At 41.2% G+C, this 71,402-nt stretch overlaps 2 protein-coding genes across 4 annotated transcripts; one reads left to right on the plus strand and one right to left on the minus strand.

Moving 5' to 3' along the window:
• Positions 1-1,641: 1,641 nt before the first annotated feature.
• Positions 1,642-18,442, minus strand: GATM (glycine amidinotransferase). Its single transcript, XM_047738767.1, has 9 exons — positions 18,268-18,442; positions 16,565-16,783; positions 9,678-9,873; positions 8,602-8,792; positions 7,298-7,435; positions 6,959-7,123; positions 5,381-5,444; positions 4,762-4,878; positions 1,642-2,682 (listed from the first exon to the last, which is right to left on the minus strand). Exons 1-9 carry the CDS (start codon positions 18,334-18,336, stop codon positions 2,570-2,572), a joined length of 1,272 nt encoding a protein of 423 aa, XP_047594723.1. The 5' UTR covers positions 18,337-18,442; the 3' UTR covers positions 1,642-2,569.
• Positions 18,443-45,100: 26,658 nt separating this feature from the next.
• Positions 45,101-70,983, plus strand: SPATA5L1 (spermatogenesis associated 5 like 1). Of its 3 annotated transcripts, XM_047738220.1 has the most exons (8): positions 45,103-46,283; positions 47,984-48,169; positions 56,360-56,518; positions 59,549-59,758; positions 60,700-60,892; positions 65,870-66,000; positions 67,874-67,999; positions 70,667-70,983. In XM_047738220.1, exons 1-8 carry the CDS (start codon positions 45,189-45,191, stop codon positions 70,832-70,834), a joined length of 2,268 nt encoding a protein of 755 aa, XP_047594176.1. In that variant the 5' UTR covers positions 45,103-45,188; the 3' UTR covers positions 70,835-70,983. The 3 variants fall into 3 exon arrangements, 1 of the variants encoding a protein (XP_047594176.1); XR_007128806.1 differs by lacking the exon at positions 70,667-70,983 and having other exon boundaries at positions 45,101-46,283; positions 60,700-60,923; positions 67,874-67,900; XR_007128807.1 differs by lacking the exons at positions 60,700-60,892; positions 70,667-70,983 and having other exon boundaries at positions 45,101-46,283; positions 67,874-67,900.
• Positions 70,984-71,402: the final 419 nt, after the last annotated feature.

The following is a 71,402-nucleotide window of genomic DNA, read 5'->3' on the forward strand; positions in this document are numbered from 1 at the left end:
GGGATCGAGCCCCACGTCGGGCTTTCTGCTCAGCCGGGAGCCTGTTTCCTCCTCTCTCTCTCTCTGCCTGCCTCTCTGCCTACTTGTGATCTCTGTCTGTCAAATAAATAAATAATTTTTAAAAATAAATAAAATAAAATTACCTGGGAAAAGGCATTTGATTGAGGCTCTGAACACCAACAAGGCTTCTAAACTGCAGAAAGCTATAGCTAAAATTATTCCATTAGGACCATCTGATCCTAAAGACAAGATTAAATTATAAGTGTTCTGGGGCACCTGGGTGGCTCAGTGGGTTAAAGCCTCTGCCTTCCGCTCAGATCATTATCCCAGGGCTTTTGAACTAGAAAAGCACCAATTGCTATTCTCCAGTATACTCCTTCTAGAAAACAGCTATAGGCTTGTTACTGACTGTATATGAAACAGCTCTAAGAACTGAAGGATGTAAGATTATGCTAAGACCTGAAATACCCAGCATGTCATGGGTGATGTCAGAAAAGCTCTCCCAATGTGGAGGACAATGCCCATCCTAATTTGGAAATAGAGCAGAAAAGCTGAGGAAGTGGACACTGGACTGCCTTTACTTGCTCTGTGAAAAATGAAACAATAAGATCAGATAAGAGAACATAGTGAAGGTTTGGAATAGGCACTGGGGATAATGGAGGGAGGTATGTAGTAGAACTGCTGAGCAGGATTTAGACCTGGGAATATGTATATATACCCTAAGTATGCCCTAGTCCACATGACTCTCTCGACTTTTTTTTTTTTTAAAGATTTTATTTATTTATTTGTCAGAGAGAGGGAGAGAGAGCAAGCACAGGCAGACAGAATGGCAGGCAGAGGCAGAGGGAGAAGCAGGCTCCCTGATGAGCAAGGAGCCCGATGTGGGACTCGATCCCAGGACGCTGGGATCATGACCTGAGCCGAAGGCAGCTGCTTAACCAACTGAGCCACCCAGGCGTCCCTCGACTTCTTGAACAGGATTTGGCCCAGTGTAGAACTGTAGGTGTTCCTGTGGGGGCAGGGGGTTGGGTGAGAAAGGACACCAGAATACAATGGAGCTAAAGGTGTTGGCAGGGGCACAGGCATAGGGTAAACCTGTGGCTCATTTCAGAGCTCATCTTCCCCACCCTCTGACCCCCCACATTTCGCATGAGTCAAAACATTTAGCGTCTTGAGAACGGATACTCTCCTCTCTGGGGCCTAGGATTAGTCCCTTGTATTCAGAAAACATTTAGATATTTTTGAATGAATTAATTAATAAAATTTGGGGGCACCTGGGTGGCTCAGTCGATTAGGTGTCGGAGTCTTGGTTTCAGCTCAACTCATGATCTCAGGGTCATGGGATTGAGCCCTGAGTCAGGCTCTGTGCTCAGTGTGGTCTGCTTGAGGATTCTTGCTGTCCCTCTCCCTCTGACCCTCTCCCATGTGTGTGTGCGCACCCACTCTTTCTCTAAAATAAAATAAATCTTAAAAAAAAACTAATAAAATCTGACTCTGCTAAGCACTTGTGAATACACATATTAGGTTATTTACTAAGGATGAATGTATTACTTCAGAGCATTAAAATTTTGTCCCTAGAGCTACATTCTTATAATTTACCTATGCTTAAAATAATGGGGCTGATGCCAAACCCTAATGAAATCCATTCTTTAACATAAAAGTTTATTAGAATAAAAATACATGTACAATCCAACATTAAAATTATTTCACATTGCATATAGGTTTTACCTCCATTAGTTTTTTAATGCTTTTAAGGTCTGTGCTTGAAATAATTTGCATATCTGTAAACCAAGCTTAGATTATCAAAAATGCAATATATCCATTAGACACTAGAGATCAAAATTTAGGATCAGAACTGATAGTTAACTAACAACCTATTGCACTAAATATTTCTTTAAAATTTGGACAGAGAAGAAAGATTAAATCACTTGAAAATGAGGTAAGTTGTATTAAAAGGTTTTTAGTAGCAAGTAGCAATGTTGAAATAAGAATATTAAAAACATTCATGGAAAATTCACTTAATATGTTTGCATAGTCTAGGTTATTTTTTAAAGACAAAAAATTAAAAATTACCAAAATTCCTCATTAGAAAAAGAGACAATTACTTGGTTCTGCTTAAGATCTGTGTACATTTTAAGTTTTTCTCTCATTTAGAAAAAAGAAATGATACAAACATTCACAAGTCTTAGAAAAAAGGAAAAAAAATAATGAAAATTAGGACCAACATTTCAAGCTGCCTTTTGGAAAGAAAATTAAAAACAGAGGTAGATGGTTAAATATTAGTGGCCAAGTTACTCAAACAACTAATTTTTGTTGGTACACATTCACCAAATGTTTACACTTGAAGTCAAATAGTAAATGAATTTAGGAGGAGAAAGTAAGACCTAGCACAAGTTATTTCCTTACATCAAAGAAAAGTAATAAAAATAAACCAGGCTTAAGACCCCTGTTAAGGATACGATTGTTTAAAGCACTACAGTTCATGCACTTTTTCATGTGGGAGAATGAACCTTATCCCTAAGCTTCCTAGATATCTTGGAGGCCAAGCCACCAGCACCGTCAGGCCCGGTCAGTCGAAGTAGGACTGCAGGGTGCCTCGGCGCCGGACATCGCAGGTCCAGCAGTGGAAGCCTCCTCCCAGGGAATTGGCATTACGGATGCTAACTTTGATGGTACTGATACCTGCATCAAAAGAGAGACAGGTGGTCAGTTAGATGGACACCCAAGAAGATTCTCCTGTAGAAAGTAAGCCCAAAGATAGGTAGCAACCCCGTGTTTCTAATCCTCAAGTCTACCTGTACCCCAAACAGTCTTTCAACTGTTTTGTCACTAATTATATTTCATCTAAACTATTCCACTGCTAATATAAAGTCTTCACCAGACAGCAGACACGGTGAAGTCTATTTTGTTCTGCTGACAATTCACAAGTCAGTGGGTTGGATGAGTGGGACAGGATCAACTTCACCACCTTAAGAAAACAATGAAACCAGGGCGCCTGGGTGGTTCAGTGGGTTAAAGCCTCTGCCTTCGGCTCAGGTCATGGTTTCAGGGTCCCAGGGTCCTGGGATCAAGCCCCACATCGGGCTCTCTGCTCAGCAGGGAGCCTGCTTCCCTTCCTCTCTCTCTGCCTGCCTCTGCCTACTTGTGATCTCTGTCTGTCAAATAAATAAATAAAATCTTTAAAAAAAAAAAAAAAAAGGAGCGCCTGGGTGGCTCAGTGGGTTAAGCCGCTGCCTTCGGCTCAGGTCATGATCTCAGGGTCCTGGGATCGAGTCCCGCATCGGGCTCTCTGCTCAGCAGGGAGCCTGCTTCCCTTCCTCTCTCTCTGCCTGCCTCTCTGCCTCCTTGTGATCTCTGTCTGTCAAATAAATAAATAAAATCTTTAAAAAAAAAAAAAAAAAGGAGCGCCTGGGTGGCTCAGTGGGTTAAGCCGCTGCCTTCGGCTCAGGTCATGATCTCAGGGTCCTGGGATCGAGTCCCGCATCGGGCTCTCTGCTCAGCAGGGAGCCTGCTTCCCTTCCTCTCTCTCTGCCTGCCTCTCTGCCTCCTTGTGATCTCTGTCTGTCAAATAAATAAATAAAATCTTTAAAAAAAAAAAAAAAGAAAACAATGAAACCGAGCTTGTATTTTTAATATGCTGGGTTGGATGCTCATTCAGGTACCAAATCTATTCAGGCAAGTAGTTTAATCTGGCACCATTTGCACTGATGTGCTTGTGATGATGTGCATGGCCCAGTTAACCAACTGTATTTAGAAAGAAATCTATTGTGTTCAGCACAATGGGATTTTTTTTTTCATTTTTTTTGTGTGCAGTTAGCCAGCATATAGTACATCACAAGTTTTTGTTGTAGTGTTCAATGCAGCATAACAGTATTTTAAAAAGAAAATCTATCCTCTTCCCCAAAGAACACATTATTTTGAGGGGAAAGATAGCTCTAGAGTCACTAAAAGTTCCACTGGGGTAGTCAGGGAGGGAAGGCAGCAAGAGCCATCGGAAAAGACTTTCCCAAGAAAGTGAGACTGGGCAGGGCTTTGGGAAGTAAGAACAGAGTTTGCAAGGGGTAAGAAGTGGGCTTGGGATAAAGAGTGGACTTTTAAACACAAGTGTGTTTCCTGGTAGACAGATGTATCTCTCTTATTCAGATGGTCAGAGCTATTTTAATCCTGAATTGGAAAGGTTCCAGTTGTTGGATAAAGTTTGCTTTAACAAGTTCCTTGTGTGTAAATCATAAAATATGATGAATCATATATCTGGTTATTAATAATATTTAAAGTTGAGAAACAATAAAATCTTAATGGACAAAGAAACTGTTTCATGAAAATCAGGAAAAAAGTGGCATAGCAATAGAGATCAAATCATTAGCTTGGGCTCAATCTAAAATGGACAGGCCTGTCTTTTTCAACTGATAACACATTAAAGAGGGATGTGTCAAGGGGGAAAATCATTTCTTCTGGGTAATACACCTGAAATATAAGACATGAATCTTCATACATGGGCACCAAAAGGTTAGATAAGTCACAGAAGATTGATATACTTATTGCTAAGGGATGTTTGAGGAGCCTGGAATGCATCTCCAACCCTTTGGGATTGTGATTGTTAGAAATAAAAATATTGTCTATCTATGAAATAATAACGTGGTACCTCTAAAAGGAATAGCAATTGAATTACGTAAATCATACATCAGACCTAGCGGTAATTTCTTTAGTTATTCTGATTTAATACTTTCATGCATGACATCATGTCTCATTTATGGTACATACCCAGTTTTTCGAACATCTTTTGAATTGGAACTTCATTGGCATCCACCATGACACGCTTCTCGTCTAGCATTAAGACATTCATGGAAAGCCATTTGGATGACATCCAGAGTGGGTGATCTAAAAATGATAACAACTGTTAAATCATGTCCACTATCATCTTTGTTTAAAGCAAGGGTTCCAAAGTGAAGAATATTAAAGTGACACTTACATTCTTTCAGTAGTTCGCTTTCCCTATGGAATTTTATTTTAATCTTAAGACAATTTAATCGTAAGAAAATTTATCTATAAATGTTAGGATTCAATCTAGACTCAATCGATACCTATTACACATTTGGATTTCACCTTGTTTTCTTTAAAAACTCATTTCTTGCTTTGTGATGTTGCTTTATGCTGATTTTTCCCATCTTCTCACTTGCATTGTGTATGGAAGGAGAGATTACAAACATAAGTCCCAGTCTTTTCTTGTACCTATATAGGCCCAGGTGCAAGTTTACTCCTTCCTGGGGAAATATTTTCTTTATTAAAGTACTAAAATTTGGGCTGCTGTCTATAGATGAAAGCTTTTCAGTCACTGAAATACTCATTTTAGCCTAGGAGTAGTATGTAACAGTAAACATACCATCTGGGATGACTGGTATTGGAGGAGTAACTATGGTCCATCCTGCTTTCTTAAAAAGATCAATCTGCAAGACAGAAACAAACAAACAAACAAACAAACAACCCCAAGGAGGTTTAAATCTATATATGCTATTATTATCATTTGTAGTCTCTGATAGCTCTTATGATTAATAATTCTTTTATTAATAAAGATAATAATTTTATTAATAAAGATAATAATAAAGATAATAAAGATAATAATTCTTTTGAGACACTGAGTTCTCAGCTGCCAAAATAAAATTAAATTTCCAAACATTTGAAGTGATTTTTGTCTGAATCCTAATTAGAAATGTAAAATAAAATTACCATATTACCAGTTAAAGTTAAAAAAAAAGTAACAGAAATGTTAAAGCTTTTAAAAATATTCTCATGCTTTATTTAGGTTTCAGAGATCTTAAAACATGGAAGATACTTTCCTTGACAAATTCACATTAAAGAAAATGAAAATATTTCCTATCTATTTAGCTATAAGGAAACAAACATGTAATGACTGTGTTAAACCCATAGTCCATCCACTTCATAGTCCATCAGTTTGCATCTCTACCATAGCATAAAGACAGGTGTTAAGGATGTACTCCCAAAGAACCGTAAATGTCCTTACTGACCATTATAACCCAGCCATTCCTATGTTCACATACTCACTTAGTATATCAATAAATTATATTAAAGTGAAAATGGATAAGTAATCTTGGTCATTGGTTATAAATATATGGGATGGAAATAAACAGTGACATGGTAAAGTAGTCTTTTTTTTTAAGATTTTATTTATTTGACAGAGAGATCACAAGTAGGCAGAGAGGCAGGCAGAGAGAGAGGGGGAAGCAGGCTCCCTGCTGAGCAGAGAGCCCGATGCGGGGCTCTATCCCAGTACCCTGAGATCATGACCTGAGCCGAAGGCAGAGGCTTTAATCCACTGAGCCACCCAGGCGCCCCTAAAGTAGTCATTTTTAAGAGGTATATTGCAGCCTAACAAATAACACAGAATCACTCACCACCCAACTGGAAGTAGGAGGGAGGCAGCAGAGGCAGGAGGCTGCAGATGCTAGCAGACCAGCTGCTCTCAGAGACCAGTAGCTCTGCTCCTTCCTGTGGGTTGGGGCTGGGCAAAGGGGTACTGACCCACTGGAGAGGGAGGAAGACACCCACTACCCAGGGTCACTGTCCCGCCATGCAGGGATCATTCTGTTTGCAGTTCAGCTGCTGTGGGATCTTGGCTGCAAGCTGTGGGATAATACACTCTCTTCGATAAAAACACCAGAGACACACAAACTGGAGGATTTGCTTTAAGGCAAGCCTTAAGGAAAGTCAAAGTCTGATGACACTACACTAATTATCGTGGCTACAACATACATCTGGGAGATCTGGTCACCTTATAGTAAATCCACCACAAGCAATCCAATGTTTGATTCTCATAATGTTGAGCACTGCTGCATTTGTCATTTAGGACCATTAGGAACCATGGAAGTGCTTAAAATAAAAATGGTAATTACTTCAGTTGGTAGACTCTAATGCTTCTCCAGAGTCTTAAGGGCTCCCTTACCTGATCACACGGTCGGTCAGGGTTGGACAGCACAAGACCAGGTCCAATGATATTGAAGGTGGCATCAATATGCATTGGATTGGGGTCTTTAAAGGAGATGATATGCACTCTGTAGTCTGGAGCAAGATGCCTACGCATCCATTCAATGCCCAGATAGTTTGTAACCTGAAAATGAAAGGAGGACATAATTCTATAAAGATTTGGTTCTATGTTTAGATAACTAAAAATAGGATGAAAATATTTTCATCAAAAAATACAATAATGTATAAGTAAATAATACAATAATGAATTAAAAATGTAGTAATAAAGTGTGGAATTTAAGAGGCAGCTTTTATTGACCTGGCTTCTCTGTGCAAAAATATCTCGTCCAGCTCTAATGAAGTCAGCAGCATCAAAGCATGGCTCGAACTCAGTTGTCACAAATTTTCCCTGAGCAGCCAATTTGTGTCTGTCTTCTACTGAATGGATAGGGTAATTCTAATTGGAACGAGAATGAATACATACAAAAGAAATTATTCATGGGACATCCATTACTAAGAAAATTAATTCAACATCATCATTTCCCAAAATAGTACTACTAAATATATGGGATTTAAACTGTTTTAGACTAAAACATGCATGGGGAAGAGGTAGGCCCATGCTAACTAAATCAAAATAAACTGACAACAAAAACAAAAGCCCAAAACTAGGCATGACAGCAATTTCTTGATACTTACAAGAAAACAGTACCGCAATGGTAATGATTTTGAAAATATTCATGACTCATATTGATTTATGTAGCTATCTACAATAGTGACAGTCAACAGGATGAAGTCATTCTGTTATTTTAGAAAAGGAATTTGGTCCTGAGCCTAACTCATACCATCAAACAAGATGCCATGCATCCCCTGCCAAAATGGATTTGGTGTGGTGGAATGAATTCATTACTCATTTCTGTCTTTAAACACCTAGAAGTAATTTTGATCTTTTGATTCTTTCTATAAATGATCAAGTAATAAGTGACCTAACAAGGGATATATACTTCCTTTTACTGTGAATATGGCCTGTAGACCCTGAATGGAGTTCAGTTGAGTGACTTTTTTGTTTCTACCAATGAATAGCTATGTCCCTTTAGGCAAGTTTTCCTCCCCGTAAGGGAAGGATTGATGCTCCTCCCTCCAGAGGGTTTTGTGAAGAATAAACAGGACTGACAATGTATAAAAGCATTTAGTTCAAGACCTAGCACACAATACGCACCAGATAAGTGTTAGCTATTACTACTATTACTGTTATCACAATATTATTTACCTTATTTTTATCATAAAACAATTTTTTTAAATATTTTATTTATTTATTTGACACAGAGAGAGAGATCACAAGCAGGCAGAGCAGCAGGCAGAGAGAGAGGGGGAAGCAGGCTCCCTGCAGAACAGAGAGCCCGATGCAGGGCTCAATCCCAGGACACCGAGACCATGACCTGAGCCGAAGGCAGCGGCCCAACCCACTGAGCCACCCAGGCGCCCCAAACAATTTTTTTTTAAATGCAGGTGATGTTCTCAGTTCCTCAAATGCATACCAAATACAAGGTTTCAGAGAATCTCTATCTCATTCTCTGGATTATTGAGAGAAGTTATTAATAAGCTCACCTATAATTAGGGTCTTACCTGGTCATAAAGCTTATCACCCATTGTTGGCTTGGGAGCAGTTGTCCACTTGGCACCACGGTGGAAGTAGTCTTTAATAATTGACCGATATGCACGGTACTCAAAGAAGCGGGCACGCCACGCCATGGGAGCCTCGATAATCTCATTGCCCACAACTATCAGGATGTCTCGAGGCATCGCACCATATAAACCTATCAAACCAAAAAATTCCACAACAACCTCAGTAATGCTCATTTCCAAGACAGAAGAATCTATATAATAGGATCCCACGTCTTGGTAAAAAAAAAAAAAAAAATTACAGAAAATCTATAGGAATGTGTATGCATAGATTTATATGCAAATGGAAAAAGATGGAGTGATATATACTAGATGATATAGACTAGGTTGTGATATATACTAGTGATATATACTAGATTGTTAGCATGTGTGGTGATGGCAAAGCTAGGAAAGGAAGGTAGGAAGGAATGAAGGTAGGAAGGAAGGAAGGGAGGGAAATGAAAGGGAATGAGGAAGGAAAGGAAAGGGAAGAGAAGAAAGAAGAAAGGAAGGAACGAAGGAAGGAAGAAAAGAAATGAAGTAATAAGGTCCTTGTTCAAAGATATCTAGAACGAGCAAGTTTTCACGTTTTGTAAGCTCCTTTCTTGCTACATAGAAACAGAGTTCTTCAGGGAGTATCAGTACCACAAGATAAAAATTAGGCCAAGGATCATTTCTACAACTGTAAATTAGAACACTGAACTCAGGGACAAGAACAATCTTGTAGCAATGTCAATTAAAACTAAAAATGGGAATGTTTCTGTTCCCCTCTTAACTTCTGTAAATGACATGGAATCCACTCTTCTATGAAAGGAAATGATCATAAGGTTTAGAAAAACTGCTGCTTTCAAGAAGATTCTGATTTACAATGGAGTTTAGAATATGGACATCTTAATCATATTGAAAAGAACCAATCTGTTCCTAAGTAATCTCTAAAGTTTCAAAGGATTATTAAAAGAATCTCTGAGAGATTATCTGAGCTTTTAAGAAAGAAATTAAAAATTAAGACACTAGCAGTTGAGGTATCCAACATCACTTACCCGTAGACTCAAAATCAGGAGTTTTATACTTTAGTGACCAGTCAATGGGGTCAGGTCTCCTCACTGTCACTCCTTCCATTTTTAAAATATTGCACATCTCTTCAATTTCAGTAACAGCCTTTTTCAAATGATCTTTGGGAAAATAATGGCCTCCATGCTTCTGGTAAAATGGCCAGTACTTTTCATATGTGTTGGCCTACAAACAGGAGAAAGTAAGTGAAATACTTAATCAGGGAAAAATACAACTCATGATAAAGTCCTAGGCAGTGAACAAGAATTTCTGTAACCTATTTTTTTCTTTAAAAAAAAAATTGTATTTATTTGAGAGAGAGAAAGAGAGACCATGAGCGAGGAAGAGAGGGAGAAGCAACTTCCTGTGGAGCAGGGAGCCAACTTGGGGCTTGATCCTGGGACCCTGAGATCATGACCTGAGCCAAAGGCAGACACTTAACTGATGGAGCTATCCAGGTGCCCCTGGTTTGTATAATTTAATGGAAATGAGATTAAGACTATGTCTTATCTAGTGTTGATCCCCAGCACTGAGCACACTGCCTCTCTGAGAAGACACTCAATATTTGCTGAATGAAGAATTCTAAATTTCCTTGATGTTTTGAGATTTTTTGCACTCTTTGCCCGCCATCTTCTGCCCTGCCATTCACAGCATGTCTGTCCTCAGGTGGGCTTGGAGTCTTCTCCAGTTTTTATTGGTCCTTCATAGTAAAAGCTTCATAGACAAAACAGGACATAGGGACTCCGTTAGACAGTCTTAACTTCCACTTTCCTAACAGCGCACGGGAGAGGAATGAGGCACAAACAAGTCAGCTGTAAGACAGGGAGCAGGGGACAACAACTGGAAGGACTGTCACCCAAACAAATCCTCAGTCCCGTATTTATTAGATACAAGGTAGCAACAAAGGAGAAGAAAAGAAGGTTATACAATAGCCATAGGTCTAGTACGTAAACAAGAAGGAATGTGAGTCAGATGTTGGTCACAAGTTTTAGAGGTAAACGAGGTAAACAAAAAGAAGAGTAAGGCGTGTCTGGTCCAGCAGCTTGGATTTGTAGTTGTGCTAGCACACTTAAAGGGATTACCTTAACAGCAGGCTTTCTCTGAGGTACAGGAGACAGGGAAAAAGGGAAGCAGGGTTGTCCTGCCCTAAGCTGGCCGGGCATCCCCAGCTGCTTGGCTTCAAGGGCGTGTATCATCCCCTCCACCAGAGGCCTGCTGCTAGTACATGTTTTTCTCAAGGTCATCCTTAAGCAAGCTTACGTGACCAGTACAATTCCTCATTAGTTATTAAAGTTATATTTTGAGCAGCATATTATTCTGAGGGATGGTTACATTAAACGAAATCAAATAAGAAAACAAAAGAGCCTAAGATAAGAGCACATCCGTACTAAGATAAAACCAGGTGCTACCCATGCATCCCAGAATTCTATCTAGAAAACAGCACTGCGACACACTCTGTAGGACAATAGGACACGGCCCCCTTAAAATTAGGGACATATTGTCAAACGTTCTTTGCTGCTCTTAAAAACCCATTACTGATTTTCTCATTCAACAGAATTAGCACTTGGCAAAATTGTGCAGCAGCGCAAGTCTGCTTTTGCTACTTCCGAGCCTTCCCTGCAGACATGCCTCCCCTCCCCAGTCTTTCCAAGTTCTCATACCACTTCAAGTCCTTTTGTCACAGAAGGAAGTGATCCCATAAATGAATTCACACACTTGGCAGCTGAAAAAAAACGTAACATTTAGAAAGTGTCCAAGGGTGATACGCATTTTAAAAAGACAACTGAATGAAAACCAGTTAAATGCTTTTATAAAGGCTCGATTTGCTAAAAATGACTATTGAAATAGGGCAAGCCTAACAACTGTAAAATAATGGTTTTCAAAAATATAAAAATGTAGAAGGATTCTTCATTCAGATTGTTTAGCATGTTCTCAATTTAAAGAAATACATTGGGAAATGTAGACGATGTTTATGGATGTAATTTATCAAGGTAGATGAGGCAGAATTCCAATCAGAAGATCCGAACGCTAGGAGAAAACTTGGACTTTCATCAGAAGACTGGCAAAGTGATATGCATCCATATACTTTAAGTTTAAAAAAATATTTAAAGCAGGTATTTAAGAAAAATACTTCCTTATATTATCGATTAACTGACTACCTACCAGTCCTGATCATGTCAGGTAAGGTTTCCACACAAATCAGACAATTTCAGATAGTGGTTAAGGGAACTGGGTGATGAGATACAGTGTCTAGATGTCTTGCCCAGTAATGTCAAAGATGATGTCTTTTCCAGATTTTCTGTCTCTACTTCCATTTCCACCTCAGTCTGATAAATATCAAACATATAGAGGCAGATCTGCCTCTTGTTAGTTCAGTACCTAGGTTCACACCAGTGAGGCTAGAGCTGAGCCTGCTGGAGAAGGAATAAGAATCTGAAAAACATGTCTTTAACAAAAATGGAGGATGCCGGTGAGGCTCTAAAAATGGGTTGGCAAACTAAAAGTCCATGGCCATTGTTTTTTTTTAAGTAAATACAAGTTTTATGGGAACACAGACACACTCATTCATTTACATATTGTCTGTAGCTGTTTTGTTTTGTTTTGTTTCGTTTGCACTATAGTGGCAGAGTTGAGAGGTGAGTGGTCATGACAGAAACGTATGGTTTGCAAAGCCTGAAATGTTTATTATCTGGCAGAAAAAAGTTTGCTGATCCCTGTCCACATTATTGGTTAGTTGCTTTTCTTTTGAAGATTTATAGGAAAACAATAGGCTCAGTTTCTGGCCTGTGACAAATATCATCAGTATCAAATGATCGGTATTAATTCACGTAGTTTTTAAGATCAATCTACTCTTTTTAAAAACAAAAGCATTCCACTGTTTTCCACTCCTAGGAAGTCTGGCAGCAGCACCCAGAAGGAGAGGATAACAATGAGTCTTTATAGTCCTCTCAGACACATCTCGGTACTACTCCTCCATTCATCACTTTCTCCTTCTCATGCCAGGCACATCGCTTACAGTCCGCTAAAGGACAAGAAGCCTTTGAAACTTTAAAACTCGTTCCAGCAGATGCACAGCCATGCTGTCTTGCCGGACACATTCCAAAGTATTCTGTGTAACTATGCAGAATGAAGCTGGCCTTGGTAAATAGGAACTAAGCTTTCCTGGGGGGAGAAAATCTACTTGAACAGTGTGAGTTTCCTTGTGTAACTCATACTCTGTCTGGCTAAGGTTGAACAAAGTCCAAACGATCAAGGCACATTATATTTTCCAAGACATAGTTGGAAATTATTTACACTTCCTTTGTAACCTTGCTAAATGAGTTAGCAATTATTTACCAAGTGTCTGCAAGATAAAAAACACTACATTAAATGCTTAGCATATGATGTTTTTAATAACCTGTTGCAGAGATATGGCTGCACTCCTGGAAACTTTATAGTCTTTCAGAGCTTAAAACCCTTTGGGTTCGTGTGAGGGCCGGGGGGTGAGGGGGTTGGTTGCCAAACGAATTTTAAATAGTCTCTGGAAACTATGAAATATCAAGAGATATTTCATAGATAGATAGATCGATCCAGCCTCAAGCTTATAGTACATTAACCTTGACTGACTTTGTATCTTATAAAAGGTCCTTTCTTACAAGCTTTGTTTTAAAGATAAAAGCAAAACAAAAAGCACATATTTGGTAGAAAGTATTCATTATGTTTTACAGAATAAAAAGCTACATAGCTTTTAAAAACTGTGCTTCCTGAAAACTACAGTCCTTACTCCCATAAAATTTCTCTAGCCTTTATATCTTCCAACCAATCTTATGCGTAATTGCTCAAAGCAGTTTAATACATTATTTTATCTTTCATTGTTCCCAAGATGATTGATACATCTGTATCATTTTTCTCCATTAGTAAGGCCTTGCCTTTTGGGGGCTATGCATGTCTTTAATTTTCTCTAGTTACCTAGGTTAGCATGTGTCATAAAGCAGAAATAACCAGACAAATGAATGAAATCAATACTGCTAATACTAGCAATATCTACAATCATTGCACTTACAGTGTACTTCTGTAATGTAAACCTAGATCCATACAACAGTAATGAAGTATGGTTTTGTCCCTTGAAACACTTAGCATGCAACCTTTTACCTTCATATTTAATCTTGTTAGGTAGATAGCAAACCTCTTAACATCTTCACTTTATTGCGGCCCAGAAATCTGTGGAATCTTGCACAAGGTCAAAGAGCTGATTAACCAAGACTAGTATCAAGCTTCTTGATCAAATATGTAATTCAGTCCTGGTCTCCTGACTTCAGCCCAGTACACTTTCCACAAATGACAGAGAACTCAAAATCATGTGTGAGTATCATATCCGTTTCTGTAGGATTACATAGCACAAAAGTCAATAGTTTTACAGACAAGTAAAAGGATAAGCTATTGCTTGAATTTTAAATTTAATTCCACCCAATTAAAATGGTTAAGGGATGGGACTTCTTTTTAAGAAAAGACTTAAAAAAGATAATGTCTTTTTAAAACACATGGATTATACATAAATTAATCTGTTCAGCAAACATCACATATCAGAACCAGAGGTAGTTTCAGAACAATTAGAACTTACGACTTTTTCTATTACACTGTCTTCGAGGTCTAATTAAAAGAGTCATTTTCTTCAAGAAGACTTCCTAACTCTCCAGCATTTGGTCATTGCTTTTTCCTTTACTCTTCTGGCATTCAATTCAACTGTTAAGTGGCTGGCATAAGATACTTAGCTTTAGTCTTTGTTTCTAGACAAAGATCTCTCTCTCTGAACAGAAAGAAAGCAAGGTCTTTTGTGCTGATACCTCTGGAGCCCCGGTACAAGGTAGGCAGCATTTCTGCTCATGAGGGCAATGATGTAATGGAACTTATTTCCTTAATCCATGTTATAAATAACATTGTAAATAATCAGGAAGAATTTAAGTACATTGAAGATATATTTCGAACCCATTATTATTGGAAGCTCAGGCTGTGTCGCAATGTGGATGGCACTCCCTTATCCAAGATGAAACCTGAAAACCAAACCACAGAGGCCCAGCCTTAGGAATATTGCAGATAAAGAACACTAGGAGTTTTTAGGAGATATTACTTGTTGCCAGCGAAACCCTGGAAGGCTTTGGGGAAGGGACCATCAGATCTCTGTGGTAGTTAAGAGGGGTAGGTTTAAACTCCAGACAGGAGCGGTACAAGAACATAGGTGGAAGAGTTCTGAGTGGGAGCACAGGCATGATGGTTGTTTGGGGAACAGTGAGAAGTCTAGTTTGGCTGCTTATAGGATTATCATATAAAGTCTGCTGAAAACCAATGTGAAATATTAGAGTTGAGAGGGACCCAAATAAGAATGGGCATCTGCTAACCTGCCATATTAACACACCTCTAAAATGAGCCAATGATTGAAATGGGGAGTCCTGGAAAGGCAGATAAGAGCCAGATTGTGAATGATCTTGAATACCATGAGAACTGTATCTGAGGTAGTGGTAGGGGAAGAGGACATGTAGAAGATTGGGAAGGGGCGCCTGGGTGGCTCAGTGTGCTAAGCCTCTGCCTTTGGCTCCAGCCCTGATCCCAGGGTCCTGGAATTGAACCCTGCATCGGGCTCTCTGCTTGGCAGGGAGCCTGCTTACCCCTCTCTCTCTGCCTGCCTCTCTGCCTACTTGTGATCTCTCTCTCTGTCAAATGAATAAATCAAATCTTAAGAAAAAGAAAAGAAAAGGAGATTGGGAAATAGAGGAATGATAGGAGCAGGATGAGCAACGTGATCCAATTTTGGTTTAAAAAAGCACTCTCAGGGTGCCTGGGTGGCTCAGTCCTTAAGTATTCGCCTTTGGCTCAGGTCATGATCCCAGGGTCCTGCTCTGCAGGAAGCCTGAGTCTCCTTCTCCCTCTACTGCTCCCCCTTCTTGTGTTCCCCCTCTGTCTCTGTCAAATAAATAAAATCTTTTTAAAAAAATTAAAAAAGCACTCTCACGGAAGCTGGAAGGTGGTTTGGAGAGAAGAACAAATGAGGGAGACCAGTGAGGGGTTAGCTGCGATGGTCCAGGCAGTAGATGTGATCCTGACCTAAGGCAGCAGCAGAGGGATGGAGGTAAGGTTGCTTTTGACAAAGGACTTGTTAAATCTTGGACAGTGAATGTAGAGGATGTGACTAAAGGAGAAATCAAAGATGGCTCCTTGTTGTTTCAGTTCTAGTAAATAGAAATGCCAAAATGGGAAAGGAAGAAATAAAGAAGGGTCCAGTATAGCAGTGAGGCTGGCAGCTGAACTCAAGATGTGCAAAGGAGTTTTAACACGTTGATCTGGAGAAAGATCTGGACCAGACTGGAAGTGGGAGGCGAAGCTGTGAGAAGAGGGCCAAAGTGAAATTCTGCTCAACCCCAACATTACAGACAGTGAAGGAAGATGTGAGGAATAGGGAAAGAACTACATTTCCAGATGAGATCTGTCAGAATCTGAAGGAAGGAGTTATTTGTGTAAATAGTATAAAACACCAGGGTTGCCTGGATGGCTCAGTTGGTTAAGCATCTACCTTCGGCTCAGGTCATGATCCCAGGGTCCTGGGATGGATCCCCACTTTGGGCTCCCTGCTCAGTGGGGAGCCTGCTTCTCCCTCCCTCCCTCTCTCTCTCTCTCTGCAGCTTCCCCTGCTTGTGCACATGCTCTCTGAGTCAAATAAATAAAATCTTTAAGAAAAATAAAACACCACAGGTATTTCATGTAAGATAATTAAAATCACCACTGGAGTTCAGAGGTCTGGAGTAAGCTACAGTGCAAGCAGCTATAGAGGAGAATGGGGGCAGAGGCCAGCCTGCAGAAGGTAAGGAGTGAACCCCCTTCAGACATGTGAATACCCTTGCTTTACCTTCACCTCCACAGTGAATGGTGGAACACAGGCATTTTCTGCTCTGCCCACTATCACTTCCTCTAACGGGTCCCATTCGTTGTAAGAAGAGACGGGGCAGTCCTTGGGCAGAGGATCAGTGGCCTTATCATCAGCTGCACAGGAATTCCGGGAGGAAGCAGTAGCTGCCTGGGTGCTCTGGAAAGTTCTCTGCACCCACCCTGTTAAGGTTCTTCCAAGCTTCCAAGAACAAAGAAGAGATTATTGCATATTCCTATACAGTATTTGCAGGCAGGAGGAGATAGAATGAAACCCAGCATAATACAGACATTTAAAATCCTTTAGGAGAATGTAAATCAAGATGTTAGTTACTATATAGGTGGGTAGTGGGGCTATAGTTTTCCCTTCTTGTTTTTTATAAATTATCTTTTTCTCTATATGTGAATTGACATAACTCTTTAAAGCCCCTCAGAAGATTCTATCCTAATATCTCAGAATGGTTTTCTGCATTCAAGTTTTAATCAAGCTTTAAGCAACCCTTCCATAGATGATGGATCACCCCGTTCCTAGAAAACCACAGAAAGCTGCTCCATATCTCCCTGCCAAGTCCAGCTGGAGGAAGAAGCCTCCTTCCCCCTTCAGTGTTAAAAGTCACCAATACTTTTTTCCCCCCCAAATGAAAATGTAGAAGCATATGTAAAGAGCCTTATCTTTCAGAATAATCAGCTTCAAACTAAAAATTCTGCATTGCTAACACACACTTCCCACTCTTTGGCACTTCAATTCTGAGAGTAACCAAGTGCCATCTGCTCCATTTCACAGATGGTCCATAGTATACCAGCCATGACAGAATTAACCCAAGCACAAATTGATAAACCAGAAAAGAGAACTAAAGACTTCCAAAAAGCCTTTTGAAAATCCAGGGCCTATAAAATCTACAATAGGGAGAGTCCCTCACCCACCGCGCAAATCTCAAACACCACCCACACCGCTCCCCTGCGCCCAATGTCGCTCCTACTCTGTTAAATGCCTTAGGAAGGAGGCAGGAGGGGAGCCAGGGTGGGGACCAAAGCAGGAGGGAGAGTGACAGCTGTTCTAGAAGCAGCTGCCAGGAGAGAGCCAAACTGCCCGGCTATTCCTGTCCTAGGAGCTAGGAGGTCTGCAGACTCACGCTTAGAAACCGGCAAGTGGAGGGCAGGGACCCGGCAGAAAGTCTGGGTACAGCCTGAACTAGCTCCAACTCCTCTCTGGTCTCGGGACTGCATGTTATTCTTGGAGTGGGCCTGCTTGCTCCCTCTCCAGCCCAGATTCCCAGTTTGCCTCCTCTCCCGTCCATCCACACCACACGAATTTGCCCGAAGGCTCCCCAACTCTATGCCCACCCCCTGTACTGAAGCCCAATAATTCCATCCTTGTATTAAGAAGTGTCACTCGTCGGTCCCACACCCTCACCCCGGGCCGGAAGCCTCTTGGAGCAAATCCGGGTCCGGCGAGGAGGGCGGCGCCCCCTGCAGTGACGGCCACGGCGGCCCACGGGGTGTGGCCCCAATGCCTGTCCCGCTTTCCCCGGAACCCGCCGAGCTCCCAGCAGCCAGCAAAGGCTCCTGAAGCTGAGCTTCCAAGGGGGGCCCGAGGGACACTGTCATGCAATGCTGTCTGGGGAAAGCGAGGGAAGGCGAGGGGGAGCGCGCGCGGCCGCCAGCCGAGGCGGGAGGCGCACGCACCCGAGATCCGATGTAGTGCACCGCCTCGGCGCCGCGGCTCCCGCCGCGCAGACACCGCACCCGCAGCATCGCCCCGCGCCCGGCTTGTCGGCGAGCGGAATGTTCCAGGTGCTCGGCCGCGTCCGTCCGAGCCTCCCGAGGGCGCGCCAGCAGGCGATGTCGCGGCGCGCGGCCCCCGGCTTTTGTAGGCTCGCCCCACCCCGCCGCCCTCCGCGCGCGCCCCATTGGCTGCTGGGAACAGGTGGCGGGGCCGGGGGAGCGCAGGCCAGCGCGCCCCGCCGCCCCGAATTAGGAACCGTTAGGGCACAGCGAGTGGTCCGGGGTCCAGCCGCCGGTGTTTGCCTTTTTTTTAGTTTGTCAGTCGGCCGACTGGCTTCGGCTACCAAGCTCAGCCTCCGTCCGCCGCGGGAGGCCCACCCGTGCTTCGGGGAGGGGAGGAGCACGCGACTTCTGACGAAGGAAACTCAATAGTACATTAAATGTACATTGTTGGATGATGTGGGTAAAGCGTAAGTACAGTTACACGGTTACGTTTGTCGGTATGCACTGACTCAGTCCCCTCATTTTGTAGTGAACGGAACCACCTAAAGTTTAGGTGGCTTCTTAAGGCAACACCGGGTTTGAGACTGGAGAAGCCTAAGTCTAGAATTCAGGTCATCTCTCCCCCGGGGTCCTGCACTTTCCACCTACTACTAGCCTGTTAGGTGTTTGGGGGAATACCAGACGTTTCAAATAGTCTTTGGCCATGTGCCCTGGCTTGAGAAACTCAACCATGGCAATGGAGACTGATGTGGGTCAGAAATAAGGGAGGACTGCAGACGCATCTTCCCTTCTATTTCATGTATTTAAATTTTTGTTTCAACTTAATTAGGGTAGTTCCCTAGAAAAGTCGTTCCCGAACAGTGCAAAACTAGAGAACTCAGTTTAACATTTAAGTACCTCGGAGGAAAGGGGGCAGAGAGATTTAAATATTTCATTTTGTACCTACAAAATAGTTAATTTTAAAAAATGAGCTGTTGTTTTAATTCTGGTGTCTCAAACCAAAGTTCACTGATAGAAGGGACCAGACGAGCAGGATGGCATGGTAGAAAGAGCCCCGGAGAGGGAACTGGGAGAACTGGGTGCTAGTTTTGACTCTATTATAGACTACTATGTGTCTTCTTGAGTTGCAACCTTATCCTCAAAGAGAGAACACTTGCATTTATTGTCTCTAGCACACAGGGTCGTTGAGGGGCCAAAAGGAGAGATTGTACATGCTGAACGTGATGTGGCACTAAGAGCTATATGAATATGAGGTAATATTTTACCAGGTCTTACAGTAAGGAGGCCTCCAAATGTAATAATAGGGTGAAAGGAGTCAGAAAGTCTAGGTCCATGTCTTAGCTCTGCTACTAACTTGCTTTGTGACCTGGAATCAAATTCCTTTTCCTTTCTAATGAAGGCATCACACTATTAATTAAGGTTTTGGCTAATATTTCTCAAAATTTATAAAGTACCTCTCCCGAGAATTAAATGCAACCACCTTGAGGGTCTAATTTTCTAATGTACTTAGGGTGGCCAAAGCTATACTCCTCCTCAATAAAGGAATTTAAGAATACAGTAAGTACACCTAACAAATGGTATTGACATTACTTTGTACCATTTCTGTCCGAGATCTGAGGACACCCTCATATCATTCATTAAAGACACTTTTAATTTTAATTTTCCAGATGTAAGAATTGGAAGTGCTTGGAAATAATGAGGCCAGGGTGTCATTAAATTTTACATAAAGAAAGACTCCTGTTATAGCCATAGAACATACCCTTATCTTCTGGAACCCAGGGGAAAGTGTGTGGATAGAGCCACCCAAAACAGTCCTATTGCTATAAAAGCAAATCAAAGCTCTTTCCTCACTCCCTTTTTCTTTCTTGTGTATGAATATATGTATTGTTCTTGGAAAAAACCTGTAACACTTTTTAGATTGACTTCATCAATTCAAAGCACAAAACTTCCCTACTGATTTGTCTTATACTGTCTGTCTGACTCTGCAAAGTGTCTACGGTGATACCTGGAAACTCCTTGGTGTTTATGCTGCTTTTTTTCAGAAGAAGTGGAATAGACTGTGACTCTTGCCTTGTTCTCCCTCATTGGCAATAGGTTAATGTAACACCAATAACTTTATCAAACCAATGATTTTAGGATCTTGGTGATCCCATAATTAATGATTATGCATATTCATGTCTAATAGTAGTATACTCTTATGGGTTAATCTAGGAGCATAATTTAGGGTCACGTGGGGGTAAAAGCAAAGGAATAGAAAACTCATCAGAAGCATGGCAAATTATTCCACTTTCCGATTTCTCCCTCATCACTGTTGCTTTGGGGACATGTTCAACTTTACCTGGTTCCCCCCAACAAAGTACAGAGTTTGTGAAATGTGTTCTGAGACTAAAGAAACTGCAAAAGCTAGTAAAGTCTTTGGGTCAACACAATGAACAACAAAAGAGCCTATTGTAAGAATTCATTTATTTGACTATCATGGTTGACGTCAGAATCTGTGCATAGGAAGCAAGAGTAATGTGTTCCTAGAACTTAAGAGATACAGAAACCCTGTATCTGTACAGATACAGATACACAGTGGATAGAATTATCTATCTTGTCTAAGAGACATTTGTACTTATACCTTAGGGGACAGGATAGCCTTCAAATCAGAAAAAGATGGTATTACTCAAGTTCAAACAGAGTGACTACAGTATATCTTCATGACTAGAATGTAATTAAAGAAAGATGCAATTTTTGGGGGGGTGCCTGAGTGGCTCAGTGGGTTAAGCCTCTGCCTTTGGCTCAGGTCATGATCTCAGGGTCCTAGGATTGAGCCCCACATCAGGCTCTCTGCTCAGCGGGGAGCCTGCTTCCCTCCCCACCTCTCTCTGCCTCTCTGCCTACTTGTGATCTCTCTCTGTCAAATGAATAAGTAAAATCTTAAAAGAAAATAAAGAAAGATGCAATTTTTAAAAAAAATATTTTATTTATTTATTTGTTAGACGGAGATCACAAGTGGGCAGAGAGACAGGCAGAGAGAGAGGGGAAGCAGGCTCCCTGCTGAGCAGAGAGCCTGATGCGGGGCTCCATCCCAGAACACTGAGATCATGACCTGAGCTGAAGGCAGAGGCTTAATCCACTGAGCCACCCAGGTGCCCCAGAAAGATGCAATTTTTAAAAAGTATTATTTGGGGTCACCTGTCTGGCTCAGTCAGTAGAGTATGTAACTCTTGATCTTGGGGTTGTGAGTTTGAGCCCCACATGAGGCATAGAGATTAATTTGAAAACTCTTTTTTTTTTTTTTTAAGGAGGAGGAGGGAGAGAGGGGGCAGGAAGAGAGAGAATCTTAAGCAGGCTCCATGCCTAGCATGGAACCTGACAGCCGGTCTTCACCTCATGACCTGAGCCGAAATCAAGAGCCAGATACTCAACCAACTGAACCACCTAGGCACTCCCGCCCACTGGAAAAAAAAATAAGAAACAAACAAACCAAACAAACAAAAACTACTTTCGATTTAAGTTAAAAAAAATGTATGATTTATATTGCATTAATAAAATATTTCTGGAAGGATACACAAGACAGTTATAACAGAGGTTGTGCCAGGGGCAAGGACGTGGGTGACTGTAGGACAGGGGCCAGAGGGAGATTTTTCATTGCATACCCTCTTGTACTTTTAAATTTTGAACATTTGAATGAGTTGCCTGTTAAGCAAATAAATAGTTAAAAGGCTGCATTTACAGAGGTATGATTGTCAAAATGGAGTTTTTAAAAAGGAAGCCAGTGTGCACAGTTTGTCAGACTCTATTCATCCTGCTCTATGTAAGGATGGAATCAGAATATTCTGGTCCCTGAAAAGCTTGTATCTATTGAGGACAAGAATAATTTCGTGGGTTTTGATGGAATATCCTTCTAGAATATTCACCTCCCCCAGCTTCTGAGTTCACTAAGCAACCTTATCATTTCTGGAAACCTTGACATGGGGAAGGGTTCACACTTCAGGCCAAGCACAAGTGAAAGATAGAGCTGGAAGGGTGGAGCTCCCATTGTAGACTTCTACATCAATATTCTAGTTTATCCTTCAGAGTCTGGTGAGTTTGGTAGGTAGAGCTCAGTCCTTGCTCTCAAAGTATATTTCCCTTTTTAATGTTCTCCCTTTCCTGTCTTCCTAGTAAATTGTAGGTTTACTGATGAAATCCGGTTTCTGGGCCTGAAATTAAGTGAGACTGTCTCACGCTCCCACAATACCATGTTCTCCTAACGCTCAGCACCTGTCACACTGCTGTGGAACTGCCTGCTTCTCTGTTTGTCTCTTGCTGGGCTGTTGGCTCCCAAAAGGCAGAGAAAGCCGGTTTCATCCGCCGCTGCATCCTGAGGGGCCCGTCATTACACAGGTCCTCTATCAATCTCAGTGAAGGAGGTGCCACCCTGGAAATCTGGAGTTGAATAACTGAACCTTTGTCTTTGCTGTCTATCTTGCAGTCTTCAATTTCAGCATCCTTTATGTCTCTGGAACTCCTCTCACATAACTTTAACTCTTCCCACGATTCAGATGATTTCCAGTAGTTCTAGTACCACTTTTTGTCCTGGGTGCCTGACCTACGTTGTCCAGTACCCTCAGGTAAGAATGTTGGCCCAGGAGCTCTGATACCAATTTTCTGCTATAGATGGACAAGTCACTCCTCTTTGCTTAGCCCGGGATTTCTCCTCTGAAATTAAAGGCCCTGGTTACTAGATAATCTCTGTGGTCCCTTCCAGCTCTAAAACTGCTGTGTTTCTACCCTGGGATTTTATCAGCACCTCAACCTCCATCTCCAGCAGTGGAACTCACACCAGCCCTTCCTCCTAGAAAGAATTCTATCCTCTTCCAGTCAGTTAAGCTTGAAACTCTCTAGACATCTTTGCCTCCTCCCCGTACTCTAGTCCTCTATATCCACTGAGCTGCAAAATCTTATGAAGGCCTCTTCTGCACGGTCCTCTTACAGAGCCTCTTAGGATTTTTATTGTCAACATCTGGGTCGTTACTGGCCCGCACGTCTCAGAGATGGATTCTTTAATTAGAAAACAGTTGCAAAATAATAGCACATACTAAGTTAAATCCAGTGTTCCCCCTCCACCAAGTATTTAAAATAATCCCAGTTTAAGTCACCACTCAAACCCATCTGGCTTTAAGAATATTAAAGAAGAAACATCCAGAGTCTGCTCCAGAGAATCTTCTTTTTTCTTTCACTTCAGTCTTCGGATAGCTTTCTGGAACTTAAAAGAAGTAAACACTATTTGCTTTTAGGTCCTAACTAAACTTAAACTAAAATGCAAAGGTCGTCACCATCTGGTCATGTCTTGATACCATAAGTATATGGCAGGCAACTTTTATTAATGAAAAAACAATTGCATCTGCTCCATTCTCATTCCAGTCTTTTATTTATTTATTTAAAAGAGAGAGAGAGAGAGAGAGAACAAACACGAGCAGAAGGGAGAGGGGAGGGAGACTGGAAGAAGCAGGCTCCCCACCAAGCAGGGAGCCCAGAACCGGGGCTCTATCCCAGGACCCCAGGATCATGACCCAAGCTGAAGGTAGATACCTAACCGATGGAGCCACTCAAGTGCCCCTCACCCCAGTCTTTAAAAAAAAAATGAAATAACAGCTCTGTTGAGATATAATTCATAGAGCATAAAGTTCACTCTTTCAAAGAATACAAGGTCACAGACGCCTGGGTGGCTCAGTGGGTTAAGCCTCTGCCTTGGGCTCAGGTCATGATCTCAGGGTCCTGGGATCCAGTCCCGCATCGGGCTCTCTGCTCAGTTGGGGAGCCTGCTCCTCCTCTGCCTGCCATTCCCCCTGCTTGTGCTTGCTCTCTGTCTCTCTCTTGCTTGCTGTCTCTGTCAAATAAATAAAATATTTTTTTTAAAAAGAGAAGAGTACAAGGTCAGTGGTTTTTCATATATTCCCAGAGTTGTGCACCTATCACTGCTAAGTCCAGTATACTTCAGTTGTTCCAACGCGAAGTCCTGTCCCCATTAACAAACACTTCTCCTTCTTACCCCTCCCAACTCCTGGTAAACACAAATCTACTTTTTAATATGTTGATGGGCCTATTCTGAGCATTTGATATACGTGGAGCCAAACAATATGTGGTCTTCTGGGTCTGGCTTCTTTCACTTAGAATAATATTTTGAAGTTTCTTCTGTTGTAGCATGTATCAGTGCTTCATTCTTTTTTAAGGCCAAGTAATATTCCATTATATGGCTATACCACATTTTGTTTATCTCTTCATCAGTTGACAGACATTTGTATTGTTTTTGGCTATTATGAATAATGCTGTTATTCATGTACACATTTTCATATGGATATAGGTTTTTGTGTCTTGTGGATATTACTTCATCATATGGTACCTCTGTGTTTAACATTCTGAGGAACGGGCAAAAACCGTTTTCCGAAGTAGCTGTGTTGGTTTTGCATTCCTAGCAGCAGTATGGGGAGGGTTCCAATTTCTCTTCACCAACACTTAAATTGGTCCAGCTTTTGGCTTATGTCCATCCTAGTGGGTATGATGGAGTATCTCATTGTGGGCTTAATTTGTATTTTCCTAATGACTAATGATGTTGATAATCTTTTTATGTCCTTATTGGCCGTTTGTATGTCTTGGAAACACCTGTCTTAGAACAGGTAAAAACTGAAATACCTTTATTTAGGGTGGAACTGATGCCCATTTACAGGAACTAACATCCTTCCTTCAAATGAGGCAAAATTAATAGTTGCTTACAAATACAAAGAAAAAATACTTCTTTAAATACATTCTATGAAGGACACCTGGGTGGCTCAGTTGGTTAAGCATCTGCCTTCAGCTCAGGTCTTGATCCCAGGGTCCTAGGCTCTAGTCCCACATTAGGCTCCTTGCTCAGCAGGGATCTTGCTTCTCCCTCTGTCTGCTGCTCCCACTTTGTGTGCTCTCTCTCTCTGACAAATAAAGTCTTAAGAATACATAAATAAATACATTGTATAAAACTGGGGTTAAAAATACCCTTTATCTTTAAAAAAATTATGAAAGATAACCTTAGAGCTAAATGACTAAGAGGAAATTTCATTTTTAGAGTAGATAAATAAGCAGTAAATACAGTTCCCTCCTAAAAAATTAAATAGGCTTAAAAGAGACATTATCACCAATATTACTATCTTTTGGAGGAGCATTTGAGACTTTCTTAGAAGTTAGTAGATAATGCAACAGATCTACTGTTTTGAAAAAGGTAGTTATTTTAATATAAATGAACCCATATAGAGAAACTCAGTCTACTAAAAGATAAAGTATATGTGCATGGGAGGGGTCTCTCATACTGCCGTGCCCCTAATTGTGCTCAATTAATTAATTTTACGATGACTCTCACTCTACTTAACCATCATAGCTACTATTTACTGCGTGCTTACCATGTGCCGGAAAAGAGCTTCATCTGTGTTATCTCATTGACTCATCTACGAGGAGGTATTCTTATAATAATCTCATGTAGAGGAAGTAACTCAGCCAAAGTCAGTGAAACAGCTGCTCAGTTTCCGACAGAGCCAAACTCAAGCCCAGGCCTCTCAGACTTAGAAGCCTGTGCCCTTAACTTTTATACCTCTTGGCTTCCTTACAACCCCCAGGGAGTATCTGTTCCATAACACAAGTTACATATGTAGTCCAGCTATTTCCAGTATTAGATACTGTCCTGTGAGCGTCAGGTATCACATGCTCCCATTTATGCTTCAGGATGTCTCTGAGTATTTTGCCTGGGAGCTATTTACCAGGTAATTGCTCTTCTTGGGATAACGCTGTACCTATAGAGGTCGTTTGGCGATGAATCTTTGACAAATTGAACATAGGTGGAGCCTTCTAAAGAAGTGCAGAAATAACCCTGAGGCTTCCTCCAGAGCTCCATGGAGGCTGGAGAGGAGAGGGTGTGTGAGCATGGGTGTAGCTGTCGCCTCCTACTCTGCAGCCAAGGAAGGGGAAGACACTCCAGAAGGCTCTATCCTATTGGGATGGTTCTGGAAATAGGCTACTTATTCATCCTTACTTGAGTCCAACCTTAAGACTTTTAGCATTGGCTGGCGTGCCTGGGTGGCTCAGTCAGTTAAGTGTCTGCCTTCAGCTCAGGTCATGATCCTGGGGTCCTGGGATGGAGCCCCTCATCCAGCCTCCTGCTCAGCAAGGGTCTGCTTCTCCCTCCCTCTCTGTGTGCTCTCAAGTAAGTAAATAAAATCTTAAAAGGAAAAAAAAAAAAAAAAACTTTTAGCAGGGGCTAAAATAGCTCCACTCACCCTGCTGAGAAAAACTGTGCCTTACCTTTCCCCCTAAGTTGTTGGCATTTCTCTTTCTGAACCCAACAGCCAATAGCACTGGCAGCACTGGCCAGGAGTGGCCACAGCCTATCGGCACCTAATAGGGAGGAATGCATAGAGGCCAATTCCAGAAATGATGCAGAAGTTAATGAATCTGACACTATGTTACATAGTATCAGAGCCACAAAGATTCCTTTGCCCACCAACAATTACTGGTTTTGCAGAAAGTATGCTTTGCATGCACGCAGTTGTCACTGGACCCTCCCCCTTATCTCATTCTTCAGCCCAGATTCCCTCTCCCAGTATTTTTTCAACCCTCTTCTTCAATCTAACTCCCTATTGTCATTTCTGGTCTATATCCTCAAAACAAAACAAAACCCAAAACAAAACACTATGAAATAAGAAACAGATTGAATGACAAAAACTAGAGAATGATTAAAGAAATTGCAACACATTCAGCATTTGGTTCTTAAATGATTAAGTACATTTTTCTTAATGAATATTCTTAAATGATAAATACATTAGGACTTAGAATATATAAATTTTATCATAGGATGATGATAGATGCAGCCACTAAGAAGAATGTTTACAAAGAGTTTTGGTGTTTTTTTTTTAACATTTTATGTATTTATTTGAGACAGAGAGAGAGAGTGCATGCAAGTGGGGAGGAAGGTCAGAGGGAGAAGGAGACTCCTTACTGAGCAAGATGCCTGATTCAGGACTCAAATCTCAGGACTCTGAGATCATGACCCAAGCTGAAGGCAGATGTTTAACTGACTGAGCCACCCAGGTGCCCCTACAAAGGGTTGTAATAACCTAGAACAATTCTTACATCATAACATTAAGAGAAAAAGAATAGAATATGAGATTGTCTGTACAGGATTCTCTTAACCATGTTGAATATCTATGCACATGAATCCTGGAAAGAAACTCAATAAATGGTGACCATCTTTGGACAGAGCGATAGAGGGTGTTCTTTATATTCTTCTTTCTACTTTTCTGCAACTTGTGCAGTTTTCTCCATAAGCCATTATTACTTTATAATCAGAAAAAAAAGCATAAATGCCAATTTTTTTTTTTTTTTTAAAGAAGCAAAGGGTTCTGTGTATACCCAGAAAGAACTGTTATTGTCACAGATGTTTTCCCTTGAGGCTCTGCCCTGAGGAAACTGTAGACACTGTTCTGGGAGAAAACCTCCCACAGCCACCTGGCTCCTCTCATGTGTAACCCGCAGGATCTGGCAGGACGAGGAGATTAGCGTGGGAAGGCATTTCTGTCTGTCGTGCACTTTGCCCGTCTCTCTCAGGTCTGTACTTGTTTTTTCACTCCTATCTGTCTCACTTGTTGCTGATAAAGAGTTTTCCAGAATTATGGCTCCCAGCAAAAGGCACTTGTCCATTTGGGCCCTGGGAAAAAGAACTCAAGTTTGCTGGTTTTCTGTCCTGGGCTGCAGTAATCATTCTTAGCTTGGGCAACATCCCAGCAGAAAGCACTCACTGCCTCTCCTCCAGACCATTGAAGTGACAAAATGTGCCCCACAGACATGTTATCCTCACTAAAGAAATATCTGCTGAGGTAAAAAATTCAGAATTTGCAAGCTTAGAGTCAGAGTGGGAGCCAGTTTTGAACTTTTGCTTTGGAACCCTAAATTTCTGTTTCCACCATGCTGTTCAGAATTTTTTTTTTTTAAGATTTTATTTATTTATTTATTTGACAGATCACAAGTAGGCAGAGAGGCAGGCAGAGGGAGAGAGGAGGAAGCAGGCTCCCTTCTGAGCAGAGAGCTGGACTGGGGTGGGGGCTCCATCTGAGGACCTTGGGATCATGACCTGAGCTGAAGGCAGAGGCTTTAACCCACTGAGCCACCCAGGCTCCCCAATGTGCTGTTCAGAATTTAAAAGGCCAACTATATACAGGCTTCCCCCACTGTCCCAAGGTTTGCATGATACCACTTTGCTTCCACAAAAGACCTGCTACATTAGTACCCATTTTCATTAACAGAAAGAAATCCAAAAAGGATTTTCCCTTTTTAGGAAAACGTAGTCACTTCTTTGTTTTACACCCTTTGCCTTATGAAAATGTCTTATGGGGCCACTGTGCTTTCAGATGGTGGGGGAACCCTGTGCTCGGACAGGCTTGCAAGGCCTGAGCCACAAGTATGCAGTGGTAAGATAGAAGTGGAATGCTCTCAGAGGTATGAACTTTTTATGAAGGTCTGATTTAGAAATGACAGAATATGACAGCCAACATATGGTATTTTCTAGAAAGTTATGTTCATGTGACAGCAGTTAAGGCACCTCAGGGGGCAGATTTCATGCATATCAAACTGCATTCCCAAGAGAGTGAATCTGCTAATATGAGATACGTGTGCATTTCTGGCCCAGCTCTTCGGCAACCAGATTTCTCGTGCGGCAGCCAATTTATGGCTGGGAAAATCCAGTAGTCCCAAATGTTCATGCACAGCCAGTTAACATCAAGGTTTAGTATAGGGCTGATTCCTCACTGGCTCTGGTTAGATCATGTAGTAATGATTCAGTCTTCCGGTCTTCCTTGTTGCTAGGTCCCATGTTTTCTCTGGCCTGCAGAGGCAGAGAGAAGTGTTTCCTCCCTGCGCATGAGACTGTTAACAGCTTGTATGCAGGGATGCCTGGGTAGCTCAGTCAGTTGAGCTGCTGCCTTCGGCTCTGAGTCCTGGGATCAAGTCCCACATTGGGCTCCTTGCTCGGAGGGAGCCTGCTTCTCTCGCCTCTGCCTGCTTGTGTGTGCGCATGCTCTCTCGCTCTCTCTCTCTCTCCCTGACAAATAAATAAATAAGTAAAATCTTAAAAACACACACACAAGCACACACACAAAAAAACAGCTTGCATGCAGATCTGTCTCCTTCACCAGACTCGAACCTCTGGAGGGCAGCCCTTACACCTGGCACAGTGCTTGACACTTAATAAATGTTTGTGGAATTAATTGCCTAATAAAAATGTTCATTTTAGCTCCTCCTTCTACTGTAAAGGTTTGACTGTACTTTGTGAATAATCTGTATCTAGTCAATGCTTTTTGCAGCCGGAGAGGAAAGCTCTGCCCTGTCCCAGGAAATTCCTGACCTCAGAAAGCCCTGTCGACAGCCAGACTACAAAGTTTGCTCTGTGGGGTTCCCTGGGTCCTTGCTTCCCCAAGAGTGATCTATGGACTAGCAGCATTGGCATCACATGAGAGGTTGTTAGAAATGTAGAATGTCAGTGGCGCCTAGATGGCTCAGGTGGTTAAGTGTCCGGCTCTTCTTTTTCTTTTAAAGATTTTATTTATTTGACACAGAGAGCAAGCACAAGCAGGGGGAGCGGCAGAGGGAGAGGGAAAAGCCTTCCTGCTGAGCAGGGAGCCCCATGGGGTCTTGATCCCAGGATTCTGGGATCAAGACCTGAGCAGAAGGCAAACACTTAAGCGACTGAACCAACCAGGCGCCCCTGCCGGACTCCTGATTTCAGTTCAGGTCAGGATCTCAGGATTGTGAGATGGATGCCCCTGCGCTCAGTGGATTCTCTTCCCCTCTCCCTTTCACCCCATGCCCCTCCCCTCAAATAAATAAATCTTGAAAAGAAAAGAAATGTAGAATCTTGGGTCTGAATCAATCGTCCTTCTAACAACCTCCCTGCGTGATTTGTATGCGCAATCCTGAATGCTTTTGTGTGAACACCTATTGCTTATCTCTGATCTAGGAAGTAAGGCTGCAGCTATTATACCCCCACCCTGACGTAAAAGCCTTAGGTTGAAAACAAGTCTTTGGTTATTTGCTTCATTGCAAATAACATGAAACAAGTCATAACATAACATGTTTTCATAACATGAAAACAAGTCATTGGTTATTTGCTTATATAGCTTCATTAATATTGTCTTATACTTACTAACTTGAGTTGGAACAAACTGTAGAGGTCATCAAGTTCAACCATCACCCTTCTTGTGAATTTCAGTATAATGATCAACTTTTGTAAAAAGGTTAAATTGTGTTTCAGCATATTCTGTTCAAGAAGGTGAAGAAAGCGTATATGTCTTAGGAAGGCAGCCATAAGAATGGGACAAATTCATATATTAAAAAAAATTTTGTGGGGGCGCCTGGGTGGCTCAGTGGGTTGAGCCGCTGCCTTCGGTTCAGGTCATGATCCCAGGTCCTGGGTTCGAGCCCCACGTCGGGCTTTCTGCTCAGCGGGGAGCCTGCTTCCTCCTCTCTCTCTGCCTGCCTCTCTGCTTACTTGTGATTTCTCTCTGTCAAATAAATAAATAAAAATCGTTAAAAAAAAAAATTTTGTGGCTTCTGGGTGGCTCAGTTAAGTGTCTGCCTTTGGCTCAGATCATGATCCCGGGGTCCTGGGATAGAGCCCCACATCGGGCTCCCTGCTTAGTGGGAAGTCTGCTTCTCCCTCTCTGGAGTTCTGTGATCTCTTTTGCTTTCACATTCTCTCAAATAAACAAATAGAATCTTTAAAAAAAATTAATTAAAAAATAAAATGAAAACTTTGGGTGATTAAAGGAATAAAACTTAGTTATCTGGGTATCTTCTAATATAAGCCAAAGGAAGGAAAGAATTGTCTTTCTTAAGAAAAGTGCTTTTGAAGTAAACATTTCCTCAACTCTGTGGTTCCTTTGATATTGAAAAGTACCCAAACTACATCAAAAAGATAAGTTAGTTTTATGTGGAGATCAGCTTTGTGGAAAGAAGTTCCAGTTGTAGAACTTGAGGCTTCTTACCCTAAAGTCACTCTTGAGGGTTTTAGTAAAACACTCACATACATTTTATATATTTGCTTCCATTGTTTTCTCACAAACAGGAAGTAGGTTTGTCTGTCCTCCAAGTTCTAAGCCACAGCAGCCAACCTTCAGCTGCTTTCAAATTAAGTTGATGGGACAAACAAAATCTACTTATTTAAGTATACAATGAATTTGTGATTCTTTAGTGTAGTGTCCTCATTAGGGCAACTGATAAAGGGTTTCTTGACTCTGAGAAATCTTTCATGTTGTTGTGCTTGTGACAGCAGCCTGTCTGAGGTAGTTCTAGCCGGAAGTACAGTGCCAAGGAAATTCAGGCTGACCTGGAGACCTGACTTATAGCCCCTGCTCAACCATTAACCACTTGGATAACTGACTACTTGAACAAGTCCCTTAACCTCTCCAGACCTCACTAGTTAATATCAAGTTTTCTTTCAAGTCCTGGTTTTTTACTACTTCATTCTGCTATCTCAGAAAGATACTTTGCATGCATTTCAAAACAATGCTTATCCCTGTTTAATCCCAATGCCATTACTAAAGCTGATTCTGCCAACTATGTGTCTAACCTTTGAGCAAGTAGCAGCCTGAATGTTATCATATATCACATAAACATCAGAGGAAAAATAGCTGAGATTTTGACCTCATTTCTTGAATAGATGTACTTGTAGTTGTGAGCTAGCCAGTGTTTAGTTAATATTATAGAGTTATTGCTAAATTCTCCTTTTCCACAGATAATGAGTAAAAATAAAAGTTTATAGCGTGAATTATTACCAGTTAATAAGATTCTGAATTTATCATAACAGATGTTATATTAGGGGCACCTGGGTGGCTCAGTGGGTTAAAGCCTCTGCCTTCGGCTCAGGTCATGATCCTGGGGTCCTGGGATAGAGCCCCGCGTGGGGCTCTGTGCTCAGCAGGGAGCCTGCTTCCACCTCTCTCTCTCTCTCTCTCTCTGCCTGCCTCTCTGCCTGCTTGCTGTCAAATAAATAAAAAAATAAAATCTTTAAAAAAAAACAAAACAGATGTTATATTAGAGTTGATTTTAGAAAAAAAAAAGGACTCTGGTTTCATGGACCTGATTATAAAAGGTAAAGAGGAAAACTGCTGACTGCTGCCTGAAGAAGTTTGTCTTGGTAAACATGTGTCCAAGACAGTGGCAGGCACTGTCACAGAGTGGGAGAAAGTTCATGGTAGCATTTAGGAGCATGTGCTCTGAGCTACACGTCCGGGTCTGAAGCCCAACTGTACTACTAACCAGCTGCGTGACTTTGTGAAGTTACTGAAGCTCTCCATCGCTCAACTTTCCTGAATGTAATAGGCCTAATACAAATATGTAACTCACAGAGTTCTTAATGATTAAATGAATACAGGTGGTCCCCAGCTTAGGATGTTTGGACTTAAAATTTTTCAACATTATGATGGTGGCTGATGTGAAAGCAGTATGCTTTCTGTAGACACCACACTTCAAATTTTCAATTTCGATCTTTTCTCAGGATAGTAATATTTGGTACGATACTCCTCCGTGATTCTGGGCATGGCAGGGAGCTGCAGCTCCATGAACCACATAATCACAGGGGTAGACAACCGACACACCCACAACCATTCTGTGTGTAACTTTCAGTATGGTATTTAGTAAATTACATGAGATACTCAGCACTTTATTTTAAGGATTTGATTGATTGATTGATTTGTCAGAGAGAGGCGGGGAGAACACAAGCAGGCAGAGTGGCAGAGAGAGAAGCAGGCTCCCCGCCAAGCAAAGAGCCCAATGCGGGGCTTGATCCCAGGACCCCAAGATCATGCCCTGAGCCGAAGGCAGCAGTTTAACCAACTGAGCCACCCAGGCGTCCCATCAGCACTTATTTTAAAATAGGCTTCGTATTAGATGATTTTGTCCAAATGTAGGCTAATGTAAGTGTTCTCACGTTGAAGTCTAAGCGATGATGTCCGTTAGGTTAGGTCTCTAAAATTCATTTTCTATTTAGGATATTTTCAGCTTACAGCAGGTATATCAGAATGTGACTCCACCATAAGTTGAAGAAGATCTTACATGTAAAGCACTTACGATACCACTCGCTACAAAATTAGCTGTCATGATCATTATTATCAGGAAGTGAAATTGGGACAGGAAGGCAAGCTTGGTCACATTAGGAAAGAAAAAGGTGTTAAAAGATGTTGAGAGCAATTTCATAAGTGGGGAAGATAGTACTTTCCCTATCTGCTTCCTACATTAAGTATTCTCTGTACATAACTGCAACACTCTTGTATAAAGTGCTTCACTATTTGCACATGTGTGTGTATAATACTTCAGAGTGACTTCATATATATCATCTGATTATCAGCAGTCTAGGGAGGTGGAGTCCCTTACACAACTTGGCAAATACTGCTGAGTCTCACGGATTGTGGCGAAGGCAAGCATAGGATGGACCCTGTAGCACCAAAGCTCTGCGCCAGAGAACCCAGCAGGTCATCCACTTCAGTCTAGAGTCCAAAGAGTGTTGCTGGGTTCTTTATATATCCCCAGAGATGCAATGTGGGGCTATTTCATTTCCTAAGATGACCTCATCCTACATTTCCTGAAAGCCTTGTATGTGATCATCTTCGCAGTTTCACATTCGCCAACTACATTTCAGATTCCTTCAGAGTAAGCCCAGTTTGCCTGCCTTGCCTGGCCTGAGCTACGTATCAAAAGGTAGCCATTTAAAGCACTTCCTCAGTTTAGCCCTGAGAGATAGTTGTATTGTGTTTTGTTTTGCTATGATACCAAGGCAATATCCTATATAACAGTGCTACAAAAAATGTTTCAAATAGAATGAGGGGACATTCTAGAGAATGGCTATATGGTGAGAAAAACATAATCTCTAGCCAAGTAATAGGAAATAGATATCAGAGAAGTTATTGGCTTATTATAATTAATTGAAATAATAATTGACATTGGCCACTTAATATGACCCTGGCAATATGGTAGATGTCCAATGCCAATATGGTGAATTGGATCATCATGATCCTGCAGTATGCCCAGCACATAGCAAACAGTAGGAGCTCAATAAGTATCATTGAGTTAATGAATCTGAAGTAGGAATTGATTACTTTTATCTATTTTACAAATGATGAAAAGTAGGTTTAGAATTTTAAGCTTTGTTTAAGGTCACATAATTCTTAAATAACTAGTGAACCTAGTTTGCAAACCCAAATGTGGTTATAGCATAGCATAGTGTCAGAGTGAGGACTTTGGAGCCAGCCCGATGACCTAGTTTTGAATCCTAGCTCAGCCACACACTAGCTCTGTGACCTTGGAGAAGTTACTTAACCTTTATGTGCCTCAGTTCTTTCATCTGTAAATTAAAATAAAAATTCTAACCTGCCAATGTTAGTGGGAGGATTAAAAGAGCACTCAGAACTATGCCTGGTCCTCTGTAAGTATAGCTATTACTGTTCAGTAGAACCTTATATTATACAGCAATAGAGCTACTCTTCAAAAGAAATTTCCAGGGGCGCCTGGGTGGCTCAGTGGGTTGAGGCCTCTGCCTTCCGCTGGGGTCATGATCCTAGGGTCCTTGCATCAAGCCCAGCATCCAGCCCCGCATACGGCTCTCTTCTCAGCAGGGAGCCTGCTTCCTCTTCTCTCTCTGCCTGCCTCTCTGCCTACTTGTGATCTCTGTCTGTCAAATAAGTAAATAAAATTAAAAAAAAAAAAGAAATTTCCACAAGTTGTCTCATGATGACTTGAAAAGATAGGCAATAATAATTACAGTTATTGTAATTGCATATCACTTGATCTTCACATTAATCCAGTTTATAGATTAATTTATGATTCAGGCTCAGAAAGGCTCAATGGATTGCTCAAGATCTTGCAGCAGCAAGCCAGTAGCCCCTGTTGGGGAAGATACAATGAAAGATTAAGAATGACTAACACACAATGTTAACTCTCAAATTCAGAAGGAAATGGAAGATAGCTAAGAAAATAATTAGTTCATTCAGGATAGAATGAAGCCATGTGCTAAAAAGGGTGCAAGATACATGCTGAAGAAAGGAAGACTCAATGAATTCTGTCTGGAGGTAGTATGTTTGCCTAGAAGTCAGCCCAGTGGCAGCAAGGCAGGTCAGACACTATTTCATGGTAGAGAAGCATATTGTTTACTTGAAGTCAGAAAGCTTGAAGGTCTGGGAGTAGCAGAACAACAGGGAAAGAAGTTGCCCAAAGAAAACTTTGAAAAATGTCTAGGCATTCATGGCCACTCCTACGTGTTTTTGGACGTAGGAGGGAAACAGTGACCTTGATTTTAAGGACAAATGAAGTATTCAGTACCAAGGATAATGTGTACAATGTGATTATTCTAAAGAAATTTCCCTATCTGCTTGAGAGGATTGAGAATGTGTATCTTCTTCCTTTTATCTGTAGTTTTGCTACTTTGGAACCCAGTGGATCAATTTCTTCTGGAGTCAGTCCTCCCATTTTGAGGCCCAGGGGTTATGAGATATTCTCTGTGTGTGTCTCTCTCTCCTCTCTCAGGGCTTATACTCTTCCAGCAAGGTCTTGCCAATCAAGGAGATATCATGGTGCAGCGAGGATGATTCCTTCTCCTCTGCCAGATGTTGGTGGCTTGGAAAATAGAAATGAAATATTTTATTCTATTTTTGGATAGGGTATAGCAAAGCACTGGAGGAAACTTAAATGACGTATGTATCTGTGAATCACTATGAATAAACTATTTTCAGATAGGGTCTTCCCTCTTTCTGTAGCCTGGCCTTGTTTATAGCTCAGTCCCCAAGACCAGATCCTAGATCAATTCCTAGACAAGTTTGAGAGTGTGAAAGCTCTAGGATTCATTATGATAGACTAGAGTTCTCCAATCTAATAGATCTCAAGTGTAATACTCAAACCAGATTTTCTGAGATTCTTCAAGCTCATTCTGCTAAATTCAAACCAAATCTCTAGTGATTATAAGAACAGACATATTTAATTATTAAGCAACTAGCATTTTGCTCAGTGTTGGGGCTGGGGAGCAAAAACTATAAAATATTATTAAAGAGTGGGACAAGGGGCGCCTGGGTGGCTCAGTGGGTTAAGCCGCTGCCTTTGGCTCAGGTCATGGTCCCAGGTCCTGGGTTCGAGCCCCACATCGGGCTTACTGCTCAGCGGGGAGCCTGCTTCCTCCTCTCTCTCTGCCTGCCTCTCTGCTTACTTGTGATTTCTCTCTGTCAAATAAATAAAATCTTTAAAAAAAAAAAAAAGAATGGGACAAATCTCAAATCACCTGAAGATCTCACTGAGGAGAGAATACAAAGTTGCATAAACAATTGCCTAACGACACACAGAATGCAGCTAGATCCATGAATGTATGGGTCATGCTCTTGAATCTCAGACTAAGGCAAGAAGAGTTTGAACCATAGTATGGAGGAAGAAGTTAGATTTGTATTGAGGATTTATAGATTAATGGACTGGAGTAAAGAATTTATTTGCAGAAGGGCATACCATTAGCTCTGTCATCTCCTGCCTTGTAGTGCTTTGGGTATTATTGATTCCCATTTCTTAGGACATTTCCTGGTACAAAATGAACTAATGAAATGGTATTCCAAGCTTTCCCCAACTGAGTCCTTTATTACCAATCTAGCCTTGCTACTACTCATTCATTCACTCATTCAGCAGGTCTTTATTTTACAGGTGAATGCTTCAAGCTCAGTTGTAGGCACAGAGAAGAACAAGACCCATTGTCTGTCAGTAGAGTTTAGACAGACAAGGAAACCAGAGCTATGATACTGTATGATGACCACTCTAAGAGACATGCACAGGCTATTGAGGAAGCCCACAGCAGAAACACTTATCTTGGAGAAGGGAATGGATCAAAGAAAGTCATCAACTTTATTATTTTTTTTATTTTTATTTATTTATTTATTTATTATTAAGATTTTATTTATTTATTTGACAGAGATCACAAGTAGGCAGAGAGGCAGGCAGAGAGAGAGGAGGAAGCAGGTTCCCTGCTGAACAGAGAGCCCAATTCGGGGCTCGATCCTGCTCAGAACCCTGGGATCATGACCTGAGCCGAAGGCAGAGGCTTAACCCACTGAGCCACCCAGGCGCCCCTTATTGTTTTTTTTTTTATTTTATTTTTTAAAAGATTTTATTATTTGACAGAAAGAGAGTGAGAGAGCACAAGCAAGAGGAGCAGCAGAGGGAAGAGAGGGAGAAGCCGGCTCCCTGGGAGCCGGGAGTGAGGCTGGATCCCAGGACCCTGAGACCATGACCTGAACTGAAGGCAAATGCCCAACTGACTGAGCCCGGGCACCCCAAGTTATCAACTTTAAAGGTTTTTAAAATAGATTTTTCTTTAAAAAAAAAAAAGATTTATTTCTCAGAGAGAGAGAGAAAGAGCAAGAGAGCACAAGCAGGGGGAACAGCAGGCAGAGGGAGAAGCAGGCTCCCCACTGAGCAGAGAGTTTGACATGGGACTCCACCCCAGGACCCTGGGATCATGACCCAAGCCAAAGGCCGATGCTTAACTGACTGAGCCACCTAGGCATCCCTCTGTTTTTGTTTTTTTTTTTTTTTTTAAAGATTTTATTTATTTATTTGACAGAGAGATCACAAGCAGGCAGAGAGGCAGGCAGAGAGAGAGGAGGAAGCAGGCTCCCCACCAAGCAGAGAGCCCGATGCGGGGCTCGATCCCAGGACTCTGAGATCATGACCCGAGCCGAAGGCAGCGGCTTAACCCACTGAGCCACCCAGGCGCCCCTCCCTCTGTTTTTTTTAACAGCAGTTTTCATCACTCGTTACTTATCTGATTTATTCAGTTACTGATTTCTTTCATGTCTGACTTCCCGACTAAACTATACATTTCATGAAGGCAAGAATTACCTTTTTTTTAAACCACCATATACTAAGCCTCTGGGACAGTATGTAGCATGAAGTAGATGTTCAATAAATATTTGTCTAATAAATGCATGAATAGCATTACTTTGACTAGTTGAACAGTTTCAACCAATATCATAGAGGATAATTATTTTAAAGACTTCTCAAAAATGATGAAACAAGTAGCTTCTGGAAAATTTGCAAGAGCCAACTTTACGAATAGTGCTCTGTGAACCACTGTCTGCAGGTCATTTGTAGTCCAGCCAAGATTTCTGACGGCTCTGATCACCTTGTGACTCTGTATCTTGCAAAGAATAATTCTAGCCTTGATCTATGAGAAAAACTAAAGACATCTAGTTTTAAAGAACAATTTTAACGATATCCTATTTTAAAGGATTTTCATTTTCATTTGCTTTAAATTGTTTGGCATATTAAGTATCTGTGGAAATAAGTCACTTGATGAGTGTGTTGAGATGAAAGCATTTGCAAACCATGCCTTTTAAGTGTGGTTAAATGGTTGTCTACTCTTACCTATTAGAATTCATAATCATCACTACTGTTCAAATATATTAGGGTTGAACATAACATGTTCATAACATGAAAACAGAAACAAAAGAAAGATTAGGTGTGCCTGGGTGGCTCAGTGGGTTAAACCTTTGCCTTTGGCTCCGGTCGTGATCTCAGGGTTCTGGGATTGAGCCCCGCATTGGGCTCTCTGCTCAGCAGAGAGCTTGCTTCTCTCTCTGCCTGCCTCTCTGCCTACTTGTGATCTCTCTTTCTGTCAAATAAATAAATAAAATCATTAAAAAAAAAAGAAAGATTAGCATTCATGACTTACTACTAACTTAACCATTTTCTTTAAATTTTTTACAATTACAGTATGTTTCACATCCTGTATCACATATTATTTAATATGTAATATTGATGCTGAAGACACAAAAATAATGTGCAAACCTTATTCTAAAAATAAACAGGTTACAACTGTTTCTTTTTAATTTTAGACTTACGGCTAATGAAGAATGCTTATAGCTAATTTAATATTAGAGCGATTGTAACCTTGAATGTAGTAACTAAAATGAAGAAGAACAATTGTTAAATGCGTTTCTTCGGGAAAATCTCACAAAAGATTTTGTTTAGCAAGCCTATTTGAAACAACCCAGAGCTAGAATTATTTCTGGGCTCTTGCAAGATAAATTCATTTTGTTTGGATTTTGATCCACTGGTAAATTTGAACTGGGGAGAGTATCATTTTGATATTTAATACGGCAACTAAGTTATAACTCAGAAATGAATTCTCCATAGCCTGCGTCATGTAGAAATTATGTTAAAATATGGAACTGACAACAGACCGTTTCACACACCTGGGTGTCACTCTTGGGAAATCTAACAGAAGCCACAGGTTAGAATACTTCAGTATCAACAATCCTGTAGCCTTTGGCTTATTTGGTTTTGGACTCCCTCTAGTGGTCCAACCTTTTGGCACTTTAATTGGTACTCTGGTTCATAGAATCACCAAATTTGGGGACATATTAAAAACAAATAAGCAGGGGCGCTTGGGTGGCTCAGTGGGTTAAGCCTCTGCCTTCGGCTCAGGTCATGATCCCAGGGTCCTGGGATCGAGCCCCGCATCGAGCCCCGCATCGGGCTCTCTGCTCAGCAGGAAGACTGCTTCCCCTCCTCTCTCTCTCTCTCTGCCTGCCTCTCTGCCTACTTGTGATCTCTCTGTCGAATAAATAAATAAAATATTTTAAAAACAAAACAAAAAAAAAAAAAAAACAAATAAGCAGGGGACCTGGGTGGGTCAGTCGGTTGAGCAGCTGACTCTTGGTTTCATCTCAGGTCATGATCTTGGGGTCGTGGGATCAAGCCCTGTGTCAGGGTTCATGCTCAATATGGAGTCTGCTTGAGATCCTCTCCCTTTGCCTTTGTCCCCTCCGCCCAATAAAATAAAATAAATCCTTAAAAACAAATATGCAAAAGAACCACACAACTATTAGAATGGTTTTCCACAAGAAGACTATGTCACTAGTCTTTAAAAGACTATTGTCATTTATCAATGGTAGAATAAATGTAGGCATTAAAATAGTTGAGATAATAGTGTTGCAAATGGTTTGACCTAAAGGGACTCAGTGGATTCCATGCGCTGACTGGAAAAGCTAGTTATAGTTCTGCTAAGAGTGTGTGGATAAGGGCCAAAGGCCCATAAACAGGATTCCTGGTTGCTTTTGTTTGCAAGCTAAGGTGAGAACCAGACTTTTAAAAAAAGGGTGAAGTAAATATTTCTGGGTCTATGGGTCCTACAAGGTTAGGGAGCCCAAAGCAACCTGTAGTTTCTTTCACATTAAATGTAGAAAATTCAGATTGATTTAATTTGATTTATGTTGGCTTTGGTTATGCCCCTCAGCTATACCTTATAAAAAGTCTCCTACCTCTTCCATAGAACAATAGTCAGAATATGAGGAGAGACTCTTAGGTTTATTCCATTAACCTTTCACTTCCTGGCTAGTTCTGCACTGTTAAAAAAAAATATATATATATGTACATAGGTACATATATATATGTATATATGTATGTATATATACATATATACTATATACTACATATATATGTATATATACACATATATACATGTATATATTTTTTCATATTCTACCAACTCTTTTATATGACAACCCTTCACATATTTAAGACAGTTATCATGTCCTCATTAAGTCGTCTTTCTGCCACCCAACCCCTATTTTTTTTTTTTTTCAATCCTTAAATCTTCTTTGGACCAGAATAAAAGAACATCTATGAGGTATAGGCAGTATGATAGAATAACTTGATGGGCATTTTCTTCACATCTACAGGGGTTAGTAAAAATAGTGACTCTTTATTTCAGAAAATACAAAACTTTTCTTGGAAAGTCTGAATTTGGGGTCTTTGTTCTCCAAAGAGAACAGAAGGCAATAAGATTAGGAGAAAGAAGAAAATGGTATGTAATGGGTGACTTAGGCAGGTCAGAACCTCCCCTTACTATGCTATTTCCTAATTCCTTTTAAGATTTTCCAGCTCCAGTGCTGGATTAAGTGAATGTGGAATCCAGAGGTCAGGCATAGTGTCTACCCTGAGGTTTGAGTAGAGTAAGAGGAACTAGCACTGGTTTTAAGGTCCCAATAGAGTCCACAACACATTTTTTGCATAAGCAGAAGGAAATCCACCAGCCCCCAGTGACTTAAGCACACTGTCTGCAATCATAACTTTGTAATCACACAAATTTAGGTTGCAGTGAAGTGGGGAAAATAGAGGTAGAGAGATGTAAGTAAGATAAAAACAAAGCATATTTTCTTGACTTTGAAGATCTGGAACTCTTTTTGCTGAGCAGAATTAAAAAGGATAGGAAATGTATTCCAGCTGATACAGAGGAAGAGTAATCCTCTAGCACAAATATTGTTAAAATGTCTATACTACTCAAAAGCAATCTAGAGATTTAATGCAATTTCTATCAAAATACCTACCAAAAAACAGCAATTTTTTCACAGAACTAGAAAAAGCAATCCTAAAATTTTCATGGAACTACAAAAGACCCTGAGTAGCCAAAGTAACCTTAAAAAAGAAAAAGCTGGAGGTATCACAATTCCAGATTTCAAGTTATATTACAAAGCTGTCCTCATCAAAATAGTGTAGTACTGGCACAAAAATAAACACATAGATCAACAGAATAGAAAGCCCAGAAACAAATTCACAATTATTTGGTCAATTAATCTTCAACAAAGGAGGCAAGAATATGTAATGGGAAGAAGTCTCTTCAACAAATAGTGTAGGGAAAACTGAACCACTTTCTTAAACCATACACAAAAATAAACTCAAAATGGATTAGGGACCTAAATGTGAGACCCAAAACCATAAAAATCCTTGAAGAGAGCACAGGTAGTAATTTCTCTGACATCCACCATAACAACATCTTTCTAAATATGTCTCCTGAGGCACAGGAAATAAAAATGAAAACTACTGGAACTACATCAAATAAAAAGCTTCTGCACATGGGGTGCCTGGGTGGCCCAGTTGTTAAGCGTCCACCTTGGGCTCAGGTCATGATCCCAGGGTCCTGGGATGGAGCCTGAGCCCTGCATCGGGCTCCCTGCTCAGCAGGAAGCCTGCTTCTCCCTCCCCCACCCCCCTGCTTGTGTTCCCTCTCTTACTGTGTCTCTCTCTGTCCAATAAATAAAATCTAAAAAAAAAAAAAAAAAAGGCTTCTGCACAGCAAAGGAAACAGTTAACAAAACTAAAAGGGGCGCCTGGGTGGCTCAGTGGGTTAAAGCCTCTGCCTTCGGCTCAGGTCATGATATCAGGCTCCTAAAAACAAAAACAAAAACAAAAACAAACAAACAAAAAACCTAAAAGATAACCTGCTGAATGGGAGAAAATATTTGCAAGTAACATATCCAATAAAAGGTTAGTATTGAGGGCGCCTGGGTGGCTCAGTGGGTTGGGCCGCTGCCTTGGGCTCAGGTCATGATCTCAGGGGCCTGGGATCGAGTCCCGCATCGGGCTCTCTGCTCGGCAGGGAGCCTGCTTCCCTCTCTCTCTCTCTCTCTCTCTGCCTGCCTCTCTGCCTACTTGTGGTCTCTCTCTGTCAAATAAATAAATAAAATCTTTAAAAAAAAAAAAGGTTAGTATTGAAAATATATAAAGAACTTACACAACTGAACAGCAGAAAACCCAAATAATCCAATTTAAAAATGGGCAGAAGACATGAACAGACATTTCTCCAAAGAAGACATACAGATGGACACATGAAGAGATGTTCAATATCACTCATCATCAGGAAAATACAAATCAAAACCACAGTGGGATATCACCTCATACCTGTCAGAATGGCTAAAGTAAAAAACACAGGAAACAACAAGTGTTAGCAAGGATGTGAAGAAAAAGGAACCCTCATGCACTCCTGGTGGGAATGCAAACTGGTGCAGCAACTATGGGAAGCAGCATGGAGGTTCCTCAAAAAATTAAAATCAAACTATCCTATGATCCAGTAATAACACTACTGGGTATTTACCCAAAGAGTATGAAAACACTAATTTGAAAGGATATATGCATTATTATAAATAATGCAGCATTATTTTCAATAGTCAAATTATAGAACCAACCCAAGTGTCCAAGTGTTTATCGATAGATGGATAAAGAAGATATGGTGTATATACAATGGAATATTATTCAGCCATAAAAGAGAATAAAATCCTGCCATTTGCAACAACATGGATGGAGCTAGAGAGTATAATGCTAACCAACATAAGCCAGTCAGAGAAAGAAAGATACCATATGGTTTCATTCATATGTGGGATTTAAGAAACAAATGAAGAAAGGGGAAAAAAAGAGGCAAGCCTAAAATATAAACTCTTAACCTAGAGAATAGATGGTTACCAGAGCGGGGGTGGGTGGGGGGATGGGTGAAATAGGTGAAGGGGGATTAAGAGTACATTTATCTTGATGAGCACTGAGTAATATATAGAATTGTTGAATCACTGTATTGTACACCTGAAACTAATATAACACTGTATGTTAACTATATTGGAATTAAAATGAATTTACAAAAAAAAAATTTAAGTCAAAAAGAGTAATCCCCTGTGGGGAAGGGAGAAGAAAGGAGGAAAGAGAATAGCAGGCAATAGTCTTAATAATGTAGACAGGCATCACCTCTAATACAGGTCTTAGCACAGCTGTGCACCAAATAGGCAATAGGCACTTATCAAATGACTAGAAGAGATTATGATTAAGTTTTGTCATAAAATATTCAGAGAAATGTAGGGAAGGAAAAAGTCCATCTCTGCCCTTCAGTTCTCTCAAATGGAGTAGAATTAAATTTACACAGGACAGATTAATAGGAGGAAAACCCCAGAATTTTATTATTATGCGCTCAGAGGCCCGATAATGAAATTGAGACTAAAGAAATGACCAAGGCAGGCAGTTCTTATGCTTTTTAGACAAAAAAATAAATTTGTGAGGAACTGACTGGATAAAATAAATGGGAGCTTTAATTAGAAATTCAAAGTGGAATCTGGGCTGAGGTGGTAGATTAGTAAAGTTACAAGGTTGGTTTCTACAACTCTCAGCTTTAACATTCCTATCTCTGGTGATAAGGATGTCTTCTTACTTCTTAGTACAGAGAGGGTACCTTACACACGGGAGGTTTCTTGCTTGCTTTGGGGGGACAGGGTAGAGCCTGAGTGCCCTTTAACTAGCTGTTCTCCAGGTAGCTTCAATTCAAAATTATCAGTATGCCATTGTGGTACAGTTTGGCCCACCTGCCCTTGGCCCCTACAGGAGAAAAGACTCTGAGCAGAATATATTGGCATGCCACCCAATGTCAGATGGCCTGGTTTTCCTTCTCTCTCTCTCTCTCCCCCACCAGGGATTGAAAATGCCACCCTGTGCTTTTCTCTTGGCAATGACGCTTTGCTATAGGAAAGACATGCCTGGACCTTCTGAACACGTTAGAACCCAGATCCATCGAGGGCGCTAATGCTGTATTTGTCAGCTACTCCAGGTCACCTTAGGTATTAGCACCACAGCACTCCAAAAAATTGTGCCCACAGACAGCTGAGGTTCGTTCACAAAATACTGGTGGTGATGCTCGAGTTTGAGAGCCAGGGAGAGTATGCTATGCGGGCACTCTCTAAATCACCTACGTATATGCTTAATGACCTCCTGAAGCTAGTTTATGAGGCCTCCCAGACACCTGTACCTAAGGCCTTTTCCATACAGCCCTGCGATGGGCCACCAGCTCTCGTCAAATCCGACACCACCACACCCACTGCCAGAGCGTCATCTAACTTTCCGATTGGCCCTTTCAGCCTCCACTTCTGGGCTATCAACCGAGAGTCATTCCTGGCGCATGCGCGTCACCAGCTTCCGGCCGCGGGGAGCGGTGCACCGGCCTTTCCCGCCCGGGTGGGATTCTTGCCTCGCTTTCCTCCGCCTGGCTCTTTGTGTGTGCAATGGCTCCGGACTCAGGTTCCTTTCTCGAAGAGCCGCTCTTAAACGTGCTACCCTTAGACGCTAGGGACCGGGGCACCCAGCGCTGTCGCCTGGGCCCGGCCGCCTTCCGCGCCTTGGGCGCACACTTGGGCTCGGCGGTGAACATCTCTCTGCCTGATGGCGGCTCCTGTCTCTGTACCGCCTGGCTGCGGCGGGACGGAGCAGACGGCTTTGTGCAACTGGATCCGCAGTGTGCGAGCCCCGGGACGGCTGTGGGGCCTTCGAGGTTCAGGGGGAGTCTCAGCTTAAGCAGCCTCCGCCTAGTGACCTGCCCGTCCCTGCGGCTCCTCACCGTGTGGCCGGTGTTGCGGGAGCGGGCGGGCGCACGCGGTACCTTGAACCCAGCCGCGGTGCTGGAGGCGGCGCAGGAGCTTCTAAGGAACCGACCAGTCTCCCGGGGCCACGTGGTGGCCGCTCCACCGGGGGCCTTCGGCCCCGTGGCCGCGCTTCACATCGTCAGCGGGGCGCCCAGCCCGGATCCGGCCGGGCGGGTCACCCCTCGCACCCGCATCATTCTCAGCTCGGTGCCTCCGTCGGAAGCGGAACGGCAGCCCGAGGTGGCCCTCGGGGGTCTTTCGGAGGCTGCCGACTCGCTGCGGGAGCTCCTCCTCCTCCCACTCCGCTACCCCCGCACCTTGGCGGCCTTGGGGCTAGCAGTGCCTCGCGGGGTGCTCCTGGCGGGCCCCCCCGGAGTGGGCAAAACTCAGCTAGTGCGGGCTGTGGTCCGGGAAGCGGGCGCGGAGCTGCTGGCAGTGAGCGCCCCCGCGCTCCAGGGCGCGCGGCCAGGGGAGACCGAGGAGAACGTGAGGCAGGTCTTCCAGCGCGCGCGGGAGCTGGCCAGCCGCAGACCCACCCTCCTCTTCCTGGACGAGGTGGACGCCCTGTGTCCCCGGCGGGGTGGCCCACACCGAGCGCCCGAGAGCCGCGTGGTGGCCCAGGTGTTGACGCTGCTGGACGGCATCAGTGGGGACCGCGAGGTGGTGGTGGTGGCGTCCACCAACCGGCCGGACGCTCTAGACCCAGCGCTGCGCCGACCGGGAAGGTTTGACCGAGAGGTAAATAGGCCCGGGCTGTCAGCCTCTTGTCTTTGGAACCAAGGCCTCTTCTGGCTTGGGTTGGGTGCCCCGAGGGCCACTTAGGTTTGGCTGTCCGACTGGAGTGGGGTTTTTTGTAATGCAGAGAACACCTTCTCTGCCCTTGTGCGATCTGTGAGCCAGGACCTGTTTTACCTAAGAGTCAGATTGTTGGGAGAAGCAAGGTAGCCTTTAGAGATTAATTTTGTGCAGGACTTGAAGTTGAGTACAATCAGTAATGTTTTTAAGGCAACTAGGTCAGCTGTAAGCATATTGAACTCCTGTGGATTTGGAATAAGAATTTATTTAAAGTAGGATAGCCTCAAGAAATAAGTTTTCGAAATAAAAAGGGAGAAGGCACGAAAGAACTAAAACAAAGCAGGCAATAACTCTTCCGGATTTATTCATTCCTTGTCAGGACGCTAGCATCCTGTCCCACAGGTGAGAAGTTACCCACAATTGCTCCCTGAGATGCCAGGAGGATTGAGTATTCAAAGGTGTCCTTTATTTTACAAGCTTTAGTCCCAAATTGATCCTTTAGTAAATAGGTTGAATAGTGATTAAGTGATGTTTAAACTTTGTGTTAAGATTCTGAGGAGATGATAATTGCACACTTTTAGCTTAATCTGTGCAGAACTTGATCAGATTTCTCTTTTGTACCATCTGGTACTTGTCTCCTGAATAAAATCCTTAAGGGCAGGGACCTAGACTATCTGCTATAATATTGCATCCCTGGCTCGCAGAACTTGGTAGGTTTTTAAAAATAACAGAATGTTGTTAAATGAATTACAGAGGGCCCCCAACTTACAGTGGTTCAGCTTGGTGGCTTTTCAGCTTTACGATGGTCTGAAAGTCATATGGGTTCAGTAGAAAACATATTTTGAATTTTGATCTTTTGCCAGGCTAGCGAACGCAGTAAATGCGCTCATGGTGCTGGATAGCCACGAGGTCATGAGGGTAAACAGTGAACATACTGACCACCATTTTATACCCATGCAAACATTCTGTTTTTCACTTTCAGTACAGTATTAAATAAATTCTATGAATAGTCAAAACTTTTTTTATGAAATGGACCTTGTGTTAGATGGTTTTGCCCAACCATAGGCTAATGTAAATGCTCTGAGCACATTTAAGTTGCCTAGGCTCAGTTGTGATATTTAGTAGGGTAGGTATATTAAATGCATTATCCACTTACTGTAATTCCAACTTACAATGGATTTATTGGGGGGTGCCTGGGTGGCTCAGTGGGTTAAAGCCTCTGCCTTCGGCTCATGATCTCAGGGTCCTGGGATCGAGCCCCGCATCAGGGTCTTTGCTCAGTGGGGAGCCTGCCTCCTCCTCTCTTTCTCTCCGCCTGCCTCTCTGCCTGTGTGTGATCTCTGTCTGTCAAATAAATAAATTTTAAAAATCTTTAAAAAAACAAACAATGGATTTATTGGGATGCAACCCCATCTTAAGCTCAGGAAGATCTGTATGTAGTTTTCAGTATGCAATTATCTAGCCATGTTACTCCTCTGGAAAATTAGGATTTTAATATATTGAGACTCTGTGGTATTCATAAGAGTACATAGTTCTGCTTTCAAATTTGTTTACCAAGTTAAACACATTTGAGGGGATAAAAATACTACATAATATTCTAAACTGTGGAAACTTTAATTTTTCTTTTTTTCCTTTGCATATAGGTTGTCATTGGGACTCCCACACTTAAACAAAGAAAGGCAATACTCCAAGTGATTACCTCAAAGATGCCCATCTCCAGTCAAGTCGATTTGAGCCTCCTTGCGGAAATGACAGTTGGCTATGTTGGTGCAGACCTGACTGCACTCTGTAGGGAGGCTGCCCTGCATGCTCTCCTTCATAGTGAGAAGGTAGGAAGAAATGATGTATGAGCCTGTATGTTGATCTTTTCATTACTATAATGAATTTAGGGATTAAAACAAGTGGTAAGTACATTTTCTTGCAACTTGTGATAACTTCCACAGCTGTTTCTTCTTTTTATTTTTTTCCCTTACATATATTTTTATATCTCACCTCCCTGGGACTAGCATTTGACTGAAGGTGGGGATAGAGGACTGAGTCTCCCAGGTCTATCAGGGCATGCTCCCTCATTCCCACAGTAACTCCCTAGTGCCAAAGCCCAGAGCAGCCAGGAAAAAGACAGTGTGGCCCTAGAACAGTCAAACATTTTTCTTTTTAATTTTTCTTTATTTTGAAGCAATTTCAGACCAAGAGAAAAGTTGCAAAAATAGTACAAAGAATTTCTGTATATACTTTACCCAGATTCCACAGATGTAGCACTTGACCAGTTTTACTTCATCTTTTTCTCTTTATCTGTGTTTTTATATAACTTTACATATAGATAAATCTCTCTTATGTATGTATATTTTTTTGTGTGAAACATTTCAGAATACACTGCCACCATGATGGCCCTTTAGCCTTAAAATCTTATGTGTATATCTTCTAAAAACAAAGACTTTACCCACAGTACAATTATCAAGATGAGGAAATTAACACTAACACAGTACTTTTACCTAATATCTATAGACCTTATCCAAGTTTCACTGTGTCCCATTAATTTCCTTTATAGCAGAAATTTTAAAAGGAAAATAGAAAATAGTAACCCAAGATTACACATTGCCTTTAATTACCATGATTTCTTGTTCTTTTTAAGATTTTATTTATTTTAGAGAGAGAGACAGCATGAGCAGGAGGGGCAGAGAGAGAAGGAGGAGAGAGAATCTCAAGCAGATCCCTGAGTCTGACATGGAGCTCAACTCCAGGACTCTAAAATCATGACCTGAGCTGAAACACAGAGTCAGATGCTTAACCAAATGCACCACCCAGTCTGCCCTGTATTCTTTAATCTAGAAGCATTCTTTAATCTTTCTTTTATCGCTACATTTTAATTCTAATTTTTAATTTTTTTAAGGATTTTATGTATTATTATTTATTTGAGAGAGAGAGAGAGCGTGGGAGCTGGGAGAAGAACAGAAAGAGAGGGATGAGCACAGAGCAGACTCTTTGCTAAGTGCAGAGCCCTGTGTGGGGCTGGATCCCACAGTCCTGAGCTCATGACCGGAGCTGAAACCAAGAGTTGGTTGCTTAACTGTCTGAGCCACCCAGGTGTATGGCTGACTTCAAGACTATAGGTCATTGGGGCGCCTGGGTGGCTCAGTGGGTTAAGCTGCTGCCTTCGGCTCAGGTCATGATCTCAGGGTCCTGGGATCGAGTCCCGCATCGGGCTCTCTGCTCAGCAAGAAGCCTGCTTCCCTCTCTCTCTCTCTCTGCCTTCCTCTCTACTTGTGATCTCTCTCTGTCAAATAAATAAATAAAATCTTTAAAAAAAAAAAAAAAGACTACAGGTCATTTATTCTGTAGACTCCTCCTTAGTGTGGGTTTGACTGATACTTCCTCATAGTTTGATTTGGCTTTTGCATTTGGGTGAGAGGATCACAGAAATACTGTGTTCTAATTGCATCTGTTTTTCCTTTCTTGTTAAAAACTAAATATTTTGTGGGGAAGATAACCTTTTCTAACCCAGAAGAAGATTGGGCACCTGGAATTTTTATTTAAATTTGTCTTTAAGAGGCACCTGGGTGTCTCAGTCAGTTAAGTGTCTGCCTTCAGCTCAAGTCATGATTTCCGGATCCTGGAATCAAGACCTGTGTCGGGCTCCCCATGCTTCTCCCTTTCCTCCTTGTTCGTGCTCTTGCTATCTCTGTTGCTGTCTCTCTCTCAAATAAATAAATACAATCTTTAAATTTGTCTTTGATATTGAAATCTTTAATTCATGACTACCTTTTTAAAAAAATACTTAGAGGGGCGCCTGGGTGGCTCAGTGGGTTAAGCCGCTGCCTTCGGCTCAGGTCATGATCTCAGGGTCCTGGGATCGAGTCCCGCATTGGGCTCTCTGCTCTGCGGGGAGCCTGCTTCCTCCTCTCTTTCTGCCTGCCTCTCTGCCTACTTGTGATCTCTGTCTGTCAAATAAATAAATAAAGTCTTTAAAAAAAAATACTTAGAATATTAACTTAAATATAATAATTTTCAACACTATGCATTGGAAAATCTCTTCACCTTATATGTAATGAGTAATCCTTAATCCCTAAACCCCTTCAGAAAAAAATAATTTTAGTACCTTGAGGATTTTGAGACGAAGTTTTCAATCTCTGTTGTAACTATTATAACATTAAACTTGTCCTTTGATCTTAGAATTTTTAAAAACCAATTTGAGTTTGTTTAAATTATAAAAGGATGATTTATCATCCAAAGTTTTGAAACTTTTTTACCTACATAATTGACATTCTTTCTCACTTCCATTTATTTTTACACCTATACAGAAGGTGGAGAAGGAGTTACATGAACTTGTAGGTTCCCTTGTGGGTTTAGAACCTAAGCTGCTTGAACACTGAATGATACTTCTCATGTGTAGAGGTGTGAGACTCTGTTTTATGAAGGGAGGAGGAGAGTACCAGGGGCTGGGAAGGAAGATTACATTTAGGATTCCCTGTGCTTTGAGGTTCTAGGGTTAACCTTAAGTACTCTGGCTTAGGTGGACCAGCCAGCTGCTACTTCAGGAGGGGTCTGCCCAGGCATAGGTACCACAAGTGATGACTGAGTTCATAAACAACCAAGGGAAGTGGAAGGAAGAAAGGCCAAAAGGAAGAAGGGACAGGCACCTGGGAAGATACTGGCTTCATCTTTTTCTTCTTTGCCACTCAGATACCTGAGGGGCTGCTGCTGCTACCAGGGCAGACAAGGGGTATGTTAAAGTTTGTTCAGCTTTTTGTGAATTCCCATTAAAGGATTAGAAATATTGTTTAGTACATACACATACACACACAGAGGGGAAGGAATTTTACTGCCTGGAAGGGTTATGACAGTCAAGTGAATTAATGTACATGTAAGTGATCTTAGTGTTACTTAAAAATTAATTAGTATTTAGGTACCCGACATCTAATACTGCTAGTAGTTGAGGCGGGGCGGGGAGTACTATTTAAAAAAATTATTTAATAGTGCTCTTTATGAGAAGTTAAACTAGATAAAAACATAAAGAAAATAAAAATTGCCTGAAATCTACCTCTCAGAGATTACAATTTTTAGGAACGTTGTTCACAATAGCTCTATATGTGTATATGCACTTACATAATCTTAGGTAAATGGGATAATATAGTTTGTTGTTGGAAATGGGAATTTTGGAGGGCGCCTGGGTTGCTCATTCAGTTAAGCACCCCGTCTGCTTTCAGCTCACGTCACGGGATTGAGTCCCACACTGGGCTCACTGCTCGGTTGGGGAGTCTGCTTCTCCCTCTGCCCTTCACCATGTTCTCTCTCGCTCTCTCTCAGATAAGAGAAATCTTTTAAAAAAAAAGGAATTTTTTGACAACTAAATGTTCAGAATTTGATATGAGGGTAAATCTTAAATATAATACAAATATTATAAATATAAGCAGTTTTTAACAAAAAATCTGCTTCACTAGAATGATCAAAGAAATTACAAGAAAGATCCTCTAAAATATAATCTTAAAGTGAAGATGACTTTTTAAACATTTATTTTAGAGACACAGAGAATGTGCAAGGTGCGGGTTTCAGAGGGAAAGAGTCTTAAGCAGACTCCGTGCTGATCTTGGAGCCTAAGGCAGGGCTGAATCTTACAAACCTGATTTCAGTACCTGAGCCAAAACCAGGAGCCCTATGCTTAACCAACTGCACCATCCGGGCACCCCAAACATGGCCTTTCTGTTTTGTTTTGTTTTTAAGATTATTTATTGTCAGAGAGCAGCACAAGCATGGGGAGAGGCAGGCTCTCTAGTGAGTAAGGAGCCCAATGTGGGACTCATTCCCAGGACTCTGGGATCATGACCTGAGCTGAAGGCAGCCGCTTAACCAACTGAGCCACCCAGGTGTCCCCAGCCTTTCTAAACATAACATAAAACCTAATGGTCAAAAAGGAAATGATTTAATTTGGTTATTTGGGGATGGCCAAACAATAAACAAAGACAGGATAAAGAGAGACTGGAAAAAATACTTTTGGCCATGACAAAAGGACCAGTAACCTTGATAAAGAATTCTCACAAATCAGTAAGAAAAGACTAACAATCCAAGAGAAAATGGGTAATAAAATAAGAATAGGTAGTAGACCGTAGAAGGATTACAAATAGCTAGTAAACATGAAAAATTCTCGGGGCGCCTGGGTGGCTCAGTGGGTTAAAGCCTCTGCCTTCGGCTCAGGTCATGATCCTAGGGTTCTGGGACTGAGCCCGAATCGGCTCTCTGCTCAGCAGGGAGCCTGCTTCCCTCCTCTCTCTCTGCCTGCCTCTCTACCTACTTGTGATCTCTGTCAAATAAATAAATAAAATCTTAAAAAAAAAAACAACATAAAAAATTCTCAACTTTACTTTCTTTAAAAATTGGTCTTGGGGGCGCCTGGGTGGCTCAGTGGGTTGGGCCGCTGCCTTCGGCTCAGGTCATGATCTCAGGGTCCTGGGATCGAGTCCCGCATCGGGCTCTCTGCTCAGCAAGGAGCCTGCTTCTCTCTCTCTCTCTCTCTCTCTCTCTCTCTCTGCCTGCCTCTCTGTCTACTTGTGATCTCTCTCTGTCAAATAAATTAAAAAAAAAAAAAATTGGTCTTGGGGTGCCTGGGTGGCTCAGTTGGTTAAGCAGCTGCCTTCAGCTCAGGTCACGATCCTAGGGTCCTGAGATCAAGCCCTGCATGGGGCTCCCTGCTCGGTAGGGAGCCTGCTTCTCCTCCTTTCTCTGCCCCTCCCCCTGCTTGTGCTCTTTCTCTCAAATAAATAAATAAAATCTTTAAAAAAAATTAGTTTCTTTCAGGGGCTACCCTGACTGTCCGACTCTTGGTATTGGCTCAGGTTCTAATCTCAGGATATAAGATTGAGCCCCTCCTCGGGTGTGCTCCGTGCAGAGTCTGCCTGAGATTCTCTCTCCTTCCCTCTCCCACATGCTCGCTTGCTCTCTCTCTAAAATAAATAAATCTTAGAAATATGTGCTGCCAAAGTGAACACTAAATGAATAAATCTTAAAAAAATTAATCTCTTTAAGTTTTAACTCTTTATTTTGAAATAATTAAAAAGTTTAGGGAGAGTTGCAAAATAGAGAAATCCTGCTAAACCCTCCATTCAAATTCATCAGTTTTTAACGTTTTGCCAAATCAATTTTATCACTCTCTCTCTCTTCTCTAAATGTATGTGTAGGGGCGCCTGGGTGGCTCAGTGGGTTAAAGCCTCTGTCTTCAGCTCAGGTCATGATCCCATGGTCCTGGGATCGAGCCCCGAATTGGGCTCTCTGCTCGGCGGGGGGCTTGCTTCCTCCTCTCTCTCTGCCTGCCTCTCTGCCTACCTGTGATCTCTGTCAAATAAATAAAATCTTTAAATGTATGTGTATACACACATTACTTGCTTTTTCTGAATCAGTTGAGGATGGGTTGCATACATCATAACCTATTATCCATTTCCTAAGAAAAAGTATGTCCCCATACGAGACCACAGTATGGCTGTGGATCATCATTATATTCAGGAAATTTAACACGGATACAAAACATCATTAGCTCTACTGCCCATACTCTGATTTTTTGGGGTTTTTTTCCCTCTAGTAGAAGATCTAGTTCAGGATAACATTATGCTTAGTTTTTAGTTTCTTTTAATTTATAGTTCTCCCTTAGCTTTTTTTTTTTTTTTTTTAAAGAAGGAGAGAAAGTATGTGGGGCCAGGTGCAGAGCAGGAGAGAGATCATCTTAAGCAGGCTCCATGCCCAGCATAGAACCTGACACAGGGCTTGATCTCACGATGGAGATCATGACCTGAGCCAAAACCAAGAGTTGGAAGCTTAACCGACTGTGCCACCCAGTTGCCCCAGTTTTTTTTTTTTTTCCTTTTTTTTTTTTTTTTTTTTAAGTTTTTATTTATTCATCAGAGAGGGAAAGAGAGACAGGGCAGAGGGATAAGCAGGCTCCTGATGCAGGGCTTGATCCCAGGACCCTGGGATCATGACCTGAGCCAAAGGCAGATGCTTAACCAACTGAGCCACCCAGGTGTCCCCATTTTTTATTTTTAAAGATTTTATTTATTTATTTGACAGAGATCACAAGTAGGCAGAGCAGCAGGTAGAGAGAGAGGAAGAAGCAGGCTCCCCACGAGAAGAGAGCCTGATGTGGGGCTTGATCTCAGGACCCCGAGACCATGATCTGAGCCAAAGGCAGACGCCTAACGACTGAGCCACCCAGGCGTCCCCCCATCTTTATTTAAAGAGATATTTTACATTGACAGTTTTTAAGGATGTAGGTCCGTGATTTTATAAAATGTCTCTCAATATGGGTTTGTCTAATATTTTTTCATAGATTTAGGTTACGCATTCTGGTTTGGGATACTCCATAAATGTTGGTGTCCTTCTTAAGGTATCACATGTGAAAGCCCAAGATGTCTGTCTGCCCCTCCTTGGTGCTGTCTGTAATTGGTGATTGATAAGATCAACCAGTCAGGGTTTTGTCCCATTTTTCCACTGTATAGCTGCTATTTTTCCCTTTGCAACTAAAAGAAACCTATGAGGAGGCCCTTTGAGATCATGGTTCTTGTAAAACTTCCCCTACCGTTGTTTTACATCTGTGGATGATTCTTGCCCTGAGCAGCCTTTACTATATGTGATTGTAAAGATGATTTTCTGATTCCATATTCCCTCTGCCTCACTCTTTTTTTTTTTTTTTAAAGATTTTATTTATTTATTTGACAGAGACACAGCGAGAGAGGGAACACAAGCAGGGGCAGAGGGAAAGGGAGAAGCAGGCCTCCTGCAGAGCAGGGAGCCTGACACAGGGCTCGATTTCAGAACCCCGGGATCATGACCCGAGCCAAAGGCAGACACTTAACCGACTGAGCCACCCAGTGCTGCTACCTCACTCTTGATTAAAGAAATTAGTATAATACTACCATTTCCTCTGTCACACTGGCAAACATTTAAAAGTTTGGTAATGCCCCATGCTGGAGAGGGTATGGGAAGAAGAGCTTTATATTAGCAGTGCAGCTTTGGAGGCAGTGTGATAATACCTGTCACAATCGTCAATGTGCGTTCTACTTGGAGGAAATATAAAAATACTTGAACATATGCACAAACATTTTCACCTGTAGCTTTGTTTTTAATAACAAAAGACTGGAAGCAATCCAGTGTTCAACAGAAGGATGCAGTTAAATTACGGTACGTTCATACACCAGTGTCTTTTGCAGTTGTCAAAAAAAAGTGAGGTTGAACTAAATTGATAGAAGATTTCTAATATAAGTGAAAAAGAGTGCAGGTTATTTGTATAGTAGCGTTCCGCTTATGTATCTGTTTGAAAGGATGTCCTATGTACTGCTGGAGTACATAGGAAACGGTTGACAACCTCTAGAGATGAATAGTGGGAAAAGCAGGGGGAGGACATATTTAATCTTTTTGTCTTATATATGTAAAATTTTTTTATAATGATAAAAGATTTATCTTTTTTAAGATAACCTTTTATAAGATCATTTCTATTTGTAAGGATTTATCTTTATAGATTTATAAATTCAAAAGAAGGGGGGGTTTTGTTTGTTTGTTTTTTAAGAAATAAGTGGGGGCACCTTGGTGGCTCAGTCATTGAGTGTCTACCTTCAGCTCAGGTTATGATCCCAGAGTCCTGGGATCAAGCCCCACATCAGGCTCCCTGCTTAGCGGGAAACCTACTTCTTCTCCCACTCCCCCTGCTTGTGTTACCCTGTCACTATGTCTGTTTTTAAGATTTTATTTATGTGAGAGTGAGAGAGAATGAGACAGAAAGAGAACATGAGAGGGGAGGTCAGAGGGAGAGCACACTCCCTGCTGAACAGGATGCCTGACGTGGGACTCGATCCTGGAACTTCAGAATCATGACCTGACCTGAAGGCAATTGCTTAACCAACTGAGCCACCCAGGGGCCCAATAAATAAAATCTTTAAACAATAATAATAATAAAAATAAAAAATAATTTTGCTTCTGTAGCACAAAAAATGCCCATGTAATTTCTGGTCTGATTTTGCTTTTGGGGCATATTTCTTCAGAACAAGGACAGCCCAGCTGTTGATGAAGCAGACTTCCTTGAAGCTTTTAAAAAGATTCAACCCTCATCATTTCGAAGTATCATTGGGCTGATGGACATCAAGCCTGTTGGCTGGGAGCAGATTGGTGGCCTTGAAGATGTCAAACTGAAGTTAAAACAGGTGATCTAGAGAGTTTCCTTATGACAGTAGAATGGTTGGGTTTAATGTACCACTTCTATGATGAAGACAAATGATACTTGCTGAGACTATCTTGTTGCCATTGGTCATATATCCTATCATCACAATCCAAGGAGCCCTTTTCAGTCCTGGTTTAACTGGCCTTCTCTAGGCATCAAATACCATTTTGCATACTTTCCTACCTCACACTTGTTTTGCTTGTTTTTGCTTTAAAGGCTTTATTATGTAGAAAGGGGTCAGTAGACTTCTCTGTAGAGGGCTGGAGAGTAAATATTTTAGGCTTTGTGGGCCATCTAGTGCCGATTACAACCACCAGCTCTGTCTTAAGGCCACAGAACCAGTGATAGATAATGCAAAATCAGTATTTGTGTTCTGGTGGAACTTTATTTATGAACACTGAAATCACATTATTTTCACATGTCACAAAGTATTCTTTTGATTTTTTTTTTTGAGCATTTAAAAATATAAAAATGGTTCTTATTTTGTGTGTAGTAAAATACAGATTTTTAGTTTGTAGGCCTGAGTTTGCCCTGGGACTGGTAAAAGCACAAAATTACAATACACAGTATGACCTGGGTGGCTACTGTTCTCACTGTGGATGCTTAAGGACACAGCTCTCCAGATGCTGTCACTTGGCATTTCAGTTTCAGAAGTTAATCTTGTTAATTTACCTTCAAGTGATCCTGCCATAAGGAATTAGGTTTCTCTGACCATATGTACAAAAGACTGAAGTATCATTATAATTTATTCATCTTAACTAGAAGCTGTTTCTGCACTGAATCATAGAATCCTTGTGTCCATGGATCAGTGCATTTGTGATATTCCCTAATTTTTTACATACATTGTCTCACTTAATCTTCAGGAAGTACAGGAGAGATTAGCCACACCTTCCTGTTGTAAACGCTCTTTCTTCAGCTTCGAGATGTTAAGCTTTACTGCCTTTCTGAACATTCTTTTCCATACCTTAAATGTTAGTGCTCCAAGCTCCTGGGAGGCCTCTTGTTGCGTTCTGTGAGCCCATGATCTTAATAATATCCAGGGCTTCAACTGTCCCCTGAAAACTGTTAACTTGAAAATCTTCATATCCAGTGCACATAGTTCTTTTGATCATCAGAATTGCTTAGCTGCTTGCCTACCAGGTAACTTACAGGGATCTGAAACTCAGCATGTCCAAAACTCAGCTAGTGAGTCCCACCTCCATATCTGGATTCCCTACCTCTGAATACAGACAGCCACCTGTGTCCTAAGTCAGAAACCTGTCTTCTAGAAGCAGTTAGGTGGCTCAGTTGGTTGAGTGTCTGACTATTTTTAGCACATTCATGGGATCAAGCCCCATATTGGGCTGTGTGCTCAGTGCAGAGTCTGCTTAAGATTTTTTTCCTCCCTTTCCCTCTCTCTCTGCTCCTTCCCCTCCCCATGCATGCTCTCTTTCTCAAATAAATAAATAAATAAAATCTTTAAAAAAAAAAGAAAAGAAAAGAAACCTATCCTCTAAATTCATGGGTCATGTCTAATGTATGTGTAACTTCCCCTCTGGATTTAGAACATAGTCCCTACATAAAAAAAGTTACATTTTATGTTTCAAGTCCATCCCCTTGACACCATTGCCACTGCCTGTGACACATCCGGCTTTATTATTTTTGTAGTCTGAGTCATTGCAAGAGATTTCTAACTTTCTCCTCTGTTTTTATTTCTTTCCAGTCCATTCTCCATACTGCTTCCTCAATGTTAACTAAAACTTTCAAGGTGCAATACACTCAGACTCCTTCTACTTCAACTCTTTTGTTCCTTGCTTCCCCTATTCTCCCCTCTGTTCCTGCTTACTGATGATATGAATTAGAGTTTCATGTGTCTCTGTGTACTGTTCCTTCTCTGTGGAATGCCCTTTGCTGGTCTCATTGTGAGTTTACAATTCTGTCTCTCCAACTAAAATCTGGATTCCCATGGTCCAGGGATGTTAGCCTTTTTTGTAGAAAGGCAGTAGTTAAGAGTTTGTACTTCTTGATCTACACTGCCTAAGGTCAGTCTCAGTTCTGCTGCCTCACCAGAAATAAGACCTGGGCAAGTTCCTTAACTTTTGTAAGTCTGAGCTTCTGCATCTATAAAATTATGATGATAATAAAATCACCTACCTCAGAGATAAAGGAGATCTGTTTACTATTCAATTAACATTTGTGGAGTGCCAGCTTCATGAAGGTGACATTCTGTATGTGGCTATTTTTTTTTTTAAGATTTTATTTATTTATTTGACAGACAGAGATCACAAGCAGGCAGAGAGAGAGAGGGAAGCAGGCTCCCCGCTGAGCAGAGACCCCCCCCCGATGCGGGGCTCGATCCCAGGACCCTGGGATCATGACCTGAGCTGAAGACAGAGGCTTTAACCCACTGAGCCACCCAGGCGCCCCTGTATGTGGCTATTTAGAGGTGAACTTTATTTATGTTCTACCAGAAGCAGAATGACAAACTCAGCATGGAAAAAGAATTACAGTTAGTGAATGATTAAGTGCTCCCAAAGTAAAAGATGGGCAGTAGTGTAGAGTGGCTGGAAGAATGTGGCGTGGGGGGCAGGAAGAGTGTGTTCTGCTTTAGAGTGGTTAGGGAAGACCTCTCCAAGGAAATGACATTTGAGCTGAGACTGAATGATGAGGGGTGGCCACACAGAACTTGAAGGAGTGTTTAGACAGAATAGCAGAGGTGCTGAGATAGGAATAGACTGAGGTGTTTGGGAAATAGGCTATGTAAGGCCTTGTAATCACTGTAGGAATGATTTGGATTTTATTCTAATTCTGATGGGAGGTCATTGAAGGATTTTAAGTAGGATATGATATGACCTGACTTAGGTTATAAGAGCACTGGTTACTGCAAGAAGAATGTACTGTATTTCCAGCTCAAAACAGATACCAAAGAATTATTGAGTGAACAATTGAATTTACTGAATTATTTGTGATGTTATATCTTTATTCTAAAATAACTGTCTCTTTTTGTATACCATCTCTTTTTGTGTACCTGCAGAGTATCGAGTGGCCTCTAAAATTCCCTCGGGAATTTATCCGGATGGGCCTGACACAACCAAAGGGAGTTCTCCTGTATGGTCCCCCTGGATGTGCTAAAACCACCCTGGTGAGGGCGCTGGCCACAAGCTGCCATTGCTCTTTTGTTTCAGTGAGTGGTGCTGATCTCTTTTCTCCTTTCGTTGGAGACTCAGAAAAAGTCTTGTCTCAGGTTTGTTTATTTTCCTCCATGTAGTTAAGTGTCCTTTTGAATTTTCTTGGCATGCCTTAAGGATAAACCTTAGTTATTAAAAATATTACTGGCCTTTTTAATAATTAGAAAAGTTACATACATTTTTATAGAAAATATAGGAAAGTGTTAGATAAGAAATCCTTTGTAATCTCTCTACTTAGTGTTAACATTTTGGTGAGTTTGCTTCATTTTTTTGTTTTTCTTTTAAAATTGAGGGTGGATTATGGGGCGCCTGGGTGGCTCAGTCAGTTAAGTGTCTGCCTTCAGCTCAGGTCATGATCCCAGGGTCCTGGGATCCAGCCCCATATTGGGCTCTCTGCTCATTGAGAAGCCTGCTTCTCTTCTCTCTCCCACTCCCCCTGCTTGTATTTCCCCTCGCTATGTCTGTCTCTGTCAAATAAGTAAATAAAATCTTTATTAAAAAATAAAATAAAATTGAGGTTAGGTTATATCTTTATCGTGGTTTTTTAATCATCACTTTTATTTATTTTTTTTTAAAGATTTTATTTATTTATGTATTTGACAGACGGAGATCACAAGTAGGCAGAGAAGCAGGCAGAGAGGAGGAAGCAGGCTCCCCGCTGAGCAGAGAGCTCAATGCGGGGGCTCCATCCCAGGACCCTGGGATCATGACCTGAGCTGAAGGCAGAGGCTTTAACCCACTGAGCCACCCAGGCGCCCCAATCATTATTACTTTTAAAACCCCATAGTATTAAATATTGTTTGAAAATATGATTTTTAACCTGTATGTAATACTGCATTGTTTCTTAGTCTATTTATTCATTCCCTACTTCTTGGACATTTAGCAGCTTTCTCTCTTTATATTTTAAAAATTATAAGTAGTAATGCAGAAAGCATATATTCACTGGAATATTAAATAATGTGTGGCTTTTCAATAATTCTTATTTTCCTAACCAAAGGTATTCCAACAAGCAAGAGCAAATACTCCAGCAGTTGTGTTTTTGGATGAGATTGATTCAATCTTGGGCTCTCGATCCATCAGCAAAACAGAATGTAATGTTCAAGAACGTGTTCTTTCTGTTCTTCTGAATGAATTAGATGGTGTGGGACTAAAGACTACCGAGAGAAGAGGAAGTAAATCAGATCAACAGGGTAAATACAAGGAGCTGAAAAAAAAGAAGAGGTATTTATTAGCCAGAAAATGCCCAAAACCCAGGCCAGCATTAAATACAGTGCATATACACTAGCTTTTCCTATGCTGGATTCATCTCATAGAAGAAATTAACATAATTTCAGTTTGACTGTATTTGGATATCTATAGACCTAAAAACTGTGATTTGACTAGGAAGGAGGTAAATTTTATAGTAAGTTATCTTAAATATATATGAATGAATTTCCTTTTTGCTAAGATTTAGAAAAATAATTTTATATATATTGCTAATAGAAAAGGGAGCTGATTCTTAATTTTATTTCCTGTAGAACCAGTGTTCATCCCTTTCTAAAAATTTTTATATGAAACAAAACAAAACATTATTATTACCAATGATCTTAGTAATTTATTATTATTATTATTTTTTTTAAAGATTTTATTCATTTATTTGTCAGAGAGAGAGAGAGATCACAAGTAGGCAGAGAGGCAGGCAGAGACAGAGGGAGAAGCAGGCTTCCTGCCGAGCAAGGAGCCCAATATGGGACTCGATCCCAGGACGCTGGGATCACGACCCGAGCCGAAGGCAGCCGCTTAACCAACTGAGACACCCAGGCGTCCCTGATCTTAGTAATTTAAAACTTCTAATTTTCTTGAGGAATGGGTTTCCTTAGTTATAATGAAATTAAACTATAATGAAATTAAACTTTTGGAAGTCCCTGCCTCCCTTCTGAGTCTCTTTCTAGATAGAATTTGATATCCTTAAGTTTTCCAGTGGATAATTTTTCTTTTATTCTTTCCTCGTTTTTAATCTTGTTTGCCATTTGAAAAATCATTCCATGGAAGAAGAATCTTACAGCTTCTTAAGAACATAGAACACTAGAATTTGAAGAGTCCCTAAGCTTTTCTAATCAAATTTTGTCATAATTCAGGAATTCCTTCTACAGTATCTGACCAGTGATTAGTCAGCCTCTGCTAAAATACTTGCAGATACAGGGAATTCACTACTTCGAGAGATCACATTACTGGGGAACCACTCTGATTATTCAGTTCAATTTAAAAGAAATTTTTTTAAAATTCCAGTGTAGTTAACATACAGTATTATATTAGTTTCAAGTGTACGGTATAGTGATTCCACAATTCATATATTATTCAGTGCTTCTTGAGATCAGAGTACTCTTTAATCCCCATCACCTACTTCCCCCACCCCCACCTCCTCCCCTCCTCTCTGTCCTCTATAGTTAAGAGTGTGTTTTTTGGTTTGTCTCTCACTCTCTTTTTTTTCCTTTGTTTTGTTTCTTAAATTCCACATATGAGTGAGATCATATGGTATTTGTCTTTCTCTGAATGGCTTATTTCATTTAGCATTATACTATACTCTAGAGCCATCCATGATGCAAATGGCAGTTCATTCTTTTTTATGGCTGAGTAATATCAGTGTGTGTGTGTGTGTGTGTGTGTGTGTGTGTGTGTGTGTGCGCGCGCGCGCGCATACGCGCACCATATTTTTTTTATCCATTCATCTATTGATGGACACTCGGGCTGCATCCATAATTTGACTCTTGTGAATAATGCTGCAGTAAACATCAGGGTGCATATATCCCTTCGAATTAGTATTTTCATAGTCTTTGGGTAAATACCCAGTAGTGCAATTTACTGGATCATAGGGTACTTCTGTTTTTAATTTTTTTAGGAGCTTCCATACTGTTATCCAAAGTGGCTGTACCAGTTTGCATTTCCACTAGCAGTGCAAAAGAGTTCCTTTTTCTCTACAACCTCACCAACACTTGTTGTTCCTTGTGTTTTTTATTTTAGATATTCTGACAGGTGTGAGGTGATAGGTCATTGCAGTTTTGATTTGCAGTTCCCTGATGATGAGTGATACTGAGCTTCTTTTCATGTATCTGTTAGCCATCTGTATGTCTTTGGAGAGATGTCTGTTCATGTCTTTTGCCCATATTTAAATTGGATTATTGTGTGTGGAGTTATATAAGTTATTTATATATTTTGGGTACTAATCCTTTATTGGATATGTCATTTGTAAATATCTCTGCCTATTCAGTAGGTTGTCTTTTAGTTTGTTGATTATTTTCTTTGCTGTGTAGAAGATTTTTATTTTGATGTAGTCTTCCAGTAGTTTATTTTTGCTTTTGTTTCCCTTGCATCAGGAGACAAAAAAGATGTTGCTATGGCTCATGTCAGAGAAATTACTACCTGTGCTCTCTTAAGGGATTTTTATGGTTTCAGGTCTCACATTTAGGTCCTTAACCCATTTTGGGGTTTTTTGTGTGTGGTTTAGGAAAGCGATCCAGGGGATGCCTCGGTGGCTCAGTGGGTTAAGCCGCTGCCTTCGGCTCAGGTCATGCTCCCAGAGTCCTGGGATCGAGTCCCACATCGGGCTCCTTGCTCAGCAGGAAAGCCTGCTTCTCTCTCCGCCTCTGCCTGCCTCTCTGCCTGCTTGTGTGTGCTCACTCTCTCTCTCTCTCTGGCAAATAAATAAACAAAAAAATTAAAATTAAAAAAAAAGGAAAGTGGTCCAATTTCAGGGTTCCTGGGTGGCTCAGTTAGTTAGGCATCCAGCTCTTGATTTTAGCTCAGGTTATGATCAGGTCATGAGATTGAGCCCTGCGTGGGGCTCTGGAGCTCTGTGGGGAATCTGAAAAGATTCTTTCCTTCTCCCTTTCCCTCTGCCTCTCTACCCATTCACATGCTCTCTCTCTCAAATAAATACATTAATCTTTTTTTTTTTTTTTTTAGATTTTATTTATTTATCTGTCAGAGAGAGAGAGGGAGAGAGAGCGAGCACAGGCAGACAGAATGGCAGGCAGAGGGAGAGGGAGAAGCAGGCTCCCTGATGAGCAAGGAGCCCGATATGGGACTTGATCCCAGGACGCTGGGATCACGACCTGAGCCAAAGGCAGCTGCTTAACCAACTGAGCCACCCAGGTGTCCCTTTTTTTTTTTTTTTTTTTTTTTAAAGGCAAGAAAGTTTGATTCTTTTGCGTTGTTGCTGTCTGGTTTTCCCAACACCATTTGTTGAAGTGCCTGTCTTTTTCTCATTGCATATTCTTAACTCCTTTGTCAAAGATTTGTTGGCTGTATAATTGTAGGCTCATTTCTGAGCTGATTTTTGGTCTTTCTGTTCTGTTCTATAGATCTATGTGTCTATTTTTGTGTTAGTACCACACTGTTTTGATGACGACAGCTTTGCAATACAATTTGAAATCTGGAATTGTAATGCCTCCAACTTTTTTTTTCTTTTTCAAGGTGCTTTGGCTATTCAGGGTCTTTTGTGGTTCCATACAAATTTTAGGATTGTTTTTTAGTTCTGTGGAAAAGGCTGTTGATATTTTTATATGGATTGCGTTAAATCTGTAGATTGCTTTGGGTAGTATGGGCATGTTAACAATATTTGTTCTTCAAATCCATGAGCATGGACGGTCTTTCCATTTGTTTATGTCATGTTTGATTTCTCTCATTGCTGTTTATAGTTTTCACAATACAGATCTTTTACCTCTTTGGTTGAGTTTAGTCCTAGGTATTTTATTATTTTTGATATAATTGTAAATGGGATTCTTTTCTTAATTTCTCTTTCTGCTGCCTCATTACTAATGTATAGTAATGCAACAGATTTCTGTACATTGATTTTGTATCCTGTGACATTACAGAATTCATTTGTTAGTTCTGGTGGTTTTTTGGTGGAGTCTTTAGGGTTTTCTGTATATAGTATCATCTCATCTGCAAATAGTGGAAGTTTGATTTCTTCTTGCCATTCTGGATGTCTTTATTTCTTTTTGTTGTCTGAGTGCTGTGGCGAGGACTTCAAGCACTGTGTTGAATAAAAGTGGTGGAGTGGACATCCTTGTCTTATTCTTGACCTTAGGAAAAAGCTTTCAGTTTTTAACCATTGACTATGATGTTAGCTGTGGGGTTTTTTTATATGGCCTCTATTATGTTGAGGTCTGTTCTCTCTAAACTACACTTTGCTAAGGGTTTTTATCATGAATGGATGTTGTGCTTTGTCAAGTGCTTTTCCTGCATCTTTTGAAGTGATCATATGGTTGTCAACCTTTTTCTTACTGATGTATCATGTTGATTGATCTGTAAATATTGAACCCCCCCTTTCATTCTAGGAATAAATCCATTTGATCATGATGAGTCATTTTTTTTTAATGTATTGTTGAATTTGGTTTGCTAGTATTTTGTTGAGGATATTTGCATCTAATGTTCATTAGAGATACTGGCCTTTAGTTCTCTTTTTTTGTGGTATCTTTATCTGTTTTTGGTATCAGGGTAATGCTGGCCTTGTAGAATGATTTTGGAAGTTTTCCTTCTTCTTCTGTTTTTTGCAATAGTTTGAGAATAGGTCTTAACTCTTCTCTAAATGTTTGGTAGAATTCACCTAGACGCCTTCTGAACTTTTGTTGGGAGTTCAATAATTTTGAATGCTCAGTGGGTGTATGGCTTTGCTCTGGCTGCTTTTCTATATTTCTTACCTTTATCTAGCATTTATACATCTGCAGCTTATGTTGTCATATTTCTGCCTTTCGACAGAAAAATAAATAAAAAGCAAAGTAAATCTCTCTCTTGCAGGACATAAGAGCCAGAGTGATTCATAGCCATACATCTCCACCTGTTAGTCATATGCTTTGTCTTTTCAAATCATCCACTTAGGTTGTAATCATTCTTTGGGGCTCAGGTGCATTCAGTAGGTGTTCTCTGCTGTGGTGGTATAAGATTTTCCATTGGTTCTCATGTGTACAGATGTCCCTAAGGAATGGCCAGTCCCTTCACCACACACACAGTAGTTCTTTGATTAATAATTTGTTTTAGCATATATTGATATCAAGAAGGTGGTCTGGATAGGAGGTATAAGCACTTCAGTCCCAAGAAAAGAATATGCTTATTTAAAAATAAATGGACCATTTGATTTATAATTTGGCCAGCTTACTGACATTACTTTGGGTTGGTGTTTTCCTCAGAGTTTCAAGAATTTTTTAACAGAAGTGTCATGATTGTTGCTGCAACAAATAGACCTGATGTGTTAGATGATGCCTTGTTACGACCTGGAAGATTAGATAAGATTATTTATATTCCACCTCCAGATGAAAAGGTAATCACTGTGTATGTTTAATCTTTGTGTGTGGATTCTGAACAGATCAATATCTGAGCTTTAAGGAGCCTAACAGAATTGAATTCCAAGCTAAATATATATGTATGTATCTTACACTGGGTTCTGCAGTCTTCCCTTGCCTGGTGGTCCTTCATAAAATCATAATTTTGATCTGCTTTTGCTGGATACTCTAGGTGTATTTTCAGAGAAACATATGCCTATAAGTAAAGTATTACCTTATTTCATTGTGTGGCAGACTCAAAATACCAAGCTTGTTACAACTAGAATGGAGGAATCCCAAAGTGTTAAAAGCATTTTGGAGATGATTTGCATCAGTATCCTTATTTTACAGTGGGAAAGTCTGAGATTAGAGAGATTATACAATGTATCCATAGTCTAAGAATCAGTAAATCTTTGCCCTTAACATCCACAGCCACTGGCAGGGAATGGTTAAAAACAAAGATGAACTTTTTCCTTCCTTCCTAAAAAAAAAAAATAATAAAATTTAAAAATTAAATACTATTTATTTTTAAGATTTTATCTATTTATCCGACAGACAGACAGAGATCACAAGTAGGCAGAGAGGCAGGCGGCGAGACAGGAAGGGAAGCAGGCTCCCTGCTGAGCAGAGAGCCTGATCCGGGGCTCGATTCCAGGACCCTGAGATCATGACCTGAGCCGAAGGCAGAGGCTTTAACCCACTGAGCCACCCAGACGCCCAATATTATTTATTTTTAAATCGTGTCTAGATAATTCATGTTTTTGCTTCTTTTTTTTTTTTTTTAAGATTTTATTTATTTATTTGACAGAGAGAGAGCACAAGCAGGCAGAGAGGAAGGGTCATGAGATCATGACCCAAGCCGAAGGCAGCGGCTTAACCCACTGAGCCACCCAGGCGCCCCATGTTTTTGCTTCTTAAGTCATGTCTGATAACACTATTTGTACCCAAAATAGGGACTTATATTTCTAAAAGAAATTTATCTACAATTGTCTATTTAAAAGAAAAATTTTTTTTAAAGATTTTATTTATTTATTTGACAGAGATCGCAGGTAGGCAGAGAGGCAGGCAGAGAGAGAGAGAGGAGGAAGCAGGCTCCCTGCTGAGCAGAGAGCCCAACGGGGGCTCGATCCCAAGACCCCGGTATCATGACCCGAGCCAAAGGCAGAAGCTTTAACCCACTGAGCCACCCAGGCGCTGCTAAAAATTTTTTTAAAATATTGGGATGCCTGGGTGGCTCAGTTGGTTAAGCTGCTGCCTTAGGCTCAGGTCATGATCCCAGGATCCTGGGATTGAGTCCCGCATCGGGCTCCTTGCTCAGTGGGAAGCCTGCTTCTCTCTCTGCCTCTGCCTGCCACTCTGCCTGCTTATGCTCTCTCTCTCTCTCTCTCTCTCTCTCTGACAAATAAATAAATAAAAATCTTTAAAAAAATTTTTTTAAAAATATTAAAATTTATCATGTAATTTTTGCCATTATCATATGAGCCATTGATGAGTTACTCTTTCTTACCTCTTCAGAAGTGATTTTGTTGGGGCGCCTGGGTGGCTCAGTAGGTTAAGCCGCTGCCTTCGGCTCAGGTCATGATCCCAGGTCCTGGGTTCAAGCCCCACATCGGGCTTTCCGCTCAGCGGGGAGCCTGCTTCCTCCTCTCTCTCTGCTTGCCTCTCTGCCTACTTGTGATTTCTCTCTGTCAAATAAATAAATAAAATCTTTAAAAAAAAAAAAAAGAAGTGATTTTTGTTTATTAAATAAATATATATACTTCCGGTGCAGTATGACAGGAAACACTAACTTAAAATGTTTTAATATAGATTTGTGTCTAACATAAATGTTGTAAGATTATAAACATATTGTTCTTAATTTTTTTTTTCCAGGGTAGGCTTTCTATTTTGAAAATCTATGCAAAAAACATGCCAGTGGGGCCTGATGTTTCCTTAGAAAACCTAGCAGCAGAAACCTGTTTTTTCTCTGGTGCTGATCTTGGAAATCTTTGCAAAGAAGTAAGTTAATTAGTGAGGGAATGTATGGTTGACAGCATTTCTTCATTTATTCAGATCTTCATTTGCCACTTTCCTAACTGCGCACGGGAGAAGAATGAGGCACAAACAAGTCAGCTGTGAGAGGGAGCAGGGGACAACAGCCAGAAGGACTGTCACCCAAACAGCTCCTCAGTCCAGTATTTATTAGATACAAGGTAGCAACAAAGGAGAAGAAAAGAAGGTTATACAATAGCCATAGGTCTAGTACATAAACAAGAAGGAATGTGAATCAGATGTTGGTCACAAGTTTTAGAGGTAAACGAGGTAAACAAGAAGAAGAGTAAGGCGTGTCTGATCCAGCAGCTTGGATTTGTAGTTGTGCTAGCACACTTAAAGGGATTACCTTAACAGCAGGCTTTCTCTGAGGTACAGGAGACAAGGAAAAAGGGAAGCAGGGGTGTCCCGCCCTGAGCTGGCCGGGCATCCCCAGCTGCTTGGCTTCAAGGGCGAGTATCATCCCCTCCACCAGAGGCCTGCTGCTAGTACTTGTTTTTCTCAAGGTCATCCTTAAGCTTACGTGACCAGTACAATTCCTCATTAGATATTAAAGTTATATTTTGAGCAGCATATTATTCTGAGGGACGATTGCATTGATTCACTTGGCAGCATTTACTCAAAGACCTCCTATGTGGCAAGCACTGTGTAAGGTGAAACAGACAGATAGGGACCCTTTCTTTCCCTTCCCAAGCTTACAGGTTTGTGGCAGGTTGCAGAGAGGCAAATTGTCTTACTGCATTGGCAGTTGAAAATACGTAGTGAATCAGGAAGTTTAGGGTGTTGCGGGAGCACCTGGGAAGGACATGGAACCAGACTTGGGGACATCAGAGAAGGCTTTCTGAGAGAAGGCATGTGTAAGGGGAAATTGGAAGGATGATGAGATAGGTAGGCTAAGGGAGGGAACTGGGGGTCGCATTGAGGCAGAGGGAACAAAATGTGCAGGTGACTCGAGTGAGAGATAACATGACACTTCGGAGCTGGACAGTGGCCAGATCACACAGGTCCTTGTAAGCCATTTTAAGAGATTTACACTTTGTTTTGAAACCAAAAGAAGCCATCATAGGTGTTTCCCTTTCCATAAACTTTTATTAAATGTGCTATTCAGAAAAAGCACAGATCATCAGGGCATAGTTAATTGAATTAACATAAAATGAACACACTTGTTTAACTAGAGAGAGAACCTTATCAGTGCCCTGGAGGTTCCTCTTGGGGCTTTCCCAATCTTCCTTCCAAAAGGGAACCACACTCCTGACTTACAGCACTGGAGATTAGTTTTGTCTGCTTTTGAACTTTATATAAATAGGACTATATATACTTCTATATTTGCTTTTTTTTTTTTTTTTTAAGATTTTTTTTTTTTTATTTATTTGACAGATCATGAGTAGGCAGAGAGGCAGGCAGAGAGAGAGAGGAGGAGGAGGCAGGCTCCCTGCTGAGCAGAGAGCTCGATGCGGGACTCGATCCCAGGACCCTGAGATCATGACCTGAGCTGAAGGCAGAGGCTTTAACCACTGAGCCACCCAGGTGCCCCTATATTTGCTTTTTTAACTCAAGATTATGTTTGTGAAGGGGCGCCTAGGTAACTCAGTTAAGCGTCTGCCTTCCGCTCAGGTCATAATCCCGGGATCCTGGGATGGAGTCTCCCATCGGGCTCCCTAATCAACAGGAAGCCTGCTTCTCCCACTCCCCCTGCTTTTATTCCTTCACTGTCTATCTCTCTGTGTGTCAAATAAATACATAAAATCTTAAAAAAAAAAAAAAAAAGATCATGTTTGTGAAATTCATCTGTGGTTTTGCATATGGGGTAATTCGTGCATTTCCATCACTTTGTAATATTCTAGTTTAGGAATATACTGCAGCATTCATCCATCTTTTTGGAACATTGTTCATAGCAGAATTTATAGCAAAAAAGTAACCCAAACTACTTTTTTTGTTACAAATTCAGCTATGAACAATCTTGTACATGTCTGTTAGTACATATGCGTACTTGCCTCTGTTATATATATATATGTATAAACCTACAAAGAGAATTGCAGAGTTATAGAGCATGTGTTTGGTCTTGTGCTTTGTGATCAGTGCTGTGTCCTGTTCAAAAACTCCTACTGTAAGGCCAGGAGTATAGTCTCTCATCCTTAAATATATAAATGGGCTCATACTGTGTATATTTTGCTGCACCTTGCTATTTCTTTTTTCCCATTTAAGGATAGAATTTAATGTAGAAGAAATTATAGTCTGTTAAGACAACTTTTAATTTTATTTTTAATAAAACTTTTAATTTTATTAAAATTACCTTATTTAACTTTTTAATTTTATAGTGTCATGAATATGGGAATTCTAAGAAGTGGGACTGAGGTTTTTACCCTCAGATTTTGAATTATTACCATAAATTGTGGGGCACCTGGGTGGCTCCATCAGTTAAGCAGCTGCCTTTGGCTCAGGTCATGATCCCAGGGTCCTGGATCGAGCCCCACATCGGGCTCCCTGCTCAGCAGGTTGTGGGGGGTGGGCTGCTTTTCCCTCTCCCTCTGCCCCTCCTTTGTGTTCTCTCTCTAAAATAAATTTTTGAAAATCTTTAAAAACAATTTTTTTAAAGAAGCACATTAATTATTTCCTGTTGTTTGTCTCTTACAGGCTGCCTTGCTGGCTCTGCAAGAAAATGGATTAGAAGCAACCACAGTGAAGCAAGAGCACTTTCTAAAATCACTGAGGACTGTAAAGCCATCCTTAAGTCATGAGGACTTGACTTTATATGAAAACTTATTTCAGAAACAAGGATTTTCTAACTTAGAGGGTGTATAACCATTATATCCCTGACCAAGGATTAACTGTAAACTTGCCCTATAGCTTGCAACTTCGCACTTTTAGAGTTTGTGTAATTTCCTGTAAATAAAAGACTTTATACCTAATAAGCTAAAAAGTATATTAAAATACCATAACTTGGGAAGAAAGTATATGTATGTTGACCTTTTTTAGAAAAGATTTTACTTGTCAGAGAGAGCACAACCATGGGGAGTGGCAGGCAGAGAGAGAAGTAGGCTCTCTCCACTGAGCAGGGAGCCCCATGTGGGGCTCTATCCCAGGACACTGGGATCACAACCTGAGCCAAAGACAGACACTTAAGGACTGAATTACCCAGGCACCCCTCATATCTTATTAATCTTCTAAGTTTACTGTGCCCCTGTCTCCAGGTTAATGCCTAGACTGTCACAAAACTATACTGCATTGTTAAAAGAAAGGACATTGGCAAAACAGGGCTCTGAGTTTAAAGTTGTCAGTGGTCAAGGGCTACACACTATAATTTTAATCTGGGGACATGATAGATTTCCTGTAAAATTTCTTTCTCCCTTCCTCCTTCCCCTTCTTTCCC

The sequence above is a fragment of the Lutra lutra genome, chromosome 7 (assembly GCF_902655055.1).
Source record: "Lutra lutra chromosome 7, mLutLut1.2, whole genome shotgun sequence".
NCBI classification, from domain to species: domain Eukaryota; kingdom Metazoa; phylum Chordata; class Mammalia; order Carnivora; family Mustelidae; genus Lutra; species Lutra lutra.

Bases quoted from the DNA above. Each gene is read 5' to 3' on its own strand.
- GATM (XM_047738767.1), bottom strand. From the start codon at position 18,336: ATGCTGCGGGTGCGGTGTCTGCGCGGCGGGAGCCGCGGCGCCGAGGCG. The intron at 4,879-5,380 runs GTATGTTTACTG...TATCATTTTTAG, and splicing joins AATACCAGTCATCCCAGATG to ATCACCCACTCTGGATGTCA. The intron at 2,683-4,761 runs GTATGTACCATA...CTTTTGATGCAG, and splicing joins AAAGATGTTCGAAAAACTGG to GTATCAGTACCATCAAAGTT.
- SPATA5L1 (XM_047738220.1), top strand. From the start codon at position 45,189: ATGGCTCCGGACTCAGGTTCCTTTCTCGAAGAGCCGCTCTTAAACGTG. The intron at 46,284-47,983 runs GTAAATAGGCCC...CTTTGCATATAG, and splicing joins CGGGAAGGTTTGACCGAGAG to GTTGTCATTGGGACTCCCAC. The intron at 59,759-60,699 runs GTTTGTTTATTT...TCCTAACCAAAG, and splicing joins CAGAAAAAGTCTTGTCTCAG to GTATTCCAACAAGCAAGAGC.